Raw genomic sequence first — 65,486 nt, forward strand, 5'->3', positions numbered from 1 at the left:
AGGGAGCAGGGAGGGAGGAGACCCTGCACCTCAGAGGCGCACACATACAACCCACAGACCTACACCACGCCCAAACCGCCCGCCCTGCAGGCGAGGCGAGTAATAGCTATACTATCGTGCCCATGCTTTCCCATAGATAAGTCTGGTTTACCCTCCTTTACATTGCTTTTTAGACTGGGGGATTCTCAGAATAACAGACCGTCTATATATAGTTTATTAACAACCAGCGATAATTTACCCTTCTACTGGATCTCCTTCAGGATGGGGTACAGCACCTTCCGTCGGTCGTTGATCTCCCAGAGGAATTGGTTGTTCATACCCAGCGTGGGTCCTTTCATCTTCCGTCATTTGCTTTTAACCAGCTCCTTGTGCTTGAAGTCTTCAAACTTGGCAATGATGGAGCAGGGACATTTCCCCAGTTGCGGGTTCGGGTCTTGGCGTGCCACTGGGGTTGCCGCCCCATGGGCTGGGTGGCGTGTCCTTCTGCGTCGGGGAAGGGGTGGCAAGTTGTGCCGTGGCTGGTTAGACATTTCGTCTGGTCCTGTGACCCGGGCGGGGAGCTGAGGCTGGCTGGGTGTGCACGGCCTGGGGCTCCCCATGTGGTCTCCTAAGGTGGCGGGCGGAGTCCTGTTAGCGCTCCGGGCTGCCTGGGCACCTGTTCTTTGGTGCTCATCATTGGGGGGTCGGACTGTGGGTGGGGGGGGGGGGGGGGGGGGGGCAACTGCCTATCTCTCCTAGTGACTCCAACTGCCTATCTCTCCAAAAGTCATAGTCAGCACATACACCACAAAATAGGCCTAGGGTTTGCGGGACAGGTGGTGTGTGAGCTATGTGGGTGGGGATGTGGCGATCTTACCCATCACACTCCTGCCCCGATGTGCTTCTCGTCCGTCCCAAAGTTTTAATAGCACTCATATTAGCTTAGAACACATACACTTGCACACAAATCTTTCTCTGAGCAACACTCCACTAGACCATGGTCTGCGGGGCAGGAGGGGTGCGAGTGATGCGAGGGGTGCGAGTGGTGCGCACTACCACAGCCTTGTGGGGGTGTGGATAGGCGCAGGGGCCTCACTGGCTGGCCTGCAGGGCGGAGGGTTCAGGCAGGGTGCCGGTCTGTCAGAGAGGGACATGGTCCGTGCCTGGCGACCACGGCCCGGGTTCTGCACCTGCAGCTGCGTCTTGTGCCTGGATTATGCGTCTCAGGGCAGTAGTGGGGGTTGCTCCGTGGGCTTCCGGCTTCTCTGGGGGCCTCGAGACTCAATGCTGCTACTATTCTTTCTAACCAAATGTTCACATGTATAAATCGCCCACCTCGTTCATATTGATACTAAAGCAAATGCCAGCCACTTTTTTTTTTTATCAATTATAACACCCCACTTTCACACTTTTTTTCCCTGCGTTCAGCGGTAGTTACATCCACTCGCGAATGATAATTTCAGTTTGCCTTTTTCTGGATCACCGTGTCGGCACCAATGATTGGTCGGGTGGGGACCGGCAATGAGGGTTACGTATCTTTCCGAATTGTCGGGTTTTTTAACGGCAAGGATTGCGTTCGTTCAACGCAGGATAAGTGCCTCGCCCAAAATGCTTATTCGAGCGGAAAGGGTGGATCTTAAAACGGTGGTTCTTCAACCAGGTTTGAGGGGAAGTAAAAAGGAGTGAAGGCTTACAATGCATGATGCATACCTGAGGGTCTTGCGGGTCGCGAATTGGCAGAGTCATGTTGCGAAAACGTGGTTTCAAAAGAACAAAGAGCAGACAGGCCATGTGCCACTGTGCCAGGTAGAGTGAATGTAAGTCCTTCAGGTGAACTTCATGGTCACAAGAGAGTATAGAGTCTTAGGGGAAGAAGAGAACTAAAGAGCGGTTGTGGTCCAGGGTTTTTATGTCCTCTAAGGGGGCCAAACCGGAAGTGACCTCCTTCAATGGCCATCATGGTCGGGGGGTTTGTGAGAGGTTTCCCACTGGTCGGGAATCCTCGCGAGTTCTCTCTTTGTTTGCTGTGGAGGCGGGTGTTCCTCTTTGTCGTGAGGCGTTCTTCTTACAATATTTCAATCCTTAATCTTGAATTACGTTCGTGTTTGTGAAATACATCTTTGACACTTGTAGCAACACTTCTAGTTCCCCAGGTGCTTCTCTCCAGTAGCACCTGGGGAACCTTCAGTGGCACCACCAAGGCCTCCAGTGGCACCTCCAAGGCCTCGAGCGGCACCATCAAGACCTCCAGCGGCACCTACAGGTCCTCAGGAAGCACCTGTGGAACCTTCAGTGGCACCACAATGACCTCCAAACGCACCACCAAGACCTCCAGCAGCACCACCAAAACCTTAAGTAGCACTTAACGTTTCTTTAAAACAACTGTTTATTTTTTACTTTAAACCAAATCTTGTCATTGTTATAACTTACCTTGTTGTATGCAAGTATATGTTAAGTCTCAGTGATGTCGTTGTGTCTCATGTGCGTCAATGATGACATATTTACACAGGTTTATGATAGTAGAAGATATTATGTAATTTTAGTGGTGACTTTTTTTCTTGAATTACATTTTCAATAAGTTTATTTTCCATGTAATTGCAAATATGTATAACACACATATATGTGTGTGACAAATAATCTCTTTAACTTGAACTTGAAGTACTGGAGGTAAGTTAAGGTAAGTTTCATTTTGGAGGATTTAAATGTATATTTAATACAACACAGACAATTACCTATTTTATATAATTATAGAACCCAGAATCGCAACTGTGGCGTCGCCCCTTGCGGCTGCCTGCGCGAGCACCTCGTGTCGATTACGCACATTTTTGTATTTTTTGTATTTTTAGAGCTTATAGAGTTTATTGTGCGTAATCACCGGGTGTCATGACATTTCACTGCATATGTATGACCGTATGTATATGTATGTGACAAATAATCTCTTGAGCTTGAACTTTAACTAAATAGTAATTACCATTACATGGTTTATATTTTTCCGACGCCTCGCTGGATCTTGAACGTATCACTCAGTCATACATCCGAGTGGATTTGACTACGTGGTCAAGAGCTTTTTTGGACTTCTGTTTTTTGTATTTTTCATTAATGTGGCAGAGTAATAGGGACCAAAGAGATAAAATATCAATCAAACAGATCATCTACCGTGGTAAGAGGGTACACAAACACGCACACACGCATGTGATTTGTAATCTCTAACCACTGCAGGGCAACAGAGTCTACACCGCACGCTGAACACAGTGTGAATGGACATTCTGAATCAGAACCTGCACATTTATCATAAATAGTATGTTCACATCATAAAGCATTTTGCGCCAACGTTCTGCGACTTCCGGTAAAATTGCAACAGTTTTTCACTAATTCCTGCTCCAAATCTAGATGGATGTGGATTGAACTTTGAACCACAGCTTGTTTGTGTCCAGTGCTCCCGAGCTTGGGTTTTTCCCAAGTGCGGAGCAGCGTTTTGCTTGAATCTACTTTAATCCGCTGTTATCTGCTCGTCTTTCTTCTTTTCTCCACCTCTGGGATTTGGCTCCTGCAGGCGTGTTAGTGAGGCTCTGCCAACCTCGGACTACACCGGCTACGGGCTACAGTGGCTTTTGATTCTGTTGATCATACCCTACTTCTAGATTGCCTTGACACTTGCATTGGCATTAGAGGTTTTGCACTTTCCTGATTTAGATATTATCTTTCAGAGAGGACCCACCATGTAATTCATGGCAATGTGACCTCTGAGTATTGTAATGTTACTAGTGGGGTCCCACAGGGATCGGTACTTGGTAATTTCTTTGGTTCGGCTGAGGTGCGGCTGTGTTGTGGCTGAGGTGCTGGTGCCGGGCAGCACCAGTGGCCCATCTCATCTGCGCCGTCGGGGAGGTCGAGCAGCTACATTTTTTATATGAGAATTATTACTGGATATTCTACTGGCAAGTTTAAAATTGATCGGAAGAAGGAAGAAGCTGAATTTATCAGCTTCTTCTTCTTTATTATAAATTTTACCAGGCAAAAAAAACAAAACTGCAATTACTGGAACCAAACATCAAGCCAGTGACATAGAGCCGTAAAGCCTAAAGCACTTTTCCCACGGTTTGGTACCCGAACACAGAGTAGGAATGAAAGAGGTGCCATTCTCCATATTACAAGTCAGTGTACTGTCAAAATGATTTTGAAGCTGTTATTTTCAGGTAAAATTAAATAACAGTGTTGCTTTAAGAGTCAGATGGGCACCAGCAAATTAGAAAAATGGAAACAGCGATACAACAGCAGTGACAATCATATCTTTTTACTTTATTATTATTCATTTTTTTATTGTGAGAACAGCAATACAGTGGTACTTCGACTTACAACAGCATCTACTTACGATTAATCCAAGATACGAGTAGCGATAGTCGCTAAAATTTGTATCAACTTGCGACCGACTGCTCCAAGATACGACCGTGGAAATTTGCAGTTGGCGCGTCGGCGGTCAGTCAGCAGGCGACCTACATGGTGTATGCACGTAGTTCGTGGCTTATCGATATTTTTTTTCATATTTACTGTGTTTGTGCTGTGTATTTTGTTTATTTTCATCCTTCATGATTTCATAATTTATATGGGAAAAAATGCTTCGACATACGACTGTTTTAACATATAGAAAAAATTACAGTCGTACGTCGAGGTACCACTGTACAACAATACAATGCACTGGAGAAAAATGAAATTGGATTACACAATAAAAAAAAAAATCAATTGGTAGATAAAACAAACTTCAATTTAATAAGTTTAGAACAAGTACAAAATATATTTCTATATTTATTTAAATACCGTAAGGTTTTGTGCCGCAGAACCGATGTGCTACTGAGGAGTAGGAGGAATTTGACTCTCGACACCATAAACAATATGACGGTGAGGGAGGGCTCAAGAACCAAGAAGCTAGCTGAGGTGATGAAGAGGCAGGGAGCGGCAGTGTGTGGGGTGCAGAAGAACAGGAGGGTGCATGCCAAGACAAGAAGGAGGGGGTTGACATCACAATGGTAGAAGGCTACCAGCTTATCAATACATAGGCATGGAGGAATAAGGTGAAAGCTACGACTGGAGGGGTTGGGCTCATGCTGAGCAAGGAGGCACAGAGAATGCTCATCAGCCTAACCTCGACCTCTGACCATGTCATCATTGTTTCCTTCAAAAGCAACACAATCCTCACCACTGTGGCTGCCTACATTCCAACACTTCAAATGGCGGACAAGGAGAAGGTGAAGTTCTACAGCAACCCCGGACAAGCAGTGAAGGTTGTCCCAGTCCACAACATCCTGACCATTCTCTGTGATTTTAATGCACAACTAGGACATGAGGATGTTGCATTCACCTATCACCAAGAAAAAATGATAAGGGGGTTCTCTTGTTGGAGCTGATGGAGGACCACTCCCACCTAGCAAGCAACACGATGTTCGAGAAGGGAAGGAGGTGGCTATGGACGTGGCTGTCACCATCAGGGACAAAGGCACAGATTGGCTTCATCTTGACCAGGCAGAAGTGGCGAAACAGCGTGGTCAACTCAGGTGCCTGCAGTACCTTCTCATCTATGGAGTCTGATCACCGAATAGTGGCGATGAATGTGTGACTCTGCCTACGGGCACCTCCCCATGTGACCCAGGTGAGAATGGTGGAGGCTTAGGGACAACAGGCTTCAGAGGAGGTACACTTTGGAGGTCCACAACCGGTTCCAGGCGGCGACGGAGGAAGGAGAGTCGGCAATAGAACATTACGGAAAGTTTGTGAAAGCAAATGAGGGCGCAGCAGAGGAGTAAATTGAGAAAGTTCCCAAGTAGAGGAAGAATGTGAGGGTTTCCTCTGACCCACGAGTCATCAGAGCCAAGGTGGAGATGGAAAAGGCATACTGCGCACTACTCAAGGGCTGCAGTGACATCTGCTAAGAGGAGTACAACAAGAAGAAGAAGATCTTGTACCAGACCTATTAAGTTATTGAGGAGAAGCTTGCCAGCAAGATCAGAGAAGTGGAGGCAGTCCATCTGAACCAGTAGCACAACATGAGTTGGAAGCTGATCAATGGGATTGCTGGTAGAAGTTCCTCAAAACCCTCTTGAATAGAACCTCTTCGGAGCCGAGTCGTGGTATTAGATGAGCAGTCCGAGCTGGAGAGAGTGTTCGAGGACCTAGACGTCGAGGATTGGCCCTTTACACACAGGGCCTATGACAAAGCCAAAATGTCACTGAAGGGTGGAAAGGGCTGTGGAGAAGACTGTTTTTCCAGAGGTCCTGATATACATCCCCATTGAGGACTTCATGCTTGACCTCATGAACAACGCATACAAGAAGAGGTAACTTCCAGAGGAATGGAGCACTCATTGAGAGTCCTCCATTCTATTCCTCCATTCCTGTTAGATTAGACTGGATTCAACTAGTTGTCATTGCAAGTACAAGTACTGAGGCAACGAAATGCATTTCTCTGCATTTTACCATCCGAGGAACCCAGGTATCTAGGAGCAGTGGGCTGCAATATAACGGCGCCCAGGGAGCAATTATGAGATAGGGTATCTTGCTCAAGAACACATCAGCACGCTACCAGGAGGAGCCGGGTATCGAACTGGCAATCTTCCGATTACGAGATGACCCACTCTACCTCTTAAGCCACTGCCCCACTGTCAATAACCTTCATTGACTTTTGCAAGACGTTCTACTCCATACACAAGGAATGGATGCTGGACATACTGAGGGCCTATGCAATACTGGAGAAGCTTGTGAAACAGTGGCAGTGTCCTACGCACGCATCCAGGCTAAGGTCACCACGCCTGACGGTACACTGAGCTGTTCGACATCTTCCATATCTCTTCATCGTGCCTGATTACATGCTGAGGAAAGCCATTGGTGGGAGAGAGGAGGAGCTAGGCTTCACCCTGGTCCGATGCCAGAGTCAGCGAGTGGCTCCAGTAAATATCATTGACCTGGACTTTGCCGATGACATAGCGCTTGTCTCAGATACGGTGGAGCAGGCCCGCACCCTCCTATTGTCCTATTGAGGAGGAGGGTCTGAAGATAGGACCGCATCTCAACACGGGGACAACCAGGTGCTTGCATATAACACCACCAATGCTACCGTCCACACCAGAGATGGCATGCTGCTCCAAACCCCAACCAACTTTAAATATCTCTGCTGTCACATAGACTCCAGTGAGAAGGACCTCAGGACCAGACGAGGACTGGCGTGGTCGGCGCTCCACAACATGAAGAAAGTGTGGACGTCAACCCTCAGTACAAGACTCAAAAGGTCACTATTCCTCCCCTACCATACGGCTTGGAGACATGGACCCTCACAACCAAGGCCGAGAAGTCACTGGATGGCTGCTATACCCGCATGTTGCGCATGGCCCTTGAAGTATCGTAGCAGGGCCATACGCGGAACATTGACCTCTACAACGGCATGCTGAGAGTGACAGACAAGATTAAGGAGCGTCATCTGAAGCTTGCTGGCCACCGTGTCTGACACCCTGAGCTTGCTGCCTGCCTGACAAATGCCACTTTACAAGTTGTATGAGGCCATTTTGGATAGCTTTAATCACAGTTACATTCTATCAAAAGAATAGGGAAGTTGTATTTTGCCAGATTAATCAAAATCGTGAAAATTATGATCAATACCTCTAAAATGCCAGTTAGAAAAACATATTGATTTGTTTCTTATGGTCATATCAGCATTACTCCATATTAAAGTATAGTGTGTACAACACATTTTCCAAGCCACGAGTGTCTGCTGATGACATTTGGACAATTTCATTGGTAGTTTGGATGGCAGAAGATCACAAGACAGAAGAAACTAAAGACCCCGAATCTTTCGAAAATGCAGCTTAAGCTCCACATTGAATTTGCATCACTTTGGCACTTCTTCAACCAGTTGACTCTAAAGGTATTAACCACATCATTGGAATGTAAGACTTCAAGACCACCTTCTGCTTTCTTATTTCAAAGACTCTTCCAAATGAAACGATGAACAACTGTATTCACCTGGTTGCAGGTTACATCGTTCACACAAAGAGACAGGGAAGGAGAGACCAATCGAGAGAGTCCCTCAGCTTTAGATAGAACAACTCAACCAAATATTGAGAGATCTATTTGCCATCAGTTATTCAAAATGCATTAAGATCAGTTTCATCATTTCTTTTTTCAAGAGAGGAAAAATATCTGGAATTTGTCTCCCCTTTTTCAAGCCATTTAAGCTCTGGATCTAACAAAGGCTCCTTTTGCTGCGTCCAAGTCAATTTGGTCAAGTTTCATTTGGATTTCAAATTTCTCTTATTGGTCCTCTGGTGTAAGAACATCTTTCTTCAACAGGATATCTAGCGTATTCAACAATTCAGCTTCTTCCTGCTTTCTGGACTTTTTTTAATGCCACTAACATGGCATTTTCTATAGAAAATAGTGACACAATAGGAACACTGCTACATCAATAACAATAGATGACTTGGATTCCGAATAAACTGTTGAATCCTATTAGTTTTAAAGGTGAATAAAAAAGTGAAAAGAAAGTCTGGAAGAGCACATTGCCAAACATTAACATGACTCCAAAATGTGTTATTTGACAGTAAAGTTATATACAGATTGAGGGATAATTTCTATAAAAATATGTCAAATACATGAATGTATAGCAGCGTGGACAGGTAATTTCGTACAGTGTTTATAAACTACTGTATGTGATAAAAACATTTAATATTCAGGTCAGCTTTTAGAGAGAGGATACTACAGCTCCTCCATCTGGCACAGAGACACTGAGGAACCAGACCTCCACAAACTAAAACCAGGGTGGAGTGGTTCAGTGAACGTGGTGTAGAAGGTGTGGAGGTGTCTCAGTGTGTCAGAGGAAACTGAGTAGAAGGACAGAGTGCCAGCAGACCAGTCCAGATACACTCCTACTCTGTGAGGACCAGAGGACGGAGGGAGATTTATGTCTGTTTTACTGTTAATGTACAAGGCAGAGTAATGATCATTAAAACAACACAGACTCCAAGACTTGTCATTCCATCCAAGACTGCAGTCAGAACCCTCTCCTCTCCTTCTGATTCCTCTGTATGTCATTCCTATATCAACCCTTCCTTCCCTCTCTACCTCCCAGTAGCAGCGTCCAGTCAGACCTTCTCTACACAACACCTGAAAATAGAAGTCAAATCTGTCTGTGTGATCAGGATGTGGCTGCTTCTCTTCAACCTTCATCACCTTCCTGTTGTTGTCAGACAGACAGAGTTCTCTGTGTGCTGTGTTTGGGTCCAGTGTGAGTTTAACACCATCTGGTGGAGAACAAGACACAAAACAGCAACAGTTTATAATCTAACATCCCTGTTTGGTTCATTCATTGTGGATTAATCAACAGACAGATTGTCCATTTATCAGCAGTGTGATGAAGACACATGATGTCCACCATCATCTTCATTCTCAGTAGGATGTGAATGGATGGACGTCCCGTACTGCCGTGTGGATGGACTTTCCATCTAAATAGTTGATCAATAGTAATGAATCAAACTAAACAGACACTTACACTTGCTCACACCTCGTTTCAGCCTCCACCCTCCACCGTGCTCCACCCTGGGAAGAACACAGTCAGAACATTCTCTGAGATCAGGGAAACACGGACATTAAGAAGCTCCCGTATCCATGGTTTCCCATCATGCATCGGTCATATGTGCTGTCTAACAACAAAGCACGTTCCCCAGCATCCCAGTATGATTGACCACATGGTTGTAGAGCGTCCTCCTTGTAGAAGAGCTTGTCAGGGAGTGTCAGCTGGTCTCTTCATACCTGAGAGTGTCCAGTCTCCAGCGTGGGTCCTCCAGGCCAGCAGAGAGCAGCCTCACTCCTGCCTCTCCTGGGTGGTTGTAGCTCAGGTCCAGCTCTCTCAGATGGGACGGGTTGGAGCTCAGAGCTGAGGCCAGAGAAGCCACGCCCTCCTGTGTGAGCAGACAGCCTGACAAGCTGCAAACAACATGAAGCACCAGGTGCCAACATCAGGAAGACGGTTGCTACGGCAACAGAAACTGAAACATAGTGCATTGAGATGGAATATTGATTTGTAATGATTTTAGAACCAGTATGCCAGCCGGATGTAAACACATGCAGGTAGGAGTTTTTAACCCTAACAAAGCTCATTATTAACAGACGTCAATATTTAGAAATAACTGACCATTGATTGACCAATCAGTCAATATTCCATAGAGCCATGAAATCATACAAGTCAAGTATTTTTATGGGTGATTTAAAAATGTAAGATCATGCAGACACATACTGTATATAGTACACATGTTCCACACACTTTGTCAGAAGGACATTCATGTACGTAAATGCATCATTATTTGATGTCCATTCATGAGCCAGTTGGTTCCAGAGGTTGAGTAACACTGACCTGAGAGTGTCCAGGGCACAGTGTGGACTCCCCAGTCCAGCAGAGAGCAGCTTCACTCCTGAATCCTGCAGATCATTGGTACTCAGGTCCAGCTCTCTCAGATGAGAGGAGTTGGAGCTGAGAACTGAGGCCAGAGCTTCACAGCTTCTCTCTGACAGATTACAGCCACTCAGCCTGCACATCAACATGACACAGATAAATACATAGTTTGATATCAGATATACAAGTACATTCATGTAAAATATGTCATCAGATTTCAAACAGTGTACAGTTAATATACGTATGTTATCTGTGCACCTACAGAGATGTTTTGGAGGCTTTGACCACGGGCAGCAGCCTCAGAAGAGCCTCCTCTGAAGCAGAGTATTTCTTCAGGTCAAACACTTCCAGCTCCTCTTCTGATGACAGTAAGATGAAGACCAGAGCTGACCACTGAGCAGGGGAGAGGTTCTCTGTGGAGAGACTTCCTGATCTCAGGTGATGTTGGATCTCCTCCACTAGAGAATGGTCATTCAGCTCATTCAGACAGTGGAACAGGTTGATGCTTCTTTCTGGAGAGAGATTCTCACTGAACTTCTCCTTGATGTAAAGCACGGTTTCCTGATTGGTCACTGAGTTACTTCCTGTCTGTTCCAGCAGGCCCCGTAGGAGCAGCTGATTGGTCTCCAGTGAAAGGCCCAATAAGAAGCGAAGGAACAAGTCCAGGTGTCCGTTGACACTCTGCAAGGCCTTGTCCACAGCACTCTGGTAGAGGGATTGTAAGTCAAGTTCTTTTTTCTTTCCCTGAGAGAACTTTGATGTTGGTTGTGCCCCTGACAGCAGATTGACACCGGTGCTGGTGAACGCCATAAAGACATAAACAGCAGCCAGAAACTCCTGGATGCTCAGATGGACAAAGCAGAACACCTTGTCCTGGTAAAGCCCACACTCCTCTTTAAAGATCTGGGTGAAGACTCCTGAGTACACTGAGGCTGCTCTGACATCAATGCCACACTCTGCCAGGTCTGCTTCATAGAAGATCAGGTTTCCTTTCTCCAGCTGCTCAAAGGCCAGTTTTCCCAGGGACAGAATGATCTCCTTGCTCTCTGTATTCCAGCGTGGATCTGTCCCAGATCCTCCATGATACTTGACGTTCCCCTGTATGGACTGAACCAGCAGGAAGTGGATGTACATCTCAGTCAGGGTCTTGGGCATCTCTCCTCTCTGGGCTGTTGTCAGGACGTGATCCAGAACTGTAGCAGTGATCCAACAGAAGACTGGGATGTGACACATGATGTGGAGGCTGCGTGATGCCTTGATGCTTGAGATGATGGTGTCAGCCTGCTCCTCCTCTCTGAATCTCTTCCTGAAGTATTCCTCCTTCTGTGGGTCGCTGAAGCCTCTCACCTCTGTCACCATGTCCACACACTCAGGAGGGATCTGATTGGCCGCTGCAGGTCGTGTGGTTATCCAGAGGCGAGCGGAGGGAAGCAGGTTGCCCCGGATGAGGTTTGTCAGCAGAACGTCCACTGAGGTGGATGCTGTGACATCAGTCCACGTCTCATTGTTCTGGAAGTCCAGAGGAAGTCGACACTCATCCAGACCGTCCAAGATGAACACAACTTGGAAGTTGTCGTAGCTGCAGATTCCTGATTCTTTGGTTTCAAGAAAGAAGTGATGAACAAGTTCCACCAAACTGAACTGTTTCCCTTTCAGCAAGTTCAGCTCTCTGAAGGTGAATGGAAATGTGAAGTGTATGTCCTGGTTGGCGTTGTCTTCAGCCCAGTCCAGAGTGAACTTGTGTGTTAACACTGTTTTACCAATGCCGGCCACGCCCGTTGTCATCAGTGTTCTGATTGGTTGATCTTGTCCAGGTAAGGGTTTAAAGATGTCTTGACATTTGATGACTGTTTCTTCTGTCACTGTTTTCCTGGAAGCTGCTTCAATCAGTCTGACCTCATGTTCCTGGTTGACCTCCTCACCCCCTCCCTCTGTGATGTAGAGCTCTGTGTACATCTGCTTCAGAAGTGTTGCTTGTCCTGCTTTAGCGATTCCCTCATACAAACACTGGAACTTCTTCTTCAGATGAGACTTCAGTTGACGTTGGCAGACAGGAGCACAATTTACTGAATGAACAAACAACAGAGAACATCAATGAGTAGATGTTAAGGTCAATGAGAATAATGTCAATATTTCCTGGTAATGTGTCAAGCGCTGACGTCAACTTGCTTGTGTCCATTATGTTGTTCACCGTGTCTCATTACAAGTTGAGAAGTCTCTCCAGCTTTAAGAACGGCGTCCGTACAGTGTTGTGTCTGAATATTATGTAGAAGCTCAATGCTCACGTTCTTCTGTGGTGTTTGACACCAAGTTTTATGACATATTATCACCTCCTGCTGTGCTGGCGTGCTTGTGGATGGTGAGATTTTCTTAAACAGGATTGTTTTTTTTAAACGGAGGGGAAAAATACATGTTTTCAGTGCTTATGAGGCCTGAGGCCAACTAACTCTGTGATGGCGGCTCCTGTCCTAGACCATCTCCTAACTCCTATAGTGTCCCATAAACTCTGTCCTGGCTCCTAGATTGTCTTCTAGCTTCTATCTCTGGGCTTTCTAGGTTTAGAGAGCTGCTTGAGGTCTCTTCTTAAGCCCCTTTCCAAAATGTAATGGAAAATGACAGAATTAGGCCTATGCCCGCTTCTAACCCCATATCTGCTTCATAACAACAAGAGCATTTTGTACTGCAGGTCATAGTTTAAACCGCCTTGTGACCAAAGGAGAAGTTGCCTTTCCTTCCGACTTATTGCACCCCGCCAGACCGTCTGGACAGGAAACCAGACTACGCCCGCTGCGACACGATTGATACAAAGTTCTCTTCTAAGTAACGGTTCATGTGACGTAGTTGAACCTTTAGCAAGATGGTTCAAGAGAGATGCTCTTTGCTTTTCTGTGTGACCTGTTAAGTGCTCCCCGCTGATTAATGTTCTATACAATAAACTTAGACTAAGTGACGGTTGTATTTTCTGTTTAACCTGAATTATCTCACCCCACGCATGGCAGGAATTTTCACGACAATTCTTTGGCATCACAACTGGCTCTCTAACTCCAGATATCTGACCCGATCTCCTTTACAGGTGTAACCGTACGGCCGTGGTCTGGGACCAGGGAAGCCTAAACTTGCCTGTGACGTAATCAATATCTAAATCAAGTTTCTTAAAATAAAATCCGGCAAGGGCCTTAGGTAGTCATTCCCACATAGCCTCCTTTACGGAAAAGTTCTGTATGGAGTCTGTTCCCACATAGACGACTGTTCGGGATACATTACATCATTCTTCTGCGAGATGTGTCTAATGTCATGCGAGACTAGATAAAAGAATCGGTCTCCCCACCCCACAAACTCCTCTCTCTGCTGATTGAGAGGGGACAGAGACCCCATCCCACTGCCCTGCGGTGCAGCCAGCGGGCAACCCAGGCGCTTGTGCATGATGCCACCACACGGTCGCACAGAACCCATAACTGTAAAAGACAAGTCTAGGGTCTGAGTGGCATTTCAAAAAGAAAAAGGATAATATAAGAATATAAAGACCTCTCTCCATAGACTGGAAGTGTTCCAGTTTCTCGTCTTTGGAGCCAAGCTCCACGGTTCAGATTGAACTTGCCATTCTTCAGAATTTTTTTTTTCTTTCTTCCCGAAAACAAATCTTTTTTTTTTAAATATTTGTACAAAATAAATGTTCTTAAAAAAACACTATTTGTGCTTTATTTAGATTTGGCTCCACCTCAACTTTACGGCAATGTAACTGTTTCCATTCCCACACACTTCCATTCACAGGCGTACCGACAATTTGCAGGTAATTATACTAGGTCGAGAGTGGGGGAGTGTGTGAAGCACAGTCTCTTACTGCTCTGCAGAGAGTCAGCCACATCCTCCTGCTTCATCCTCCTCAGGAAGTGCAGTGTGATGTTCACAACTCCCTCTCTGGCGCTCCTCCTCTGCTCCTCTTCCTCAGCGTCCACCTCATCATCCTCTTCCTCCCTCTGCCTCTCTGAGCATCGTGGCTCATCTGGACTCAGAACCTTCCGGAGCCTCTTCAGCTCCTCCTTCACAAAGGTGACCATGTTGTCCTCCAGCAGCTGGAACAGAAGAACATCGATGAGAACTTTACTGTCCTGGATTCACATCCCACTGGTGTGAAGAGGAAGCATGGAGACCATCAGCACCACAACACATGCTGCTTCATGTCATTTGGAGCTTGTTGGACATTTACACACCAGGAATAAGGAGTCCAGGTCTGTTTGATGCTGCTGTCCAGACTGAGCACTGGTGACCTCTGACCTCTGCTGGTCTCTGTGGAGAACACACACACACACACACACACACACACACACACACACACACACACACACACACACGCTCACACACACACACACACACACGCTCACACACACACACACGCTCACACACACACACACACACACACAGTTTGAAGGTTCTGACCACTTCATTTGCTCCTGACTTGTTCCCTCTGCTCAGTAGAGAATGATAACAACCATCTCCTCTGTTTCCATCTTCTGTTTCAAAGTCCTACCTCTTCTCCCTGGAGGGGCGGCCATCTTTGAAGCCAAAAGGATGATCCATAGACCAGTCACTCTTCATGGAGACACAGCTGGGTTCAGGACAGTCTGCTCTCTCCTGATGGAATCTACCAGATAAACAATAAGCACCATCCGGATGCTAGGATTTGAGGATGTTTAGCTGTTTTATTTGATCAACTATTTGATAAATCCTCACCTCTGCTCTGCACACACACGCACCCACACCCAAACACAGTTATTGATTCCCCTAGAAAGACCAGGGGACCACTGTGCTTATAAATGTGATGTTTGGAGAGAAGACCCTAAATCTACAGAGTTTGAAGGTTCTGACCACTTCATTTCCTCCTGACTTGTTCCCCCTGCTCAGTAGAGAATGATAACAACCATCTCCTCTGTTTGAAAGTCCTACCTCTTCTCACTGAGGGGGCGGCCATCTTTGAAGCCAAAAGGATGATCCATAGAGCGGTCACTCTTGAAGGAGACCCCACTGGGGGCAGGACCCTCTGGACTCTCCTGCTGCTTTCGCCTTCAACACAACACACACAGAGCTTTTCCTCAGACTCATGAAGGTGCAGTGACATCACTGCTTAGCTTTGAGATGGACAACAGTCCCAGACACTCAGAGATCCTCATCTTACCTCTTAGTTTTGCTCGGGCCGCCATGTTCCCCAGACAGAGTTGTGCTAGAGGTCGGACGCCCCTCCTCTCTCTCCTCAGACACATTCATGGTTGACTGCAGACCTTGACATAAAGACACCAACATACTGTCGTACTAGGGATGCCGCAGTGAGGAGTTTTTCCGTTATGCACAGGCGCTAATTACACATGGAGATTACGCATGGAGGGAGACAGTGGCAAGCCCACGGCCTCCCAGCGCCACTAGAGGCCGCTCTTTCCTCATGCTGCTCCTCCCTCCGGCAAACTCCACACACACACACACCTGAGACCTATCGTCATCATCATCATCATCATCATCATCATCTACTGCTGTATTTATTCTCCGGCTCCCCAGTCACTGAACGCCAGATCATCAGCTAACTTACCCGAGTCTCTCCTGGCTCCTTCTTAGTCTGTAGATCCAAGTATCTCATCCTTGTCCTAACCTGTCTGTCTCCTCTCCTCGTTCAAGTCTTTCCGTCCTGCTTCATCCAGCCCGGTTCTCCGTCCCTCCACCCGGAACCTGGATCCCTCCTTCCCAGTCCTCACTGGTCCTGCCCTGTCCTGCTCCACCGGGTCTGATAGTCCGGTCAGTTCGGACCCGTTCCAAACGACCGGACCCCTCCTGTCATCTCCACTGTGTCTCCAAATAAACCTCCTTCATTTACCCCTGTAAATGCACGACCAAGCACTCGGGGGCATCACGGACAACCTTCGGTGGTCGTGAGTAGCCTCCAGGCCCAGCCAGCTGCACCGCTTCAACCAGATCCCGCTCCATCCCCCAACTTGGCTGCCAGCACTCCTCTCGTCCTCAGTGAGCCCCACATCCCGGCCTTGGCGCCCTACGACGGTGACTTCGGTGCGCGGTGGTCTTTGAACAACAGCCGCCGCCCTACTCCTCCGACGGCGCCTGCATCGTCTCCCTGAGAGTGGCCGCTCTCGCCTGGTGTCCCGAGAGATGTTCCTACGAGCTCTTCACCCACGAGATGAGGAGGATCTTTACCCACCCGGTTCACAGCAAGGAAGCCGCTAAGAGGCTCCTTTCTCTCCGTCAGGGCCCTCCAGCGCCTCTGCACTCGTCATCGAGTTCTGGACTCTGGCCACGGAGAGCGGTTGGAATGATGGAGCTCTCCAGGACATTTTCCTGCACGCCCTATACAACGACCTGTGGGACGACAACCGGATCCCGGAGCACCGGCGCGAGAAGGGGGTGGGATTCCAGCCCGTGCATCCCGGCGCTGACCATTCTTGAATGTCTCCAGAGTCCCCCGGGCCACTCGGAGCCGAGCCCATGCAGCTCAGTCGCTCTCAGATCTGAGTCGCTCTCAGATTGTCTGTACTGTGATCGGGCTGGACATCTCTGGGCCACCTGCCCGATCCAACTGGGAGGGTCCGACAACCCATTGGAAGTACTTTCCAGTCGAACCACTTCTAACCCTTCCACCCATCCTTTGCTTTCGACCGCCCCTCTCCTGGAGGGGACTTACTCTTCCACTTTCGGCTCTGATAAACTTTGGCGTGGACAATAACTTCTTAGATCAAGTAGTGGCGCGCCAGCTTGGCCTGACGCCCGTTCCTCTCCCCGCACTGTTGGAGGTCAATGGACTGACGGGGTCACAACTCACCCGGATAGAGCACCAGACGATCCCCCTCGAGCTGCGGCTGTCCGGGAACCACTGGGAAACCATGGTGTTTTACCTCATCAACTCCCCCCAAAACCACCTGGTTCTGGGGTACCTCCACAAACCCCAGATTGACTGGCCCACTGGTAGTATTGCCGCATGGAGCACCCACTGCCATGGACATTGCCTCTGTTCCACCTCGGCCCCCTTGTCTGACATCCCTCCAGCTTTCCCCTAGATCCCAGATCTGTCCTCCGTCCCGGAACAATATTTGGAACTGGGCCAGATTTGTAGTAAACAGTGTGCACAATCCCAGTCCCAGGTCCAGTCCCGAGTTCAGTACCGAGTCCAGTCCCAGGTTCAGTCCCGAGTTCAGGTCATGGTCCAGTCCCGAGTTCAGTCCAAGGTCCAGTCCCAGGTCCAGGTCCAGTCCCAGGTCCAGTCCCAGTCCCAGGTGCAGTCCAGAGTCCAGTCCCAGGTCCAGTCTCCGCCCCAGGTCCAGCCCCAGGTCCAGCCCCAAGTCCATGTTTCACAGATATAAGTACAGTAGTTTCACTTCTATAAGTACAGATCTAGGTGTCGACAAAACAGGTCCAGGTCCAGTCCCAGTCCCGAGTCCAGTCCCAGTCCCAGTCCCAGGTCCAGTCCCAAGTTCAGTCCCAGTCCCCGGTCCAGTCCCAGGTTCAGGTCCAGTACCAGGTCCGGTCCCAGTCCCAGTCCCGAGTTCAGTCCCAGGTCCAGTCCCGAGTTCAGTCCCAGTCCCAGGTCAGGTCCCGAGTTCAGTCCCAGTTCCGGGTCCAGTCCCAGTCCCAATCCCAGCTCAAGCCAGGTGGGTACTGTCAAGCCCAAGGCCTCCCAGCGCCACTAGAGGCTGCTCTTTCTTCAACTGCTGCTCCTCCCTCCGGCAAACTCCACACACACACACCTGAGACCTATCATCATCATCATCATCATCATCATCATCATCATCTGCAGTATTTATTCTCCGCCTCCCCAGTCACTGATCATCAGATCGTCAAATAAATTACCAAGTTGGTATCTCTCCTGGCTCCTTCCTAGTCTGTAGATCCAAGTATCTCATCCTTGTCCTAACCTGCCTGTCTCCTCTCCTCATTCGAGTCTTTCCGTCCTGCTTCATCCAGCCCTGTTCTCCGTCCCTCCACCCGGGAACCTGGATCCCTCCTTCCCAGTCCTCACCGGTCCTGCCCTGTCCTGCTCCACCTGGTCCCGTAGTTCCGCCGGCTCGGACCCGTTCCAACCCGACTGGACCCCTCCTGTTGTCTCCACTGTGTCTCCAAATGAACCTCCTTCGTTTGCCCCTGTCTGCCTACCGTCTCTGTGTCGCGCATTTGGGTCCCTCCTAGCCCTGATCGTAACAGACAGGTCCTGATCTGGACCTGATCTCAGGTCTTCCATAGCCTCTCTCCTCCTGTGATGAGTGAACTGTGGCTCCGCGGGCTCTGCTGTGTGCGCACGAAGCCACTTCCACTTTGTAATGTCCGACTAAGTATTGATCACACGCTTAGTATTTTACTGATTAGAATTTGTTTTATCTGGTGAACGTCGGCGCTGATGCGCAAAACTTCACTCCATGGGTTTCATTTAAAATAAAGCAAAACGATGTAACTGGTGTACGCCCGGACACCGTCTAACACCGATAACCGCAGCAACCCTAAGTCCTAGCTGCTGACATAGTGATGTTCAACATGTGTTTACGTCCTGTTTTTTACCTGCTTATTCCAGTTGGAGGTGGCAGGCGGCTGCTGGCCTCCTCACTTCACTGTGAGCAGGAAGCAGAAGGAACTCACTCACTGTGTTTGTTTCCAACAGGCTTGTGACGCTTTTTACAACTTCATTTACAGTGTAATAAAAACACACCGAGTGTCATGAAAGTGAACTTTGAACTATACGTCCTGCTCTATCAGAGACAAACGTCACTTCGCTGTTTGAAGGCTTCATTCAAGTAGAAATAACGTGACGTCATCCTGCCCACCTCGCACCAAACATCTTCTCCTCTTTAAAAACACATCACGTTTCCAGGACCAACGATATGATTTGATCGTGTTCACAGTCAAAAGGGTGAGTTTTAAATAGTGTTTAACCATCTTCTATCTCTGTCTCCAGACCATGGGGTTGGGACAGATAAGCAGACGAAATCAAAGCACGACGCCAAACATTCCAACTACTGTTTAAACTTGTTGAGTGGTGTTTTGAAGCTCATACAATGAGTCCAACAGGTAAAATATCTGCAGTGAGAGAGTAGACGGTGAATAAAACACCGTAAAGAGTTCAGTACATTACCTTGGAAAACATGTCCTCTGCATGTCCTCAGTCAAACGAGGCTGAAGTTAGGTCCGTGGTGCATTCAAATTCCTCGGAATTTTTAGAGTTTGGTCGACACCTAGATCTGTACTTATAGAAGTCAAACTACTGTACTTATATCTGTGAAACATGGACTACATTATATAAGAGGTCCATATTGCACTTATGTCACAGTTTGTGATATGTCAAAGTATTGTCCTATTTGTGGAAACAGGAACAAGTTCAGAGCTTTCACAATGCACACAAGCACACACATACTGAAGAAAAGAAGAAGAAACAGAAAGAACATACCGGTCATATATATATATATAAAATAAAAAAATATATATATATCTAATAATAATAATAATTATTATTATTGTTATTGTTATTGTTATTGTTATTATTATTATTATTCATAATAATAATATTAATAATAATATTAATATTAATAATTTATTATTATAAATATTTATCGAGAGTATGTGTGTGTGTGTGTGTGTATATATATATATATATACACACACACACACACATACATAACGTATAACTGACGTTGTGTATATATATATATATATATATATATATATATACACACATACATACAGTATGTCCATGTTTCTGTGCATTGTGGAGGCTCTGGATTTTGTGAGACTCTCAAACAGAGTTTACTTTTTAAGCAGCATAACACAGGCACCAAAAGGTTAAACAGGTAAGGGCTTCAGGCAGACAGTCAAAAAGAGAAGAAAAAAAAAATCTAAATAAAATAAAAACTTGCCTCGTTCAAAATTCCAATTGCAGGCTGGGAGATGGAGGCAAAAGAAAAGGGCTGCAAGGCGATGACGAGGAGACGCCATGCGCAGGCCGGTCAGTGAGCAGCCACCGTGCAGGCTGACAGCAGAAGGTGTTTGGTCATTGGCGAAGGTGGGAACACAATGAGGACAAGGGGCGGACGGGAGGAGAAGAGCAGGCTGTGGAATGATGGCAGATGTGAGACAGGGGGATGTGGGACACATACACAAGATCAATTCACTGAGTTTGATATGTAGGTCAAATGAAGCACAAGCACACGGACGGCTGACGTATGGTTCTTCTGACACAGGCCGCGGTTGAAGGCTTTGGCAAAAGTGAGGGAATGAACATCGGCACCGGTGAGAGGTCGACCGCTCCCAGTTAGAGCAAAGCTGAGAGATTAATCTGAAGAGCAAATGAACCGACTGACCCATCTACGAGGATGTTTCGATTGTTTTTCAAAAGGTAAAAATAACTTTTCTCCTTTTTTTTTGAAGCGAGAAAGACAAGATCGACATGACGATCACGAATGAAACGGAGAGACGGGGACCTGCAAAGTCAAAGTCAAACCAGCAACCAACAGAGGCCGTGTTGTGGAAACACTGTAGCACTGAGATTTTTAGCTTTCTTTGTTATTTTTTCACGGTTGAATAAAGGATTCACAAATCTGAAACTAGGTCTTAAAGAATCGTTGGCCTCTCTGGGATAATGTAGTCCAGGTCTGACCGGACTAAGTATAATGTTTTTTGATGTGGACCGGTTCAAATGATGAGGGGTGGAAAAAGCAGTGAAATCACCCTTTTTTGCATTTCACAAATAGAATAAGAATTTCACAGATCAGAAACGGTGTTAGAAACGCAATATGAACCTCTTATTATAATCTAGTCCAGGTTTGACAGCTATAAGTACAGTAGTACTACTTTAAGTAGTAGTACTAGCTTTAAACACGGTTTTCGGGTGTCTGCGTGTACCAACAAAGTCTCAAAATTCCGACGAATTTCAATGCACCATGAAAACGCGCAGTGAACGTGAAACTAACTTCAGCGACAGACGAGTCAAATGGAAAGTGAAAGTAATAATGTTCAGCGTAAACAGGAAACACCCAACAGAGAATAAAGTCTGTTTCCCATTAACTTCTGTCTATGGGATGTTTTGTGTCGTGTGTCGTACAATAAATACAACAGCTTGTACTGACGTTGGCAGACTTGCATCAGTCTCCTTCTCATATAACAAGTGTCCTTTGTCCAGGTTTGGAAAACCTTGTGTGTAGTTCAGAGCCAGTTTTCCGTCACCTCAGGGCGTGTCCTTCGTCGGTGCCAGGTGAGTTCAGCCCACTCAATCCTGTTGGTTCACCTGCAGCCCACAGCACCTGCAAATGGGCGGGGCCTTAACTCAGAATGGGCAGGAACTTAACTCGAAAGGGGGGGGGGGTTAACCCCCAAATGAGCGGGACCTTAAACCCAAAATGGGCGGCACATTAGCGCGGAATGGGCGGGGCCTGAAATCCAAATGGGCGACCTTTAACGCAAAATGGGCGGGGCCTTAACTCCAAGTAGGCGGGGTTAACCATGGTCAAACAAAAAACAGGAGGTGGCAGCCACTCGCTACCTAGTGAGACTTGTGTGTAAAATGAGGACTGTGACCTGGTTCTTAACACAACTTTGTCCAAACATCAAATTCAGAAATTAAACAGGTTGTAACTAAACTCTAGACTTGGATGGATTCAAGTCACCACAGGAATCAAAACACGTCTATAGCTGCTGCGTGTCGTACAGTAACAAGCCCCTGCAGGAAGACCCTCATCAGGCTTGTAGAGTCTCCAGCTGCCTGATGATTGGTTCCCCTACTCTTCAGATCCATGGGTTCTATTATAAAGTGAGCGAACTATTGTGATCAGTTTTAATTCGTAGTATTTCTCTTTCCAGGGTGATTTATTTATGAGGGATAGAAAAATGAAAGGATTTGGGGCCCAGCATAGTTTAAGCCCCATCTATTCTGTTTTTGTTTTTTTATAGCCGTTCAGGATATATTATCTATGCAAATAACGTTAGAACCAAAGCTTTGTGTTTGAGGACTATACCCAGTTAACCATAAGTTATGAAGCAAAGAAGGCATCTTCTTAGCCTTTGTTTTACACCACAAGAGATATTTCACTGTCAGGGAAAAGGGTTTCCAAACCAAGAGGAGGTGAAGGGATCACTGAGTTATCTTCATGTACCTCCAGTATGTTGTTGTTTTGAATGTTGTCCTTAACTGATACCTGTAACAATGGACAGTTGATCGTTTTTTGTTCTAAAAATCAATAAATATGAAGCCGTGGAGGAAAATGGACGGATGGACGTCAATGATCCATATAATCAGTATTGAAACATGGTCAATGGTGCAAAAGCAAAATGGAAGGAAGATCATTCCTGACCTCCTTTCACTTTTCCTCTCGGATTTAGAAATGAATTCGTACAGCGATTCGCAACCTGAGGGAATTGCAAGAGGGCCACCAAATCATGGGCAAAACACATGGATTTTATTGAAAAAAAGAACACAAAATTATTAATAACAAAAATGTTTTTAAATGTAAAAAAATAAAAAAATCATTCATGGAATTTTTTCTTGAAAATCCTTCAAAAATGCATCATCACTGATAGACAGGAACTAATGTTAGGGAGTACTATGTCCAAGCCGGACCACGATCTACGTGCACCTGTACATTTCTGAACTTCAGGTGATAATCCATTTTGCACGGGGATGGTAGCTCAGGCGGTAGAGCTGGTGGTCTAGTGATCTAAAGGTTGCTGGTTGGATCCCAGGCTCCTCCTGCTAGCATGCTGTAGTGTCCTTGAGCAAGACACTTAACCCCTAACTGCTCCTGATGGCTGCGTCCGTCGGTGTTTGAACAATTGTAAGTCGCTTTGGATAAAAGCGTCTGCTAAATGACTAAATGTAAATAATCAAAATGGATAGTTGGCAGCATCAGGCACGCTGAAAATGAAAGAAGCCATTGGTACATCATCCACAGGCAGGACACCACTGCCTGTCAAACCAAAAAGAAAGGTTGGGAGAAAGTATAGCGCTGAATATTTATAATTGGGATTATGTTGGCCAGGCACAGAAGACGAACCGTTACGGTGGTGCGTTCCCAGATTTTATCGAAGGAAGCTCTGAAGTCGTGTAAACTGCGGCGTCACCTCGAGACAAAACACCAACAGTACATGTCCAAGCCGCTTGACTTTTTTGATAATAAACTCAAAGGAGTATCAGGGCAAAGAGAAAGTCATCAAAACGTCATGTATGGGCACTGAGAACGCAAAGGCAGCGGAAGCGTCCTATCAGGTCACCCGACTCATAGTCAAGGCTGATAAGCTGCATACAATTGGGGATAATATAATTCTTCCTGCCACAAAAGGGATCAAATGACAAAAGTGATGTTGGGAGAGAAGGCGTGCAAGCCAATCAACCTCATCTCATTGTCTGATCACTCAGTCAAACGCAGGATTGATGAGACGGCAGAGAATATTTCAGAACAGCGGATGACGAGCGTACGAGAGTCGTTTTTATGGAAAATGGAGATGTGGGCCGGGCGAGTTGACCCGCCAAACTTTGACTCCTTTGAGAATCTGTCCCATTTTTTTGACCAAGGAAGAAATGCGGCTTCCCGTCAACGTGATCAATCATGTCAAAGAGCACCTGCACGGTTTGAGGACCAATCTGCGCGAATACTTCCCCGTCCCAGATGTGCAGGACAGCTGGATGGAAGACCCCTCCGCCAGCCACAGTGACGATACCCTCGCAGGCCTGAGCCCAAAAGAGAAGGGCAGTCTTGTGGATCTCTCCCGCGACAGCGCATTGAAACTGTCTTTCTCACAGACGTACCTGACAAACCTTTGGCTTCATGTTGCTTCTGAGTATCCCGATCTGCCCGACAGAGCTGTGCCATTTCTGATGCCTTTCCCCGACGGTGTCGGCAGTGCCACATCAGCCTTCTCAATATGTGAGTTCATACTAATGTGCTCATGTTATTGTTGGTTTTATCAGCCCTGGCGTGAGTCATTAGGCTACATTCTAAACACCGCTCCCTTCAGACAGCGCTCACAACACCTGTTCATAGTAGTCAAATCTCTCTGTGTTCATGATGTGGCTGCTTCTCTTGAACCATCGTCACCTTCCTGTTCCTGTTGTTCTTGTTTTGTTTTACCACTACCGCGCTGTATGTATGAGAATGCATATGATTGTTAAAATATACGTCGTCTGAGAATGCACTGTTTGGCTCCCGTATTACCTCCGGTCGGATGTGGGCCGCCAACACTTTTGAGATTTTCAAGTGGGCCGCGGGTCCGAAAAGGTTGGGAACCGCTGGATTAGTGTTTGGGTGTTTTGCACATACACACACACGCACACACACACAGCACTAACATGGCATTTTGTAAAGAAAATAATGACATCACTGCTCCATCAATAACGCAACAGATGACTTGGATTCCTCATCAACTGTTTCATCCAATTTATTTTAAAAAGTTGTTTTTAAAGATGTCACATCAAGAAAATTCAAACTTCCAGATTCAATAGTTTTCATTATCACACATATTTGAACAAAGTGAGTCTTATGTTCCCCTCAAAACATGAAAAGCATTTCTAGAGAGTTATGAAATAACAATAACATGCAGAAGACTGGACAACAGCAGGTTGACAAACATCAACATGACTCCAACACTTATTTTGACAGTAAAGTTATACACAGATGAAGGAATAATTACTATAAAAATATGTCATGTACTGTCTCCCAGCAATAGCACAGTACAATGTTTTGGACTAGTCCTCCGTCTAACGGGTTAGATCTCTAGCCTGCCAGGTATTACATATACATACGTTCATACATATATGCAGTGAAATGTCATGACACCCGGTGATTACGCACAATAAGCTCTATAAATACTAAAAAATACAAAAATGTGCGTAATCGACACAAGGTGCTCGCGCAGGCAGCCGCAAGGGGAGGCGCCACAATCGCGATTCTGGGTCCTGTAATTATATAATTGAATTAATTGACTGTGTTGTATTAAATATACATTTAAATCCTCCTAAAAGTAATTTTAAATAGCCTTACATTATTTAATCTTACAACCAGACAGAGAATGCAGTGCAAGGAAAACATACTTGAAGAAAACACAATTCAAACTATAAATATTAACATAGCTTTGTAAAAAAAAAAAGTGCATTAGTTAAAATGTCCCGTTGTGTTCTGATTAGATCCTATGATGCGTTCTTACTAAATTTTTACCATCTTACAGGGGTGTCAAACTCAAATACGCAGTGGGCCAAAATTTAAAAATTGCTCCAAGTCGCGGGCCGGACTGGTTCAGTGTTTATTGAAGACAAATTGAAATGACCTTATTGAATATATTGAACCTGGAACTAACACAGCACAAAGGTTTTTTCTTATAGAACAACATAAATAATTAAATAAATGTAATTTTCATTTATTTAACGATTTATGTTGTTTTATAAGAAAAAACCTTGCATTCATTTCTTATGGCTCTTTATGCAGTGTTTTCAGAGGAATTTAAAGTGAAAACATTTTTTTCCACAGGACAACAACAGCCAGAAATTAATTTCCTTCAAAGAAAAATCAGACGCCCTGTAGTAGCAAGAAAAAAATAAATAAACAAGCTAAATTTGCTGCTCTGTAATACTTTTCTGAGGAGGACTCCTGAACATGGCAGACTAAACAAACAAGACAAATGAACAATAAAAAAATAAATAACCACAAATTAAACTTTAATCAATACAAATGGACAATAAATGATTGCACTTTAAACAATACAATACAACTGAACAATAAGTGCACTTTCTACTTGACCATCATACAATCCATCTTGGACATTTGTGTCGATTATGTTGCTTTTACACTTCATTTTTTTTTTTTTATTACTGCTCTTTTGCATTTCATATTTTTATATTTTAAATTTTTGCTCTTTTCCTTTCCATATTTTAGCTTTTGCTCTTATTTATCTGTCTTTGACTGTCTGTTTCACGGTGCTGTAAAGATGCTGCTGGAAACTTAATTTCCCGGAGGAACCTTCCAGAGTGATTAATAAAGTACTTTCTATCTATCTTGTGAGCCGGACACTTGGTGTCTCATCTTGGATACAAGTTCATCTCTGTCTGGGGTCAGGCTCTGGGCTGAGGAAATCTTTACGGGAAAAGATATCTTTTCCCGTAGTTGTGCCACGCCTTGAGTGTAATCCCAAAAGTTCCTCTGTTACGCACAGACTTGAATCCACTCCACAGATAAAGATAAAAGTTGCTCTCATCCACAGCAAGGCAGTGTGCCATGAAATCTCTTCCCTTTCCCATCAGCTGTTGTTGTCGACCGCTGGAGAGCTGATTTGCACGATCAGAAATGGTGTTTCTGCTCAGGCTCACATTTAAAAACGCTTGCCTTTTATCGGGGCACACAACCTCGCTAACTTTTATCACGCAGTTTAAAACAAATTCACCCTCTGTCAAGGGCCGGCCTGATTTTGCGACCTCTGCTGCCGCAATAAAACTGGCCTTTACAGCAGCTTCGCTTTGTGATTTGACATTTTTGAACATGGCCTGCTGCGACATCAGACGTCTTTTTAACTCCTCCTGGAGCCTTTGTTTCATGTCCAAATCCTGGTACCTGTCATGATGTTTCGCTTCGAAGTGTCTTCTTACCTTATATTCTTTCATCACAGCCACACTGTCTCCGCACAGAAGACAAATAGCTTTGCCCTTCATATCTGTGAACATATACTCTGCCTCCCACCTTCTTTGAAAACATCTTTCTGAAGTTGGTCGGTACCTTGAGTTTGACACGTGTGCGCTACATGAAGTAATCCTGCCTCCAGGTGCTTCTCCTCACCCTCTCTCCCCTCGCTCTCCCTTCCACCTCAAGCGGCTCCGCCCTTTTCCTCTCTCTTCCGACGAGCCGCCATCTTGGACCTCCTCCCGCTCCCTCTCCCTCCCCATCACAAACGGTTCCCCACGGTGCCCACTCCTACAACCACTAAGTCCCCATGTCCCCAATCCAAAGTCAGCGTCCTTTAATCGCTCAGATAGTCGGTCCAAAAAGCTGCGTAGCAACATCCGCAAATTCAAACCTTCCTCCTCCACCGCACGTCACTCCCCGGCCGCTCCCCACGGTTGACGTCCGCTCCCGTCGAGCCACTTTCATTCGTCAACTTTGGAAGTGAGCGTGGACGTCCATGGGGGACGTCCGCCACGTTTGGTCTGCGGTCTGCGGCTGCTGGCGCAATAAATCCAAATCCAAAATACAATTTAAAAAATCCGGCGCAGCCCCAAAAAAGCTGCTTATTTTATGTCGTTATTTTTCTTGCAATTATTATTCTAATGCTTTAGAATTTAGACTTTATTTGGAGTTCACAGATCACGATTCGTTCGTAGCGAACAAATCTTACAAGTGATTCAGGAGTCTGGAGTCAGTGGCGAGCGAGTTACGAATCACAAACTGAAAATAGTTCCTGATGAATAATGTCAAGGAGGGAAGGGTGAAGAGATTCCATTTGAACCGCATTGAAGGATTCCTGTGAGAGTTGCACTCACAACACCGGAAGTCCTCCGCGCCCTCAACCACGTCAATCAAGTGGAACGACTCTTTTCACCGAGTGACCCGTTCAGGAGCGACTCTCAAAAAAGAGCCCAATCTTTCACCGCAGTCTGCTCCATTTTGTCATTTCAGGGTGAAACGAATAATAACAATTGTAGAATAATAGCTTGAGTTGTATTTATAATATTTATTGTATTTAATTCATATTTATAATAGACAGAAGTTATTGTAAACGGTTCCTAGTTGCGACGCAGACGTTATTCTCTGTTCAGTGTTTCCTGTTTGCACTGAACATTATTACTTTCACTTTCCATTTGAGTCTTTGACAACACGCTGTGTTTCCAAGGTAATGTACTGAACACTTTACGGTGTTTTATTCACCGTCTACTCTCTCACTGCAGATGTTTTACCTGTTGGACTCATTGTATGAGCTTCAAAACACCACACCAGGTTCTGAGTCCAGATGAGCCACGATGCTCAGAGAGGCAGAGGGACTCCTTTTAGGGGAGTAAGGAGACGGTCGCTATGAGACGGTCGCTAGGAGACAGTCGCTAGGAGACAGTCGAGGAGTAAGGTGACAGTCGCTAGGAGACAGTCATTACATTACATTACATTTCATTTAGCCGACGCTTTTATCCAAAGCCACTTACAATTATTCAAACAGCGACGGACGCAGTCATCAGGAGCAATGAGGGGTTAAGTGTCTTGCTCAAGGACACTACAGCATGCTAGCAGGAGGAGCCTGGGATCCAACCAGCAACCTTTAGATCACGAGACCACCAGCTCTACCTCCTGAGCTACCGTCCCCCAAGTGTCACCAGGAGACAGTCGCTAGGAGACGCTCGCTAGGAGACAGTCCCTAGCAGACAGTCGATAGGATACAGTCGCTAGGAGACAGTCGCTAGGAGACAGTCGGAGAGTAAGGTGACAGTCGCTAGGAGACAGTCGCTAGGAGACAGTCACGAGTAGACAGTCGGGGAGTAAGGTGACAGTCGCTAGGAGACGGTCGCTAGGAGACTGTGGCTTTGCGACAGTAGAATAGTAAGGAGTCGGTCGCTAGGAGTCGGTCGCTTGGAGACCGGCCGCTAGGAGACAGTCGCTAGGAGACAGTTGCAAGGAGACGGTTGCTAGGAGCAGTCGCTAGGAGACAGTCACTAGGAGACCATTGCTATGAGATAGTGGTGGAGTAGGGAGACATCGCAAGGAGACACTTGCAAGGAGACAGTCACTAGGAGACAGTTGCTAGGAGACCGATGCTGGGAGATAGTCGCTAGGAGACAGTTGCTTGGACACAGTCGCTAGGAGACAGTGGCTAGGAGACAGACGCTGGGAGACAGTCAAAAGGATACAGATGCTAGGAGACAGTCGCTAGGAGACAGTCGGGGAGTAAGGTGACAGTCGCTAGGAGACAGTCGCTAGGAGACAGTCGCTAGGAGACAGACGCGAGGACACAGTCGCCAGGAGACAGTCGCTAGGAGACAGTCGCTAGGAGACAGTGGCTAGGAGACAGTCGCTAGGAGACAGTTGCTAGGAGACAGTTGCTAGGGGACAGTCGCTAGGAGACAGTCACGAGTAGACAGTCAGGGAGTAAGGTCACAGTCGCTAGCAGACAGTCACGAGGATACAGTCGCTGGGAGACAGTTGCAAGGAGACGGTTGCTAGGAGTAGTCGCTAGGAGACAGTCACGAGGAGACCATTGCTATGAGATAGTGGGGGAGTAAGGAGACAGTCGCAAGGAGACACTCGCAAGGAGACAGTCGCTAGGAGACAGTTGCTAGGAGAGTCGCTAGGAGACCGATGCTAGGAGATAGTCGCTAGGAGACCGTTGCTAGAGAAAGTCGCTAGAAGACAGTCGCTAGGAGACAGTCGCGAGTAGACAGTCGGGGAGTAAGGTGACAGTCACTAGGAGACAGTCGCTAGGATACAGTCACAAGGATACAGTCGCTAGGAGACAGTTGCAAGAATACGGTTGCTAGGAGCATTCGCTAGGAGACAGTCACTAGGAGACCGTTGCTATGAGATAGTGGGGGAGTAAGGAGACAGTCGCAAGGAGACACTCGCAAGGAGACAGTCGCTAGGAGACAGTCGCTAGGAGACAGACGCGAGGATACAGTCGCTAGGAGACAGTCGCTAGGAGACAGTCGCTAGGAGACAGTGGCTAGGAGACAGTCGCTAGGAGACAGTTGCTAGGAGACAGTTGCTAGGGGACAGTCGCTAGGAGACAGTCACGAGTAGACAGTCGGGGAGTAAGGTGACAGTCGCTAGGAGACAGTCACGAGGATACAGTCGCTAGGAGACAGTTGCAAGGAGACGGTCGCTAGGAGACAGTCGCTAGGAGACAGTCGCTAGGAGACAGTCGGGGAGTAAGGTGACAGTCGCTAGGAGACAGTCGCTAGGAGACTGTGGCTTGGAGACAGTAGAAGAGTAAGGAGACGGTCGCTAGGAGTCGGTCGCTAGGAGACCGTCGCTAAGAGACAGTCGCTAGGAGACAGTTGCAAGGAGACGGTTGCTGGGAGCAGTCGCTAGGAGACAGTCACTAGGAGACCATTGCTATGAGATAGTGGGGGAGTAAGGAGACACTTGCAAGGAGACACTCGCAAGGAGACACTCGCAAGGAGACAGTCACTTGGAGACAGTCGCTAGGAGACAGTCGGGGAGTAAGGTGACAGTCGCTAGGAGACAGTCGCTAGGATACAGTCACGAGGATACAGTCGCTAGGAGACAGTGGCTAGGAGACAGACGCTCGGAGACAGTCGATAGGATACAGTTGCTAGGAGACAGTCGCTAGGAGACAGTCGGGGAGTAAGGTGACAGTCGCTAGGAGACAGTCGCTAGGAGACAGTCGCTAGGAGACAGTCGCTAGGAGACAGACGCGAGGATACAGTCGCTAGGAGACAGTCGCTAGGAGTCAGTCGCTAGGAGACAGTGGCTAGGAGACAGTCGCTAGGAGACAGTTGCTAGGAGACAGTCGCTAGGAGACAGTCGCAAGGAGACACTCGCAAGGAGACAGTTGCAAGGAGACAGTCGCTAGGAGAGTCGCTAGGAGACCGTTGCTAGTGAAAGTCGCTAGGAGACAGTCGCTAGGAGACAGTCGCGAGTAGACAGCCGGGGAGTAAGGTGACAGTCACTAGGAGACAGTCGCTAGGATACAGTCACAAGGATACAGTCGCTAGGAGACAGTTGCAAGGAGACGGTTGCTAGGAGCATTCGCTAGAAGACAGTCACTAGGAGACCGTTGCTATGAGATAGTGGGGGAGTAAGGAGACACTCGCAAGGAGACAGTCGCTAGGAGACCGATGCTAGGAGATCTTCGCTAGGAGATAGTTGATAGGAGACCGTTGCTAGGAGACAGTCGCTAGGAGACGGTTGCTAGGACACAGTCGCGAGGAGACAGTTGCTAGGAGACAGTGGCTAGGAGACAGACACTCGGTGACAGTCGATAGGATACAGTTGCTAGGAGACAGTCGCTAGGAGACAGTCGGGGAGTAAGGTGACAGTCGCTAGGAGACAGTCGCTAGGAGACTGTGGCTTGGAGACAGTAGAAGAGCAAGGAGACGGTCGCTAGGAGTCGGTCGCGAGGAGACCGTCGCTAAAAGACAGTCGCTAGGAGACAGTTGCAAGGAGACGGTTGCTAGGAGCAGTCGCTAGGAGACAGTCACTAGGAGACCATTGCTATGAGATAGTGGGGCAGTAAGGAGACACTCGCAAGGAGACACTCGCAAGGAGACACTCGCAAGTCGCTAGGAGACGGTTCGCTAGGAGACGGTTCGCTAGGAGACGGTTCGCTAGGAGACGGTTCGCTAGGAGACGGTTCGCTAGGAGACGGTTCGCTAGAAGACGTTCACGAGGAGAAGGTCGCTAGGAGACAGTGGGGGAGTAAAAAGACATTCGCTGGGAGACAGTCGCTAGGAAACAGTCACTAGGACACAGTTGCTAAGAGACAGTGGCTAGGAGTTGGTCGCTAGGAGACAGTCGCGAGGATACAGTCGCTAGGGGACAGTCGCTAGGAGACAGTCGCTACGAGACAGTTGCTAGGAGACAGTCGCGAGTAGACAGTCGGGGAGTAAGGTGACAGTCGCTAGGAGACAGTCGTTAGGATACAGTCGCTAGGATACATTCACGAGGATACAGTCGCTAGGAGACAGTCGCTAGGAGACAGTCGCTAGGAGACAATCGATAGGATACAGTCGCTAGGAGACAGTCGGGGAGTAAGGTGACAGTCGCTAGGAGACAGTCGCTAGGAGACAGTCGCGAGTAGACAGTCGGGGAGTAAGTTGACAGTCGCTAGGAGACAGTCGTGAGGATACAGTCGCTAGGAGACAGTGGGGAGTAAGGAGACAGTATAGGGGCTGGGAATCACTCTATGACTGAGTCTAGGAACTCGGACTTTCATGTTGTTTCCAGTGGAATAATATATAATCAATACTGAAGCAACAAATAAGGTGTTTACATTTTGAGACTGCTAGTAGTACCTTTTTAATGGGAGATTTATAGTAGTACTAGTACCTTTTTAATGGGAGATCGATAGTAGTACTAGTACCTTTTTAATGGGAGATTTATAGTAGTACTTCTACCTTTTTAATGGTAGATTTATCGTAGTACTAATACCTTTTTAATGGGAGAATTTTAGTGGTACTAGTACCTTTTCAATGGGATATTTCTACACCTCGGTATCAGAGTAGAATGGTGTGCTACTAATAAGCCAGTAAAGCTACATGTTTGTTGTCATGGTGGAGCATGTTCATATGAGTAAAGCTGCAGATTTATAAGCAGCTGCACAGTTAACCTCCACATCACACACATCCAGTCAGTCAGTCTGCTTGTTCCAACTGTGATGAGCTATATACACAACATGGGTTCCACAACTTCCATCACAGTTACAGCCTCACACACCTTTACATCCTCACATTCAAAGGACAGTTAGATGACGACCCCCCCAACCCTGAATTAAGGATCAGGAAAAAATTCCCAGAATCCCAAACACAAACATAAAGGAACCTTGAGAAGGGACTTGAGAGAGGGATCCTCCTTCCAGGATGGCTAGGAGAGCAATAGGTGCAGAGTGAGGAAGAGAGACATGGAATTAAGAACAGCAAAACACACAATGTCAAAACTACCAATTATACATGAGAATATATTGGAAGAGACGTGAACGTGGAATAAAACAAAGGTGTCGTGGTTATTTTAAATGGTTAATGTCCCATGAAATGTTCTTATAATAACCACTGTGGGACTGAATGAGGGATTTGTCTTCAAGCACCATGTTCATTGTAACCCAAAAACAACTCCAATGAGCTGAATGTCCAGAGTAGTTCAAAAAATAAAGGTAATCAATGCTTTTGTTCCACAGCCAAGATTGTGAAACAAAATAAGTCTATAATTCAAACCAAGGAGCTCTGAGTATCTGTATGTGTGTGTGCTCACTGCTCCCAGTGCAGCCACACCTGAACTGAAATGAGTTCAGGTGTGTTCCTTAGTTCCTCCAGCAGCCTGCAGAGGGAGCCACCTCACAGTGTCATTAGTACATGCATACACATTGTCAATATACTACCATCTGACTGATTACTAGTTTTTTTTGGCTCCTACAAAAGGACTCAACATAATGTGAAGCTGCATAATCCAGGTGTTCTGAAGCCAAATCATAGAACCATGAGTCCATTCTCACAATCATGTCTTTGTAGATGAATTATTATAAGTTCCTAACGTGTGTGTGTGTGTGTGTGTGTGTGTGTGTGTGTGTGTGTGTGTGTGTGTGTGTGTGTGTGTGTGTGTGTGTGTGTGTGTGTGTGTGTGTGTGTGTGCAGGCTGGCTCACATCAATATTCCATCTCTTGAACTTGTGTTATGTGTCAGTGTCTGTTGCCGTAGCAACCGTCTTCCTGATGTTGACACCTGGTGCTTCATGTGGTTTGCAGCTTGTCAGGCTGTCTGCTCACACAGGAGGGCGTGGCTTCTCTGGCCTCAGCTCTGAGCTCCAACCCGTCCCATCTGAGAGAGCTGGACCTGAGCTACAACCACCCAGGAGAGGCAGGAGTGAGGCTGCTCTCTGCTGGCCTGGAGGAGCCACGCTGGAGACTGGACACTCTCAGGTATGGAGAGACCAGCTGACACTCCCTGACAAGCTCTTCTACAAGGAGGACGCTCTACAACCATGTGGTCAATCATACTGGGATGCTGGGGAACGTGCTTTGTTGTTAGACAGCACATATGACCGATGCATGATGGGAAACCATGGATACGGGAGCTTCTTAATGTCCGTGTTTCCCTGATCTCAGAGAACGTTCTGCTCTGACTGTGTTCTTCCCAGGGTGGAGCAGGGTGGAGCGTGGAGGCTGAAACCAGGAGTGAGGAAGTGTAAGTGTCTGTTTAGTTTGATTCATTACTATTGATCAACTATTTAGATGGAAAGTCCATCCACACAGCAGTACGGGACGTCCATCCATTCACATCCTACTGAGAATGAAGATGATGGTGGACATCATGTGTCTTCATCACACTGCTGAAAAATGGACAATCTGTTTGTTGATCAATCCACAATATATGAACCAAACAGGGATGTTAGATTATAAACTGTTGCTGTTTTGTGTCTTGTTCTCCACCAGATGGTGTTAAACTCACACTGGACCCAAACACAGCAAACAGACGAATCTGTCTGTCTGACAACAACAGGAAGGTGGTGTTGGTTGAAGAGGAGCAGCCACATCCTGATCACACAGACAGATTTACCGACTTGAGACAGGTGTTGTGTAGAGAAGGTCTGACTGGACGCTGCTACTGGGAGGTAGAGTGGAAAGGAGGGGTTGATATAGGAATGACATACAGAGGAATCACAAGGAAAGGAAGGAGTGATGACTGCTGTCTTGGATCTAATGAAAAGTCCTGGATTCTGTCTTGTTCTAATGATCGTTACTGTGTCTGCTACAATAACAGTAGAACAGTCATAAATCTCCCTCCGTCCTCTGGTCGTCACAGAGTTGGAGTGTATGTGGACTGGTCTGCTGGCACTCTGTCCTTCTACTCAGTTTCCTCTGACACACTGAGACACCTCCACACCTTCTACACCACATTCACTCAACCACTCCACCCTGCCTTTTATTTGGATTTTAGTTTGTGGTGGTCTGGTTCCTCAGTGTCTCTGTTATAGGTGGAGGAGGTGTAGTATCCTCTCTCTAAAAGCTGAACTGAATATTCAGTGTTTTTATCACATAGTTTATAAACACTGTATGTAATTGCCTTTCCATGCTGTGGTATATTCATGTACATGACATGTTTTTATAGTAATTATTCCTTCATCTGTGTATAACTTTACTGTCAAAATAAGTGTTGGAGTCATGTTGATGTTTGTCAACCTGCTGTTGTTCAGTCTTCTGCATGTTACTGTTATTTCATAACTCTCTAGAAATGCTTTTCATGTTTTGATGGGAACATAAGACTCACTTTGTTCAAATATGTGTGATAATGAAAACTATTGAATGTGGAAGTTTGAATTTTCTGTTAGGCCCACGGCCTCCCAGCGCCACTAGAGGCCGTCCTTGCCCCATCTGCAGCTCCCTACTCAAGCCCGATTGCACACACCTGGGATCAATTACCAGCACAGTATTTAGTCCCAGCTTCCCAGTCATTCCTTGCCAGACCGTTAACTAGCTTTCCTGAGTTGTAGCGCTATTGGCTCCCTTCCAAGTTCCTAGTGCATATTCCTAGTTCCTAGTTTATGTCTCGTTGTCTCGTCTTCCCCTTACCTGCTTGTCTCCTCTCGTCGACCCAGTCTGTCTCTCCAAATCCAGCCAGCCCGGTTTACCTGCCTGTCTCCGCTCGTCGACCATGGCTGCCCGTCCATCTCCATCCAGCTTGGTTCCCCGTCTCTCCACCCGGATCCTGGACCCCGTCTCCTGGTCATCATCATCCCTGCCCTGCTCCATCCCTACCCGACCGGGTCCCCCCGGCCGGCTCCACCGTCCCGGCTAATAAACATCCTTTGCCTGCCTTCCGTCTCCCTGTGTCGTGCGTTTTGGTCTCTCCCAGTTCTGGTCGTGACATTTTCTTGATGTGACATCTTTAAAAACAACTTTTTAAAATAAATTGGATGAAACAGTTGATGAGGAATCCAAGTCATCTGTTGTGTTATTGATGGAGCAGTGATGTCATTATTTACTTTACAAAATACCATGTTAGTGCTGTGTGTGTGTGTGTGTGTATTTGTATGTGGGTGTGTATACATGTGTATGTATATACATGCTTGTGTGTATGTAAACATGTCACATCCCTTCGACGTAGAAAGAGGCGTCGTCACGGTAACGGCGTCCGTCTGGCAGGATTGGGGACTGACCAGCGGCGTCGGCGTCGTCGCTGCTCAAGCGGCTGCAGCTTGACGCCCTCGACCTCTACGTCGCCACGGAAACGCACCGCCCGTCGGTCACCGTGGACGACCCCGAGAAGCACGTCTCCACCATGGAGACCTACATCGCCTACAGAGCCTCCACCGAGGTGGAGTTTGGGCTTTTGGGGCTCGTTTAGTGCTTCACGCTGAGTCTGAGAGTGAAAGGATTCAGGGAAGAACAGCGTGCAGCCAATTTACTAATAATACACCAAAACATGTATTTATCTTACTTACATTATACTTTCTTCTGTTTTTATGTTTTGAAAACTTTAAGCGTAATTGTGTGGATTAATTTGAAAGACGTTGACACAGTATATGTACACGTCAAGTTTGAGAGGAATTCACTTTTGGTCCATCCATCTCGCCCACAATCAGAAGAGAAGGTCAACACCAGATTCATCCCTGAACGACCAGTGCTGATATAGATGAGAGGGGATGGGCTAGCCTAGCTCCTGTCAAGTTAGGGAAATACACCTTCCAGTATCTCATGCTAACTAGCTTAGCTCAATGCATGGCCGCAGAGGGGATCGGCTAGCCTAGCTCCTGTCAAGTTAGGGAAATACACCTTCCAGTATCTCATGCTAACCAGCTTCGCTCAATGCATGGACGCAGAGGGGATGGGCTAGCCTAGCTCCTGTCAAGTTAGGGAAATACACCTTCCAGCATCTCAAGCTAACTAAGTTAGCTCAGTGCATGGCCTTGGCTAGCTTTGGCTATGACGGAAGCACGGTGCCAGGTCTTTGGGAACTTGGACCTCCGGAAGCATGATTAGAAGAATGTGCGTAGCCATTGAGATGTTCTTTCTCTTTGGTGCATGACAAACTCTGGATGGATATTGTCTCGACCTGGTGATTTGCCCAGCTTCAGTTTTTTGATTGCTGCCTTTAGCTCGGCTGCTGTGAAGTCTCCTGAGAGATTAGCATCAGCGCTGGCTGCTCTGGAGAGGGATGATACCTCACACGATGTCAGTCGTGTGAGGTAGGTTTTTGTCCGCATCAGGGAAGCGACCATTTTTCAGGAGCTGGGAAGCAATAGCATCTGCAGTCACTGGACACCTACGAGGTGTTGTTTTTCTCCCTGAGAGCAAGTTGATGGTCTGCCACGCCTCCCGCCATACTGGGTGAAGTCGATGGATTCCGCTACTTCCGTCCACCTAGCCCTTGGGGTGTCATCCAGCTTCTGCAGTAGGGTTGTTGCTGTTGCGTCCATTTCTACCCTGGAGCTCGCCTGCTGGTGTTGGTGCAGCAGGCAGCTGCACTCCTCATCCCAGCCCGGGATATAGTTTTTATTGTAGCCACGTGGGATGTTGTGCTTTGCTGCCCTTAGGAGGACTTCACAGTAGGCACTGTATGCAGCATCCACATCTTCTGCTTCTGGGTCCATGAGACCAGCAGTTCTTCTTTCTGTTTCCACCGTAAACGACTGCCAGTTCACCTTCCTGAAGTTCCATCTCCTGACCGGTTTGCCAGCTACCGGCTGTACTAGGGATGGTACTTTGATGATGGATGGCCGGTGGTGTGAGCGAGGGAACCTGTCCAAGACACGTCTCTCCGGTTTCAGGTCGTTACTGTGGCATATGACGAAGGCCAGATCTGGGTTGGTGTAATAGTTCCAACGTGCAGAGCAGAAGCTTGGGGGCTCCTTTGGGTCGTACAGCAGTAGTGCCTCAATGTTAGAGGCCCACTCACTCAGTGCTTCTCCATCCTGTGATGTGTGTTGGTAACCCCAATCCGTATGTTGGCAGTTGAAGTCACCTGCATAGATGGCAGGAGCAGTCACGAATGGAAGTGATGATGCAGTCAGCGCTGTTGGTGGGGGCTTATATACGTTCACGACAGATGTTTCTTGGATTTTAGTGACCAGCCACTCGATGTTGCAGCCAGGTGGAGATTGGCTGGTGGCTGCCCAGCTCAAACCATCTCGGACGAAGGTTGCCATTCCATGCTTCTTGCTGTGGATGGATCCAGCGAGGGAGAACCCAGGAAGCTTGAGGTTTTCATCTGACACCCAGTGTGTCTCTTGCAGGAGGACCGCTGCCACTTTGTTGGAATCGGCGAGATGCCTGATGACTTCGAGTTTGGCGATGGTAAGGCCCTCGACATTGAGTTGGAGCACCGACAGACCTTGGTTTTCGACGGTGGGGGTGTCCGCCCGTCCTAAAGAGGATGTTCTCTGCCTTGGTTTTGGCCTTGGCTTGTACCTTGGTCTGCCAGCTCGATGATTCTTTGGCGACATTAGTTTTGTGAGTTGGTCTTGCACCACTTCTCACTACTCACAGGAGAGGCCTCGTGAAGGCTGTCGTCTTCTCTCCCAACACTGTTCATGACTGTTCAGCACAAAAACAACTATGGTAGTGCTTTAGTTTATTTATTATTGATAAACGTTTTTAAAATATTTATTATATATAACTGATGGAAATTAATACTTGAATTATCCATTATCCTGGACGTTTCCCTCCAATCTGATGAACTCATGCAAATTATAACAACCACCAATGAACCCTAACCCCCACAGTCATACCCACAGTGTTACACTAGTTATTTACAGTGTTACACTAGTTATTTATGGAGGACTCCTGTCAAAAATGTTTTACACCTTTGAACTTTGAACTTTTTTTGAAAGATTTTCCTTAAATATAAAGATACTGAAACTATACCGTTACCGTGTCCCAAAAACCCTGATCCCACTGGACAATCAAAATGGTCCGTTTTAATGCCAGATTGAAGATTCAAGAGGTTTATTGGTCACGTACATAAACATACGTTCATACATATATGCAGTGAAATGTTACTGAACACACCCAGAGATTATGTACAATAGTTACTAAACCGAACATAACAGCTAAGAAACAACTACCTAGCAACTAACTGAACTAACTGATTCCTAAAGCCGAATACAGTTAGTGAATAGAATATAAAATAAAATAAAATTAAAATAAGACTCAAAAAGGTGATTCAGAGTGGGGCTACAAAATAGAAGTAAAGGGAATAGAGTTATGTTTATGGTATAGGCTGTTTGTAGATACAGATACCGCTGCCCCCCGGGCGCTCGCGGGTTGGAATTTTGCACGATGGCTGAGTGAAGGAGGACTTCCAGTGAAGCACAGTGACAAGAGTCGCACATTTATTATGACGACTTTATTTTGGAACGGCAAGTACCACATCAATACAGTAGAAAGGTATATTTGCACTTGAAGTGAAAGAGACTTTGATTTGAAGGTTGAACTGGACATTTCCATGTTAGTTTTAGGTTGTGTTCTACTAAACCTCAATGACTTACAGGTTGTATTCTACTGAAACTTGGTGACAGTTCCATGTTGTATTTTACTGTAACTAGGGGACAATTTCATGTTCTATTATTGTTCCACAGTGAATAATGAACAGTATCATATATATTATTGCGGCAGTATATTAGTATAATATCTATCAAATTGCATGGCTCCATATTTGCAGTTGTCCTGTCACGTGAGCGTCATCACATCACTCCATGTGTCTGTCGTTGACGTACAGCAGATCGACCCAATGACACCAAATGATCCATGATATGAACTCAAAATGATGGGACGACGGTGCACAAGTTATTTAATAGTCAATGTTTTATTATCAACATACAACTGAAAGAAAATCAGAATCGGCCGCTCAGAATCAGATTGGGCCAAGAAAATTGCAATCGGTTCATCTCTAACCACGACCACATGTCTGAGCTGATTCTGACCGGCTGCTGTTAATTACAAACTACGTTCACACAGGTGTGTGTGTGTGTGTGTGTGTGTGTGTGTGTGTGTGTTTGTTTTGCAGATCACTCGGATGGCTTTCGACCTGCCAGAATACTGCGGCGCTAACAGGACTTTGACTGAGGAGCAAACTGGAGGACAGCCAGCCCACACACCTCATCCCAGTAGGTCACATGACCCTCATCCCAGCAGGTCACCCTCTCCGTGCGCCCTGTTCCTCTTTTTTAGTTGTTTCATTTGGAGTAACGGGGCGTGAGTAGGGATGGGTATCGTTATGGTTTTAACAGTTCTACTACTCTTACCGATACTGCTTATTGATCCGGTATCGGGATGCCACACTGAGGCATTTTTCCCACTGGTTGATGAAGTCACTGACAACACCGGGTTTTAATTGGCTTGACTCATCCTCTTTGTACCGTACAATAACCCCACCCGAGTCTCTCCGTGTGTGGTGTTTCTCTGCTTGAGGGATGGCTGTAAGGTTTCTGCGTATCCTGGGGGACGGTGGGTGTCTGTGTCCTGCCAGCACCATGTTTCAAGCACAACCACAAGGTCACGTCCTTCCATACATGCAATAAACTCTGGGTTTGAACTTTGTTCCAAAACCTGAGGAGTACAACCCTTGAATGGTCCTTGAGCTGATGAAGAAAGATTGAACTTCCTTCATATCTTGTAGAACATAGATCTATGTACAATGACAAGGAAACAAATGAGTGGAATTATGATCAGGCAGTAAGGTTTACTCTTTGTTTTTATTTGAATAATGCTGCTGTGTGTGTGTGTGTGTGTGTCTCGTCGTACCTGCTCACTGAGCTTTAGAGGTGGAGCCAGATCTCCACCTGCCGCTCAGTCCGTCTGCACTCGCTGATGTGGGAGTTGGTTCCCGGTTCCAGGTTGGACCGGTTTGACTTCACACTCATGTGACGACGCTTGAGAAGGAAAGTTTTACTGAGGAGGAACAAATGAACACAAGCAGCCAGGACGGACTGTGGAGGAACAGCAGCGTCTTCTCTCCACACATGAAGAAGGTCAAATGTCTCAGTGGATTGAAGGGACTGGAAGCCACCAGGGAACAGTGGACGTATGAAGGAACACAGGTAGGAACACAGCTCCCGACACCATATTTGTATGAGCTCATGTATTTTTGAAGAAAGCTAGAATGTGACGTTGGTTCTTGTTGATCATTTACCTTCTATTTGAAGAGCTTCCACAGGTTGGACTGAAAAACATTTGATCTGCATCCGCTTCATGTAGAACACCAGGTCGGAGAAGGGAAGGAGCTTAGTTTCAAGCTTTATATGGAGAAATACATGTACCTGTCTTACTGCTTACATACCTGTCTTACTGCTTATGCCTCACCTAAGAAATACCTGTCTATCTGCCTGTCTTACTGGAAGGGGTGAGATTTACGGGAAATGGAAGACAATGTGGTGTTGCAGGAAGTCATTCCTTTCTAACTTGTAGAGAATAGAAAGGAACGTTTGAGAAAAAAGAAACATCAACACAAGCCAGAGAATCTCAAAGCAGAGATGACAGACCAGCGAGAGAGAGACGGAGCCACTTCATGGAGCGGGAGAGAGAGACCACCACATGGTCACATGAGCCAAGGTCAAGAAAAGTGTGTTTCTGTTTGGACACAATGGATGAACGGTGACTTCTTGGAGACTGTAAATCCTTCCAGTTTGAGTTCAATGCTGTGAAACTGGAGGAGTGATGATCAACATTCATCCCTCATTCAATGTGATCAGTGAAAGGTGCTGTTCGCTGCATCTGATTGGGTAGAAATACAGAGCTTGTTCTGATGACTGAGAGATGCAGGTGTTGTAATTGGTTTGAAGTGCAACGTGTGTTGTGATGAGTGACATGCAGAGCTTGTTGTAAACTCTTTCTGTCTAAATCTTGTTGCCCAACCTGTTTGGCCCACGGGCCGGAACACTGTGACATCATCATGACATCATCTGAATTTAAAGGTCTGCAGTCAACCATGAATGTGTGTGAGGAGAGAGAGGAGGGGCGTCCCACCTCTAAAACAACTCTGTCTGGGGAACATGGCGGCCCGAGCAAAGCTAAGAGGTAAGATGAGGATCTCTGAGCGTCTGGGACTGTTGTCCATCCCAGAGCTCAGCAGTGATGTCACTGCACCTTCATGAGTCTGAGGAAAAGCTCTGTGTGTGTTGTGTTGAAGCCCAGAGCAGCAGGAGAGTCCAGAGGCTCCTGCCCCCAGTGGGGTCTCCTTCAAGAGTGACCGCTCTATGGATCATCCTATTAACGTCAAAGATGGCCGCCCCTCCAGGGAGAAGAGGTAGGACTTTGAAACAGAAGATGGAAACAGAGGAGATGGTTGTTATCATTCTCTACTGAGCAGAGGGAACAAGTCAGGAGCAAATGAATTGTTCAGAACCAGCGTTAAAGCACAACGTCAGTGACAGGGAGGGCTTTTGTTGGCACTTTTTAAATGGTTGTGTACATCCATGTAGGTGGTATAAAATATAGAAATGACTACTTCAACTTTAAAAGAACGGGTAGTGCACTGAGTTCAAGCTTCCAGTGATATTGGATATTGATATCAACTGCTGCAACCATGGCAACCTGTCCTGATGCATTGTGGGACATGTCCTTTCAAAATGACTCATCTTGTCTGTTGCTTTTTTATGATGAATTGTAGTTTTAGTTGTATTAATATCTTGTACTTATTATGGTATATTTCCATTTGTTAAAATGTTGAATTCTGTCTCTAAATATATCTCTATTTGTGTGGAACGATCCAAATGTGTCAAATAAAAAGGTGTGGCTGGGGCTGCACCAGTGACCCCTCCAAACTTGAACTTGTCCGTCAGTTTTGAAGAACACGATTGGTGAATTCCGCCTTGTTTTCATTGATGGGAGTGCAACTGAGCAAACAACTGTGTTGATTGTGAACCACAGTGAAATGGAGAGGAAAAGAAAGGTGAGAACAGCCAAGCATAGCACCGTATCTAAGGAGGTGGAGTGTGAATATGTATTTGGGAACAGTACTCGTGTGGTGGGTCGCTCTGTGAGTCAAAGTCCCGGCTCCTTGTTCAGTCCCATCAGAACCTTCAAACTCTGTCACATCCAAGAGTGTTTTTACTACAAGACACCACCTCTAACTGTGTGTGTGTGTGTGTGTGTGTGTGTGTGTGTGTGTGTGTGTGTGTGTGTGTGTGTGTGTGTGTGTGTGTGTGTGTGTGTGTTTGTGTTCTCCACAGAGACCAGCAGAGGTCAGAGGTCACCAGTGCTCAGTCTGGGCAGCAGCATCAAACAGACCTGGACTCCTTATTCCTGGTGTGTAAATGTCCAACAAGCTCCAAATGACATGAAGCAGCATGTGTTGTGGTGCTGATGGTCTCCATGCTTCCTCTTCACACCAGTGGGATGTGGATCCAGGACAGTAATGTTCTCACTGATGTTTTTCTGTTCCAGCTGCTGGAGGACAACATGGTCACCTTTGTGAAGGAGGAGCTGAAGAGGCTCCGGATGGTTCTGAGTCCAGATGAGCCACGATGCTCAGAGAGGCAGAGGGAGGAAGAGGATGATGAGGTGGACGCTGAGGAAGAGGAGCAGAGGAGGAGCGCCAGAGAGGGAGTTGTGAACATCACACTGCACTTCCTGAGGAGGATGAAGCAGGAGGATGTGGCTGACTCTCTGCAGAGCAGTAAGAGACTGTGCTTCACACATTTAAAGGAACATTCCACTCTGGTTCTCTGCTTGATTATGCAACTGTTTCTGAGAAGACAATGAGAGCTCCACCAGTTCTCTACATGTAGAGTTCAGAGATACATCCAGGAGACGGTCGCTAGGAGACGGTCGCTAGGAGACGGTCGCTGGGAGACGGTCGCTGGGAGACGGTCACTAGGAGATGGTCGCTAGGAGAAGGTCGCTAGCAGACAGTGGGGGAGTAAAGAGACAATCACTGGGAGACAATCGCTAGGAGACGGTCGCTAGAAGACAGTCGCTACGAGACAGTCGCTCGGAGACCTTTGCTATGACATAGTTGGCGAGTAAGGAGACAGTCGCTAGGAGACAGTCGCTAGGAGACAGTCGCGAGTAAACAGTCGGGGAGTAAGGTGACAGTTGCTAGGATACAGTCACGAGGATACAGTCGCTAGGAGACAGTTGCAAGGAGACAGTCGCGAGGAGACAGTGCGGAGTAAGGACACAGTCGCAAGGACACTGTCGCTTTGAGACAGTTGCAAGGAGACAGTCGCTAGGAGTCAGTGGGGAGTAAGGACACAGTCGCAAGGACACAATCGCTAGGAGACAGTTGCAAGGAGACAGTCACAAGTAGACAGTCGGGGAGTAAGGTGACAGTCGCTAGGAGACAGTCGCTAGGATACAGTCACAAGGATACAGTCAGTAGGGGAGGGTTGCAAGGAGACAGTCGCTAGGAGACAGTGGGGAGTAAGGACACAGTCGCTAGGAGACAGTCGCTAGGATACAGTCACAAGGATACAGTCGCTAGGAGAGGGTTGCAAGGAGACAGTCGCTAGGAGACAGTGGGGAGTAAGGACAGTCGCGAGAACACAGTCGCTAGGATACAGTCGCTAGGAGACAGTTGCAAGGAGACAGTGGGGAGTAAGGAGACAGCATAGGGGCTGGGAATCACTCTATGACTGAGTCTAGGAACTCGGACTTTCATGTTGTTTCCCGTGGAATAATATATAATCAATACTGAAGCAACAAATTAGGTGTTTACTTTTTGAGACTGCTAGTAGTACCATTTAAATGGGAGATTTATAGTGGTACTAGTACCTTTGTATTGGGAGATTTATAGTAGTATAAGTTCCTTTTTAATGGGAGATTTATCGTAGCACTAATACCTTTTTAATGGGATATTTCTACACCTCGGTATCAGAGTAGAATGGTGTGCTACTAATAAGCCAGTAAAGCTACATGTTGGTTGTCATGGTGGAACATGTTCATATTAGTAAAGCTGCAGATTTATAAGCAAATGCACAGTAAACCTCCACATCACACCCATCCAGTCAGTCAGTCTGCTTGTTCCGACTGTGATGAGCTAAATACACAACATGGGTTTGTGAGTTGCACACGTTGAGCAGGAAATATTGACATGACCCTCATTGACCTTAACATCTACTCATTGATGTTCTCTGTTGTTTGTTCATTCAGTAATTCTTGCTCTTGTCTGCCGACGTCAACTGAAGTCTCATCTGAAGGAGAAGTTCCAGTGTTTGTTTGAGGGAATCGCTAAAGCAGGACAAGCAACACTTCTGAAGCAGATGTACACAGAGCTCCACATCACAGAGGGAGGGGGTGAGGAGGTCAACCAGGAACATGAGGTCAGACTGATGGAGGCAGCTTCCAGGAAAACAGTGACAGAAGAAACAGTCATCAAATGTCAAGACATCTTTAAACCCTTACCTGGACAAGATCAACCAATCAGAACACTGATGACAACGGGCGTGGCCGGCATTGGTAAAACAGTGTTAACACACAAGTTCACTCTGGACTGGGCTGAAGACAACGCCAACCAGGACATACACTTCACCTTCCCATTCACCTTCAGAGAGCTGAACTTGCTGAAAGGGAAACAGTTCAGTTTGGTGGAACTTGTTCATCACTTCTTTCTTGAAACCAAAGAATCAGGAATCTGCAGCTACGACAACTTCCAAGTTGTGTTCATCTTGGACGGTCTGGATGAGTGTCGACTTCCTCTGGACTTCCAGAACAATGAGACGTGGACTGATGTCACAGCGTCCACCTCAGTGGACGTTCTGCTGACAAACCTCATCCGTGGCAACCTGCTTCCCTCCGCTCGCCTCTGGATAACCACACGACCTGCAGCGGCCAATCAGATCCCTCCTGAGTGTGTGGACATGCTGACAGAGGTGAGAGGCTTCAGCGACCCACAGAAGGAGGAATACTTCAGGAAGAGATTCAGAGAGGAGGAGCAGGCTGACGCCATCATCTCAAAAATCAAGGCATCACGCAGCCTCCACATCATGTGTCACATCCCAGTCTTCTGTTGGATCACTGCTACAGTTCTGGATCACGTCCTGACAACCGCCCAGAGAGGAGAGATGCCCAAGACCCTGACTGAGATGTACATCCACTTCCTGCTGGTTCAGTCCATACAGGGGAACGTCAAGTATCGTGGAGGATCTGGGACAGATCCACGCTGGAATACAGAGAGCAAGGAGATCATTCTGTCCCTGGGAAAACTGGCCTTTGAGCAGCTGGAGAAAGGAAACCTGATCTTCTATGAAGCAGACCTGGCAGAGTGTGGCATTGATGTCAGAGCAGCCTCAGTGTACTCAGGAGTCTTCACCCAGATCTTTAAAGAGGAGTGTGGGCTTTACCAGGACAAGGTGTTCTGCTTTGTCCATCTGAGCATCCAGGAGTTTCTGGCTGCTGTTTATGTCTTTATGACGATTACCAGCACCGGTGTCAATCTGCTGTCAGAACCACAACCAACATCAAAGTGTTCTCAGCTTTTTTTAAAGAAACCTGACTTTCAATCCCTCTACCAGAGTGCTGTGGACAAGGCCTTGCAGAGTGTCAACGGACACCTGGACTTGTTCCTTCGCTTCCTATTGGGCCTTTCACTAGAGACCAATCAGCTGCTCCTACGAGGCCTGCTGGAAACGACAGGAAGTACCTCAGTGACCAATCAGAAAACAGTGCTTTACATCAAGAAGAAGTTCAGTGAGAATCTCTCTCCAGAAAGAAGCATCAACCTGTTCCACTGTCTGAATGAGCTGAATGACCGTTCTCTAGTGGAGCAGATCCAACATCACCTGAGATTAGGACGTCTCTCCAGAGAGAAGCTCTCCCCTGCTCAGTGGTCAGCTCTGCTCTTCATCTTACTGTCATCAGAAGAGGAGCTGGAAGTGTTTGACCTGAAGAAATACTCTGCTTCAGAGGAGGCTCTTCTGAGGCTGCTGCCCGTGGTCAAAGCCTCCAAAACATCTCTGTAGGTGCACAGATAACATACGTATATTAACTGTACACTGTTTGACATCTGGTGAGATATTTGAAGTAAATATCTGTGTATATCTAAAATCAAACTATGTATTTATCTGTGTCATGTTGATGTGCAGGCTGAGAGGCTGTAATCTGTCAGAGAGAAGCTGTGAAGCTCTGGCCTCAGTTCTCAGCTCCAACTCCTCTCGTCTGAGAGAGCTGGACCTGAGCAACAATGATCTGCAGGATTCAGGAGTGAAGCTGCTCTCTGCTGGACTGGGGAGTCCACACTGTGCACTGGACACTCTCAGGTCAGTGTTACTCAACCTTGACCTAAATATTTCAGTCATATTGTGTTTTGTATACAACTGTAGATAACTATGTCAATATACAATATTTAATATAGATATTATAACTTTGTTAAAATAATACATAGAATATATATAAACATTATTATTCTAAATGTAAAATTAATTAATATAATATTCATATCAGGGTAATCATTATGAGTTAAAACTATTTTTTTCTTCCATATCTCTTAGACAGCTCGTACAGTTCAACCACAGCCTTTTTCCAAACAATGTCATTGAACAACGTTCCAAAGAGTCACAACTTCCATCACAGTTACAGCCTCATACACCTTTACATCCTCACATTCAAAGGACAGTTAGATGACTACCCCCCCAACCCTCAAATAAGGATCAGGAAAAAATTCCCAGAATCCCAAACACAAACATAAAGGAACCTTGAGAAGGGACTTGAGAGAGGGATCCTCCTTCCAGGATGGCTAGGAGAGCAATAGGTGCAGAGTGAGGAAGAGAGACATGGAATTAAGAACAGCAAAACACACAATGTCAAAACTACCAATTATACATGAGAATATTTTGGAAGAGACGTGAACGTGGAATAAAACAAAGGTGTCGTGGTTATTTTAAATGGTTAATGTCCCATGAAATGTTCTTATAATAACCACTGTGGGACTGAATGAGGGATTTGTCTTCAAGCACCATGTTCATTGTAACCCAAAAACAACTCCAGTGAAGTGAATGTACAAAGTGGTTTCAAAATAAAGGTAATCAATGCTTTCATTCCACAGCCAAGATTGTGAAACAAAATTAGTCCATAATTCAAACCAAGGAGCTCTGAGTATCTGTATGTGTGTGTGCTCACTGCTCCCAGTGCAGCCACACCTGAACTGAAATGAGTTCAGGTGTGTTCCTTAGTTCCTCCAGCAGCCTGCAGAGGGAGCCACCTCACAGTGTCATTAGTACATGCATACACATTGTCAATATACTACCATCTGACTGATTACTAGTTTTTACTCTTAAGTCAAATACGTTATCTGTAGGTTAGAACATAACAACCTATTTTCTGGCTCCTACAAAGGACTCAACATAATGTGAAGCTGCATAATCCAGGTGTTCTGAAGCCAAATCATAGAACCATGAGTCCATTCTCACAATCATGTCTTTGTAGATGAATTATTGAATTGAATGAATTATTATGAAGTTCCTAATGTTTTTGTGTGTGTGTGTGTGTGTGCAGGCTGGCTCACATCAATATTCCATCTCATTGTGTTATGTATCAGTGTCTGTTGCCGTAGCAACCGTCTTCCTGATGTTGACACCTGGTGCTTCATGTTGTTTGCAGTTTGTCAGGCTGTCTGCTCACACAGGAGGGCGTGGCTTCTCTGGCCTCAGCTCTGAGCTCCAACCCGTCCCATCTGAGAGAGCTGGACCTGAGCTACAACCACCCAGGAGAGGCAGGAGTGAGGCTGCTCTCTGCTGGCCTGGAGGAGCCACGCTGGAGACTGGACACTCTCAGGTATGGAGAGACCAGCTGACACTCCCTGACAAGCTCTTCTACAAGGAGGACGCTCCACAACCATGTGGTCAATCATACTGGGATGCTGGGGAACGTGCTTTGTTGTTAGACAGCACATATGACCGATGCATGATGGGAAACCATGGATACGGGAGCTTCTTAATGTCCCTGTTTCCCTGATCTCAGAGAACGTTCTGCTCTGACTGTGTTCTTCCCAGGGTGGAGCACGGTGGAGTGTGGAGGCTGAAACCAGGAGTGAGGAAGTGTAAGTGTCTGTTTAGTTTGATTCATTACTATTTATCAACTATTTAGATGGAAAGTCCATCCACACAGCAGTACGGGACGTCCATCCATTCACATCCTACTGAGAATGAAGATGATGGTGGACATCATGTGTCTTCATCACACGGCTGATAAATGGACAATCTGTCTGTTGATCAATCCACAATATATGAACCAAACAGGGATGTTAGATTATAAACTGTTGCTCTTTTGTGTCTTGTTCTCCACCAGATGCTGTTAAACTCACACTGGACCCAAACACAGCAAACAGACAACTCTGTCTGTCCGACAACAACAGGAAGGTGATGATGGTTGAAGAGGAGCAGCCACATCCTGATCACACAGACAGATTTGACTTCTGGAGACAGGTGTTGTGTAGAGAAGGTCTGACTGGACGCTGCTACTGGGAGGTAGAGAGGGAAGGAGGGGTTTATATAGGAATGACATACAGAGGAATCACAAGGAAAGGAGGGAGGCTTGACTGCTGTCTTGGATCTAATGACAAGTCCTGGATCCTGTCTTGTTCTAATGATTGTTACTATGTCTGCTACAATAACAGTAGAACAGTCATAAATCTCCCTCCGTCCTCTGGTCGTCACAGAGTTGGAGTGTATGTGGACTGGTCTGCTGGCACTCTGTCCTTCTACTCAGTTTCCTCTGACACACTGAGACACCTCCACACCTTCTACACCACATTCACTCAACCACTCCACCCTGGTTTTTGTTTGTGGTCTGGTTCCTCAGTGTCTCTGTTATAGGTGGAGGAGGTGTAGTATCCTCTCTCTAAAAGCTGAACTGAATATTCAGTGTTTTTATCACATAGTTTATAAACACTGTATGTAATTGCCTTTCCATGCTGTGGTACATTCATGTACATGACATGTTTTTATAGTAATTATTCCTTCATCTGTGTATAACTTTACTGTCAAAATAAGTGTTGGAGTCATGTTGATGTTTGTCAACCTGCTGTTGTCCAGTCTTCTGTATGTTACTGTTATTTCATAACTCTCTAGAAATGCTTTTCATGTTTTGATGGGAACATAAGACTCACTTTGTTCAAATATGTGTGATAATGAAAACTATTGAATGTGGAAGTTTTGGAATTTTCTTGATGTGACATCTTTAAAAACAACTTTTTAAAATAAATTGGATGAAACACTTGATGAGGAATCCAAGTCATCTGTTGTGTTATTGATGGAGCAGTGATGTCATTATTTACTTTACAAAATACCATGTTAGTGCTGTGTTTGTGTGTGTACGTGTGTGTGTATGTATTTGTGTGTGTACGTGTGTGTGTGTATACGTGTGTGTGTATTTGTATGTGTGTGTATACATGTGTGTGTACGTGTGTGTGTATGTATTTGTGTGTATACTGTGTGTGTTATGTGTGTGCGTGTGTGTATACGTGTGTGTGTGTGTGTGTGTTCGTGTGTGTGTGTGTGTGTGTGTATTCGTGTGTGTGTGTGTATTCGTGTGTGTGTGTGTGTAGCGGTCACATCAAGGCTCCCATCGACGTAGAAAGAGGCGTCGTCGTCGTTGTCGTTGTCGTCGTCACGGTAACGGCGTCCGTCTGGCAGGATTGGGGACTGACCAGCGGCGTCGTCGCTGCTCAAGCGGCTGCAGATTGACGACGAGGCGGACGGCGACGCCCTCGACCTCTACGTCGCCACAGAAACGCACCGCCCATCGGTCACCGTGGACGACCCCGAGAAGCACGTCTCCACCATGGAGACCTACATCGCCTACAGAGCCTCCCCCGAGGTGGAGTTTGGGCTTTTGGGGCTCGTTTAGTGCTTCACGCTGAGTCTGAGAGTGAAAGGACTCAGGGAAGATCAGCGTGCAGCCAATTCCAATTTACTAATAATACACCAAAACATGTATTTATCTTTGTTACATTATACTTTATTCTGTTTTTATGTTTTCAAAACTTTAAGTGTAATTGTGTGGATTCATTTGAAAGACGTTGATTTCATTAATTACAAATATTTACAAAATCCTAATTCCCCCCCAAAGAATCTTGAGCTTTCTATTACACTTTTTAAAAATAGAAATCCTCTAAAATGATCCTCACAAAGTTTACACAATAGGATTCCACAGTATATGTACACGTCAAGTTTGAGAGGAATTCACTTTTGGTCCATCCATCTCACCCACAATCAGAAGAGAAGGTCAACACCAGATTCATCCCTGAACGACCAGTACTGAGATAGATGAGAGGGGATGGGCTAGCCTAGCTCCTGTCAAGTTAGGGAAATACACCTTCCAGTATCTCATGCTAACTAGCTTAGCTCAATGCATGGCCACAGAGGGGATGGGCTAGCCTAGCTCCTGTCAAGTTAGGGAAATACACCTTCCAGTATCTCATGCTAACTAGCCTAGCTCAATGCATGGCCGCAGAGGGGATGGGCTAGCCTAGCTCCTGTCAAGTTAGGGAAATACACCTTCCAGTATCTCATGCTAACTAGCCTAGCTCAATGCATGGCCGCAGAGGGGATGGGCTAGCCTAGCTCCTGTCAAGTTAGGGAAATACACCTTCCAGCATCTCAAGCTAACTAAGTTAGCTCAGTGCATGGCCTTGGCTAGCTTTGGCTATGACGGAAGCACGGCGCCAGGTTTTGGGAACTTGGACCTCCGGAAGCATGATTAGAAGAATGTGCGTAGCCATTGAGATGTTCTTTCACTTTGATGCATGACAAACTCTGGATGGATATTGTCTCGACCTGGTGATTTGCCCAGCTTCAGTTTTTTGATTGCTGCCTTTAGCTCGGCTGCTGTGAAGTCTCCTGAGAGATTAGCATCAGCGCTGGCTGCTCTGGAGAGGGATGATACCTCACACGATGTCAGTCGTGTGAGGTAGGTTTTTGTCCGCATCAGGGAAGCGACCATTTTTCAGGAGCTGGGAAGCAATAGCATCTGCAGTCACTGGACACCTACGAGGTGTTGTTTTTCTCCCTGAGAGCAAGTTGATGGTCTGCCACGCCTTCCGGCTGGAGTGGGTGAAGTTGATGGATTCCGCTACTTCCGTCCACCTAGCCCTTGGGGTGTCATCCAGCTTCTGCAGTAGGGTTGTTGCTGTTGCCTCCATTTCTTCCCTGGAGCTCGCCTGCTGGTGTTGGCGCAGCAGGCAGCTGCACTCCTCATCCCAGCCCGGGATATAGTTATTATTGTAGCCACGTGGGATGTTGTGCTTTACTGCCCTTAGGAGGACTTCACAGTAGGCACTGTATGCAGCATCCACATCTTCTGCTTCTGGGTCCATGAGACCAGCAGTTCTTCTTTCTGTTTCCACCGTAAACGACTGCCAGTTCACCTTCCTGAAGGTCCATCTCCTGACCGGTTTGCCAGCTACCGGCTGTACTAGGGATGGTACTTTGATGATGGATGGCCGGTGCTGTGAGCGAGGGAACCTGTCCAAGACACGTCTCTCCGGTTTCAGGTCGTTACTGCGGCATATGACGAAGGCCAGATCTGGGTTGGTGTAAGAGTTCCAACGTGCAGAGCAGAAGCTTGGGGGCTCCTTTGGGTCGTACAGCAGTTGTGCCTCAATGTTAGAGGCCCACTCACTCAGTGCTTCTCCATCCTGTGATGTGTGTTGGTAACCCCAATCCGTATGTTGGCAGTTGAAGTCACCTGCATAGATGGCAGGAGCAGTCACGGATGGAAGTGATGATGCAGTCAGCGCTGTTGGTGGGGGCTTATATACGTTCACGACAGATGTTTCTTGGATTTTAGTGACCTGCCACTCGATGTTGCAGCCAGGTGGAGATTGGCTGGTGGCTGCCCAGCTCAAACCATCTCGGACGAAGGTTGCCATTCCATGCTTCTTGCTGTGGATATATCCAGCGAGGGAGAACCCCGGAAGCTTGAGGTTTTCATCTGACACCCAGTGTGTCTCTTGCAGGAGGACCGCTGCCACTTTGTTGGAATCGGCGAGATGCCTGATGACGTCGAGTTTGGCGATGGTAAGGCCCTCGACATTGAGTTGGAGCACCGACAGACCTTGGTTTTCGACGGTGGGGGTGTCCGCCCGTCCTAAAGAGGATGTTCTCTGCCTTGGTTTTGGCCTTGGCTTGTACCTTGGTCTGCCAGCTCGATGATTATTTGGCGACATTAGTTTCGTGAGTTGGTCTTGCACCACTGCTCACTACTCACAGGAGAGGCCTCGTGAAGGCTGTCGTCTTCTCTCCCAACACTGTTCATGACTGTTCAGCACAAAAACAACTATAGTAGTGCTTTAGTTTATTCATTATTGATAAACGTTTTTAAAATATTTATTATATATAACTGATGGAAATTAATATTTGAATTATCCATTATCCTTGACGTTTCCCTCCAATCTCATGAACTCATGCAAATTATAACAACCACCAATGAACCCTAAACCCCACAGTCATACCCACAGTGTTACACTAGTTGTTTACAGTGTTACACTAGTTATTTATGGAAGAATCCTGTCAAAAATGTTTTACACCTTTGAACTTTGAACTTTTTTTGAAAGATTTTCCTTAAATATAGGATATAATACAAGATACTGAAACGGTTCCGTTACCGTGTCCCAAAAACCCTGATTCACACTGAACCGTGATCCCACTGGACCATCAAAATGGTCCGTTTCTAATTCCAGATTGAAGATTCAAGAGGTTTATTGGTCACGTACATATACATACGTTCATACATATATGCAGTGAAATGTTACTGAACACACCCAGAGATTATGTACAATAGTTACTAAACCGAACATAACAGCTAAGAAACAACTACCTAGCAACTAACTGAACTAACTGATTCCTAAAGCCGAATACAGTTAGTGAATAGAATAATATAAAATAAAATTAAATTAAAATAAGACTCAAAAAGGTGATACAAAATAGAAGGCTATAAAATAGAAGTAAAGGGAATAGAGTTATGTTTATGGGATAGGCTGTTTGTAGATACAGATACCGCTGCCCCCCGGCGCTCGCGGGTTGGAATTTTGCACGATGGCCCAAGTCGACTGTGTTTGTATTCAAGATTCAAGATTTTTATTTGTCACATACATATACATACTTCCATACATATATGCAGTGAAATGTAATGCAACGCACCCAGTGATAGCACACAATAAGTCCTAGGAAAAAGTACAAAAATAAAATAAAATTAAAGTAGAAAATTCCTTTCTAATAGACCGACTAACTGACTCCTAAAACGTAATACAGTAAGTGGAATACTTATAGAATAAGATAACAAATATATAGAATAAAATACAATAAAAAATAAATTGAAATAAAATGGAATAGGTTGAAGGAATATGGCTATGTATATACAGATATGTGCATTTAAAGTGGCATGTGAATTAAAGTGGCATGTGAATGTGAATAGTGTGAGGTAGTGTTTGGGATAATACAGCACAGTATACAACAGTACGGCGCAGCAATACGGCATCACGAACAACCCTGAACAGTGATACAGTATGCGGTACAGTATGCTACATACAGTACAGTAGGTAGTGGAGCCTATGTGTATGGCTCAGTTAGGACCCCTGGTGAGGTCAGTGTTGACAGTTCTGATGGCTTGAGGGAAGAAACTCCGTCTCAGTCTCTCTGTTCTCGCTGCGTGACTGCGGAGGCGCTTGCCTGACCGCAGCAGCTGAAACAGTCCGTTGTTGGGGTGATGAGGATCCTTCATGATCCTACGGGCTCTGCTACTACACCTCCTGGTGTATAACTCCTGCAAGGGGGGGAGGGTAGTTCCAGTGGTACGTTCAGCTGAACGCACCACCCTCTGCAGGGCCCGCCTGTCCTGGGCAGTACAGTTCCCAAACCAGGCAGTGATGTTGCCTGTCAGGATGCTCTCCACTGCTCCAGAGTAGAAGGACTTGAGGATCCTCACCGAGACCCGGAATTTCCTCAGCTGCCTGAGGTGGTAGAGACGCTGCCTCGCCTTTCTCACCAGAGTGTCTGTATGAACAGTCCATGTTAAGTCCTCTGTGATGTGGACTCCCAGATATCTGAAGCTGCTCACCCTATCGACAGAAGTCCCATTAATCCACAAGGGCGCGTGCGTCCTCGATTGTGATCCACGCCTAAAGTTCACAATCAGCTCCTTGGTTTTGCTGACGTTCAGGTGGAGGCTGTTGTCCTGGCACCAGAGTGACAGGTCAGCCACCTCCTCGCAGTCGGTGATCAGGCCCACGACCACGGTGTCGTCAGCAAACTTGATGATGGTGTTGGAGCTGGACCTGGCCACACAGTCATGTGTGTACAGGGAGTACAGTAGGGGGCTGAGGACGCAGCCCTGGGGGGATCCTGTATTCAGGGTGAGGGAGCTTGACATGTACTTCCCCACCTTGACCACCTGGGGGCGGCCTGTGAGGAAGTCCAGGATCCAGGTGCACAGCGGAGCATTCAATCCTAGTTCCAACAACTTGGCAGCCAGTCTGGTGGGGACTATGGTGTTGAAAGCTGAACTATAATCAATGAACAGCATTCTCACATAGGCCCCCTTCTGGCCATCCAGGTGCGTGAGCGTGGTGTGCAGTACCTGAGAGACCGCGTCATCCGTGGATCTGTTCTGCCGGTACGCGAACTGCAACGGGTCCAAGGTGCGGGGGAGGGAGGCGCAGATGTAATCCTTAATCAGCCTCTCGAAACACTTCATGACCACCGAGGTGAGGGCCACCGGACGGTAGTCATTCAGGCAGGTTGGTGTCAGTGTCACTACAGCAGCGTTTGCTCTGCTTCTTCATGGTGCAAAGGTTCCACTCCTTTTTGACACTCGCTTCTTCACCAGTCACTCAGTAAAAGCAGTCGTTCCATTTGATTCAGTTGGTTTCATGCGCGCTGAGTGAAGGAGGACTTCCAGTGAAGCACAGTGACAAGAGTCGCACATTTATTATGACGACTTTATTTTGGAACGGCAAGTACCACATCAATACAGTAGAAAGGTATATTTGCACTTGAAGTGAAAGAGACTTTGATTTGAAGGTTGAACTGGACATTTCCATGTTAGTTTTAGGTTGTGTTCTACTAAACCTCAATGACTTACAGGTTGTATTCTACTGAAACTTGGTGACAGTTCCATGTTGTATTTTACTGTAACTAGGGGACAGTTTCATGTTCTATTATTGTTCCACAGTGAATAATGAACAGTATCATATATATTATTGCGGCAGTATATTAGTATAATATCTATCAAATTGCATGGCTCCGTATGTGCAGCTGTCCTGTCACGTGAGCGTCATCACATCACTCCATGTGCCTGTCGTTGATGTACAGCAGATCGACCCAATGACACCAAATGATCCATGATATGAACTCAAAATGATGGGACGACGGTGCACAAGTTATTTAATAGTCAATGTTTTATTATCAACATACAACTGAAAGAAAATCAGAATCGGTCGCTCAGACTCGGATTGGGCCAAGAAAATTGCAACCTGTTCACACAGAGGTGTGTGTGTGTGTGTGTGTGTGTGTGTGTGTGTGTGTGTTTGTTTTGCAGATCACTCGGATGGCGTTCGACCTGCCAGAATACTGCGGCACTACCAGGACTTTGACTGAGGAGCAAACTGGAGGACAGCCAGCCCACACACCTCATCCCAGTAGGTCACATGACCCTCATCCCAGCAGGTAACCCTCTCCGTGCGCCCTGTTCCTCTTTTTTAGTTGTTTCATTTGGAGTAACGGGGCGTGAGTAGGGATGGGTATCGTTATGGTTTTAACAGTTCTACTACTCTTACCGATACTGCTTATTGATCCGGTATCGGGATGCCACACTGAGGCATTTTTCCCACCGGTTGATAAAGTCACTGACAACACCGGTGTTACCACATGGTGCGGGCGTGGTGTCCCCGTTATGCACGGAGGGAGACAGGTCCTGATCTAGACCTGATCTAAGGTCTTGTACAACCCTCCCTCCTCTCCTCCTGTCATCAGTGAAATGTGACTCCGCAGACTCCAAGCCACGTTCACTTTGTTGCGTGCGATTTATGACACAATTTGAGTTTTTTAATTTGAGGGGAGTCGGCCCCGCCCCCTTCGTGCATATATTCCTCCAACACCGTTAACAGTACCGGTAATGTATGGAGCTTATAAATACTACGTTCTTTAATGTTGTAGCCCCGGCCCAATAGGCGAATATTGGCATTAAACACCTGAATTCGAATCGACTGACAAAACTCTGAGTCGGGTACAGCCCTAGTTTTAGGCAATAGTTGGTATCGAAGAAAGTACTTCTTATTCGAAGATTTTATTCTTTTTGAAATGCATTTATTTTCAACGTGGATGTAATATCTTTGCTAAAGGTAGGAATGACAGTTGCAGTTGTTTAAGGCACATTTAGTGACTGGACTCTCCATCTCCTGCTCCTCTCTCTCCCGCCGCTGCCAGAGAAGTTTGTGATGAAGGGAGTGGTGGATCGTTTTTCAGAAGAGTTTGTGGAGACGAGGATGAAAGCCCTGGACAAGTTCCTGAAGCGGGTGGCGGACCACCCCGTGCTCTCCTTCTCCCCCCACCTCAATACCTTCCTCACTGCCAAGGTAAGGGATGATGTAAATACTGCTCCTGAACTACTAACACATTTTACATACCTACTCTGCCTCTGCTCTACCTCTACTCTACTCTACTCTGGAGGGGATCCACAATTTTCATGAATATCTCGACAACGGTAGATGTAGTTTCATGGTTTATTTTGTTGATTTAAAGGCATAATGCAATGTCAATTCCATCCATTATTTGACATTTATCTGTATGTGTCTTAGGCGTCAATAAGGGCAAGGGCCGTAACAGGCATCGCCACCTGGTACTGCTGGTACTACTTACACAGGATGGACAATACATCAGTACTTTCATGAAATGAAAAAGGCGTCTGATCATCGTTCACAGTTTTGTAGTTTCAATAAATGATGACTGTGCGATATGAGTAAAAAAATGTCCCAGTATGACTTCTCTAATAAGTAACTCTAGTCTTTTGTAAATGTAAGATGTGTGTGTTTTCTTCCTCCCCAGGACCTGAACAAGCGCCAGGGTCTGGCCCTGCTGACTAAGGTGGGAGAGTCGGTGAAGCAGGTCGCCGGCGGCTACAAGCTGCGGGCGCGGCCGGCAGAGTATTGCATCATGGGAGATTACCTCGACATGTTCAACCAAAAGCTGGGAACCATCGACCGCATCGTGCAGAGAATCCTCAAGGAGCAGACAGGTAACACCTCTGCAGATTTGTACACCATCCACCGAGTACTGGGTCCACTCCCTCTTTCTTTTGGTTGGTGTTTTCTTGTTGTCTGAAGTCATTTCACTGTGTCTCCCACTGCAGAATAGCTGTCCCATGATAAACATGTCTGTTTCCTGCTTTGTTAAGGCTGCTGTCATGTAACGTGATCTATAGATTAAATCAGGATTCAGTTTCTCTGTACATGATTCCTGGTCAAGCCTGCCAGTTTCTTTTCGCCCCTGGCTGCATTTGCAAGTAAACTTGAGAATCTAATGCAATGCTACTTGTTCCTCACACAATGCCTCACAAACCTCAACGGACTTCATCACATCATCAACTTCTTCCGTTCTAACAACAACGGGCGTGTCCTCCAGTCAGTCTTTGTCAGTCTCCTCCAGTGGTTCTTGAAAATATTTTGTTTTTAATTGTCACATTCAGGTTGAAATCTGCTGTTTGAAATGTTCTCCAAGTCCGGGATTACACCGGTATCAGATCCAGCATCGCTGTCGTTCTCTGCGTCGCTGTCGGAGAACTGACTATCATCGCAGAAAACGAAGACCAGTCCGCGCTGCTTACACTGACTTGGATCTATCGCACTGGTCAGAAGAATCAAAGAATCCTCGTCCTGCTCTTCAACCATCTCTTTTAGGAAGTGACGTCAGCTTTTCTTCTTAGATGGTTTCACCCTTTCACAACGATGGATCCAGGTGTGTGTTAAAGTAGTACGAATTTAAGGCTGAACTCTATCAAAACGGTTTCACATTGTGACTTCACATCACATGGCATATGGAGGAATAATCTTCACCTGGACTGTCGCTTTAAAGGAAAAAATCGATCGACGCTGTTCAGCGCTGTTCAGCGTCTCGGTAAGTGAACTGTGTTTCCCCATATAATAATATTTAACTACATGGTGAAACTTTTTTCGACTATTTATAAATGAAACTCGGTTTTGAAAAATACGTTGAGAGATTAAAAAAAACAAAAAAAAAACACAAAGGAACACAAATCTGGAAAAATCTAATTTTCCTTCTACAAATTTTTTTTCAATTTACTTGGCGGTTCCTGGCGATTTTAGAAATGCACAAAGTAGCGGGTTTAGCTCCGGTGGGTCTAGTGTCTAGTGGACGCATCCCACCGACGGTCTGAAGCCGTCAATGCAGCGTCTGTATATATATGTCTATGATTGTTCAACCAAAGTAAATCAAATTGTGACACTTCTTTTATTTCCAAAGCGCTGTCGATCATTTCCACGCAGCGCTCTGAGGAAAACGTAAAGCGATGCGGCTGTCTTTGTGACAGCAGCACAATAAAAAATACCCCTTGGAAACACTGGGGTAGAGTTGAAAAGTTGTCTATTGCCCCTTTAATGTTTGTCTGCTTTGTCCAAATATTTGGTGTAATCCCAACATGACAGTACCTTACAGTATATATATTATTTTTTTTGTTGTTGTTATACATTCATTTAATTGAAGTTTGTTATCGCTAAATGTATTTATTATTGATTAATCAATCTTCACTTCAATTTGAAGTCTATTGTGTCGAAAATTAAAAATAAAAAATATGATTGTCACTGCTGCTGTATTCGCTGTTTCAATCTTTCTAATTTGCTGGTGCCCATCTGACTTTTAACGGACAAATGAAAACAATGCTCTTTGTAAAGGAAATGTTGGGGACACCTAGTGGTGACTCTTGGTACTAGAAGGTACCTACATGTTCAGTAGGAACTTTAATTCGGGGAACGTTTACTGCTCTGATGTTTGTTTTCTAATTCACTGTGACTGAAATGAAGGTTGTGTTTTTTAAATGTAAATAAATCAATAAAAAGATGAGGGGAACGTTGAGTGTCACCTACTCATGTTGACACATGTTGATGTTCTGATGCCATCCTCAACAAGGCATCATCTGTCAGTAGATGTGGTCACTACCGATGTGTCCTCTCTGTAGCGACATCATGACGTGTGCTGAGGTCAGTGGCCTGGGAGGCACTGGCTGCTATCAGAGCCAGGCCTTCTGTGATTCCCAAACTGAGACTGAAATGGATGTATAGCCCTCATCTGTGGCAAGATATTTGCACATTTATCTCGGATAATATTATCTGTAACTTTGAGCGTCCGCTGGAAAATACATGTTTAGTTTCCTTTTAAGGATCAACACACAGTATTTTCTAATCAATCGCAGATTTTTTGCAATTTTTTGTGTTCACAAATGTAAATTTGCGAAAGGAAAACCTCACTAGCATGTTTTCAAGAATGAAATATAAAGTTATAATAATATAAAGCTATATATTAACACTAACTAAAATACAAAAAAATATATTAAAACTGTGAGACTGTGCTGCCAATTGAATGTTTTCACTGAAGTCACTTTCTCTTTATTTATGTTGCCCCCTGGCATATTTTATTTGAACTGCTATTGATCAAACCCTCTTTCTATGGTTGATGTGTTTGTCCTTTATTTACCTATTTGTACCTTGACGTATGTATCTGCTGAAACCCAACTGGTATCCATTATTGGTATCATTGTATTGTTAAAAGAGCTGCAATAAAAAGCAAAGTATCAGAGGCAGACGTCCACACATATGAAGCCGATAGAGGAGCTTCAATTCCCCCTTCAACTGGGAGGTCGCACCGTGACTATTGGTTGGTGAAGACCACGACTCCCATGATGCCACGTTACTTCTGACGTCATCAGCCTCATCTTGTTTGTGTATATATATAAACAGTATTATTATGTATTTATTTTTATTCATTTTACAACAAACTGGATCGAAGACTTGACATTTTTATGAGGTTATACAACTGAAACGAGTGAAAAATAGGGTGAGCAAAATAAACCACTCCCATCGTTTCACGAGGTGTTAAAAAGCTGGATGGATCATGGTTGAAATGGTTGAATAATGGCGTCATGAACAGTCATTACATCATAGCTGTGGGAACATTGCTGGACAACAGCCAATGTCCAGTGGACGCACTGTGTCCCTCACACAGTAAAACATTTCAAAGTAAACGTAGAAGAAGATCAGATAGACAGGTGTAGGTGTTGTCGCTCCCTCTGGTGGACAGGTGTAGTTATTACATGTTCGTCCTCACAGCACTCATGACAAAACAATGATTTGAACGAGTGAAGCTTGATCAACATGACACAACACTGAAGAATGATGGATTATTGATGAATCATCAGCGTTTCATTAGGGCTGAAACTGCCTCAACTGCTGGCAAATGATAGTAGTGAGTTAAGAGGCCGGCGCTCGCAGCCCTAAATACATTTTCAACAACAAAGCCTTTATTGTGGTACAAATATGAATACGTTTGCAGCGTTGTTGTAATATCTGATGACATCAAGTAGTATTAGACTAAAGTTACTTCCATGGGGAGGGGTTTGGGGCGCTGCTGCTTGGCTTCCGTGTCTCCCACAAGATGGAAGCACGGCAACGGAAGCAGAACAAACTTTGAAACGAGGCCTCGTAGATGTGAGATGATGAGGATTCACCAACTGGATTGATTGTTTCTCAACTCTCATTGGTCCCGAAACACATTTAAGTGGAACGACAATCCAAACCAAACCCCATTGGCTGACAGACCCAGGGGCCTCGGGAGGGAGGTCATTCTCAAACCCCATTGGCTGAGAGAACCAGGGGCCTCGGGAGGGAGGTCATTCTCAAACCCCATTGGCTGACAGACCCAGGGCGTCAGGAGGGAGGTCATTCTCAAACCCCATTGGCTGACAGACCCAGGGGCCTCAGGAGGGAGGTCATTCTCAAACCCCATTGGCTGACAGACCCAGGGGCCTCAGGAGGGAGGTCATTCTCAAACCCAATTGGCTGACAGACCCAGGGGCCTCAGGAGGGAGGTCATTCTAAAACCCCATTGGCTGACAGACCCAGGGGCCTCGGGAGGGAGGTCATTCTCAAACCCCATTGGCTGACAGACCCAGGGGCCTCGGGAGGGAGGTTATTCTCAAACCCCATTGGCTGACAGACCCAGGGGCCTCGGGAGGGAGGTCATTCTCAAACCCCATTGGCTGACAAACCCAGGGGCCTCGGGAGGGAGGTCATTCTCAAACCCCATTGGCTGACAGACCCAGGGGCCTCAGGAGGGAGGTCATTCTCAAACCCCATTGGCTGACAGACCCAGGGGCCTCAGGAGGGAGGTCATTCTCAAACCCCATTGGCTGACAGACCCAGGGGTCTCAGGAGGGAGGTCATTCTCAAACCCCATTGGCTGACAGACCCAGGGGTCTCAGGAGGGAGGTCTGCAGCAGGACGTTGCAGCTCGGTGTGATAGCTGCCTCCAGGGTTGCCAGGTTGGGTGATTTTCCTCCCTCTTGGGCTACTTTTGATCACATCGGGCTGGAACAAATGGCATTGGACGGGAACATAAAATTTGGGCAGGTTTGTGAAATAAACTGGGTTCTTTTTTTTCTTTGACAGGAGCGAGCGAAGGTATTCTTCCAAATACAACAAATAAAAGGTGTGTTTTTATTTGACAGAGATTGAATTTTACTGAGTTTCCTTGTTGAAGGGACACTTTGTCAGTCACTGTCTCAGCCCCAAAAACAGTATCATCCCATGAAGCCTTGAAACAGCCTTGAAACATTCTTGAAACAGCCTGGACACACAGGAGCTGGAATCCAGCTTTGGAGCTTGTGAAGCACAAATACAACTTTTGAACCAAGTTGATTTGAGTAGTTTCTTCAACTGTGGAGAGAAAAGGAGGCTTCTAATAAGAAACCAATGAGGCTCCCAATGATCAAACATGTCCCAATACCTCCAGTATCAATACATGTATTCAACAAAAACATCTGTTTGATAATAACAGCTGCTTGTATGGATTTTATTCATCACTTGTTCTTGTTTGAATGACACACGTTGCAGTTGGACGAGGACAAAAACCTTTTCAACTGAAGACGACATGAAAAGCAGTTGAGTTGGAGGCGGAGAAAAGGGGGAAAAAGCTTTTTATTTTGAAGTTTTAGCAGCACTTTCAACGTTTCAAAGCAGCTGAAAAGTGCACCAAGAGATCCAGGACCAACGAGGATTTCTCAGTTTTCGCTGCGTTTCTTTCCCCGTCTCGGTGACTTCTCTGAAGACAACCGAGCTAAGCTAAGCTAACGAGGCTAGCTGCTAGCACGCTACACCTCGTGCCCTGAGTTGAACTTCTCAGTCCACCTTAAATGGCTGCAGTACCGTTGTTTGGCCTGTAGGTGGCTCTATGTGGTGACTCATCTCTGTCCTGTGCTGCAGAGGCCTCTATCCACACATTTCAACAATGAATCATCTGTTATGAATACTCTGTATTGAGAAAAATAATACACACAATGACTGTCCACCGTGCATTTTAATGGAATATATGTATAAACAAAACAGATCGAATAAGGTGCAAACTTCAGCCTGGTTTTGTTTAAAGATAAGATAAACCTTCATTAGAACCACAACGGGGAAATTGATATCGTTCCAGCAGCAAAAAGGGGAACAGCAGAAAATAGAGCATATGAAGGTACACGCTATAAAAAATATCAAATATATAGAAACATACTAATAAAAAAACACTATACATAGGAAGCAGATACTACGTGTACTGCACATATCTTGACAAGGCGGCACAGAGGACTGTAACATCTGCCTTTGGACAAATGACAGAGGTAACATGTGAAAATATACCGTACTCTACCTAAGTATGTTTTGTTTTTCATTCCTTGATATTTATTGATTTGTTTATGTTTATGATATTTCAAAAAAATGATCTCCCTGTCTGTCTGTCTGTCTGTCTGTCTGTCTCTCTGAGAAGCTGGGAACGTGGTCATTTGTTTGTTCCACAAACTTGAAGCACTTTACAGTTTTTCTGTGTATTTTCTCTTCTTTGTTCATGTTGTAGTACTTTGTGTGTGTTGTCATGTAACTTTTGTTTTCATTTCTTGTTTAGTTTTACTTTTTCCTTCAGTTTGTTTGTCTGTTGCTGACGCAGGCTCTGTCCCTGCGGCGCTGAGCGCGGGTTCAGTCGGAGCCCGGTGTGAGTGGGTGAGTGAGTCCTGGAGGCTGTGGCCCTGGAGGTCGGGGCCACAGCCTGTTTGTCACCGCTTGAATGAGCGGGACGATGGTGGCCTGCGGAGCGGGAGCACTTGGCGGCCGTACCGGTGGAGAGCGGCCTCACGGTGGACGACCCGATTGCGCACCAGGGCGGTGATCTGCGGAGCCCCCCCCGCTGGGGTGTAGAAAGGAGGCGCTGCAGCATGTGCAGTCCCTGCGGAGGCAGCGCCTGATGGTGCTCAGCTCCCCGCAGCAGGAGCTGGACGTCAGCTTCAGGGTGGAGCGTGAATAGGGCTACTACACGCTTAACACCCGCTCTGGAAACAGGAAGTGCTTTGAGTGTGGGGACGTAGGGCACAAGAAGGCAGGGTGCCCGCACAGGCAGCCCAGAGCACCCATCAGCAGAACACCACCCTGGGTGGTGGTGGTTGATCTCTGCTTGGAGAAGGTCAAAAAGGTTTTTGTTCAAATAGGGAGGTTCCTGGGGGGGGGGTGTAGGCTGCACATATATATAAAGCCTCATCACATGTGATGTGGTTGTGTTGAATTGAAGCCACATATGTGTTGCTGCTGTTTTGATTGGTTTTAATTGGCTTGACTCATCCTCTTTGCACCGTACAATAACCCCACCCGAGTCTCTCCGTGTGTGGTGTTTCTCTGCTTGAGGGATGGCTGTAAGGTTTCTGCGTATCCTGGGGGACGGTGGGTGTCTGTGTCCTGCCAGCACCATGATTCAAGCACAACCACAAGGTCACGTCCTTCCACACATGCAATAAACTCTGGGTTTGAACTTTGTTCCAAAACCTGAGGAGTACAACCCTTGAATGGTCCTTGAGCTGATGAAGAAAGATTGAACTTCCTTCATATCTTGTAGAACATAGATCTATGTACAATGACAAGGAAACAAATGAGTGGAATTATGATCAGGCAGTAAGGTTTACTCTTTGTTTATATTTGATATATATATATATATTTATTTGAATGTGTGTGTGTGTGTGTCTGAGTGTGTGTGTGTCTGAGTGTGTGTGTGTGTGTGTGTGTGTGTGTGTGTGTGTGTGTGTGTGTGTCTGAGTGTGTGTGTGTGTGTGTGTGTCTGAGTGTGTGTGTGTGTGTGTGTGTGTCTGAGTGTGTGTGTGTGTGTGTGTCTGAGTGTGTGTGTGTGTGTGTGTGTGTGTCTGAGTGTGTCTGTGTGTGTGTGTGTCTGTGTGTGTGTGT

General features: G+C 46.2%; 2 protein-coding genes, 1 long non-coding RNA gene and 1 pseudogene across 4 annotated transcripts; 3 read left to right on the forward strand and 1 right to left on the reverse strand.

Moving 5' to 3' along the window:
- Positions 1-4,267: 4,267 nt before the first annotated feature.
- Positions 4,268-19,549, reverse strand: LOC307243485 (protein NLRC3-like). The gene is made up of 11 exons (XM_080018310.1): positions 19,527-19,549; positions 15,585-15,687; positions 15,356-15,472; positions 14,940-15,053; positions 14,623-14,698; positions 14,253-14,484; positions 10,674-12,477; positions 10,373-10,546; positions 9,772-9,945; positions 9,512-9,558; positions 4,268-9,263 (listed from the first exon to the last, which is right to left on the reverse strand). The coding sequence occupies exons 2-11, from the start codon at positions 15,671-15,673 to the stop codon at positions 8,719-8,721; spliced, it is 3,372 nt and encodes a 1,123-aa protein (XP_079874436.1). The 5' UTR covers positions 15,674-15,687; positions 19,527-19,549; the 3' UTR covers positions 4,268-8,718.
- LOC307243486 lies at positions 19,204-21,329 on the forward strand. Its single transcript, XR_013844626.1, has 4 exons — positions 19,204-19,304; positions 20,328-20,516; positions 20,629-20,677; positions 20,816-21,329. It is a non-coding gene; the product is annotated as an uncharacterized lncRNA (long non-coding RNA).
- Positions 21,330-43,556: 22,227 nt separating this feature from the next.
- Positions 43,557-50,094, forward strand: LOC307243480 (NLR family CARD domain-containing protein 3-like). The gene is made up of 6 exons (XM_080018305.1): positions 43,557-43,685; positions 45,161-46,964; positions 47,092-47,265; positions 48,605-48,778; positions 48,997-49,043; positions 49,292-50,094. Exons 1-6 carry the CDS (start codon positions 43,649-43,651, stop codon positions 49,816-49,818), a joined length of 2,763 nt encoding a protein of 920 aa, XP_079874431.1. The 5' UTR covers positions 43,557-43,648; the 3' UTR covers positions 49,819-50,094.
- Positions 50,095-50,292: 198 nt separating this feature from the next.
- LOC307243069 (sorting nexin-30-like) lies at positions 50,293-64,563 on the forward strand (annotated as a pseudogene). Its single transcript has 7 exons — positions 50,293-50,305; positions 50,655-50,821; positions 56,540-56,639; positions 57,417-57,575; positions 58,045-58,234; positions 64,210-64,294; positions 64,458-64,563. The product of its transcript is annotated as a sorting nexin-30-like (transcript).
- The last annotated feature ends 923 nt before the right edge of the window (positions 64,564-65,486 follow it).

Source organism: Zeus faber (assembly GCF_960531495.2).
Source record: "Zeus faber genome assembly, chromosome: 17".
NCBI lineage: Eukaryota > Metazoa > Chordata > Actinopteri > Zeiformes > Zeidae > Zeus > Zeus faber.

Bases quoted from the DNA above. Each gene is read 5' to 3' on its own strand.
- LOC307243485 (XM_080018310.1), bottom strand. From the start codon at position 15,673: ATGAATGTGTCTGAGGAGAGAGAGGAGGGGCGTCCGACCTCTAGCACA. The intron at 14,699-14,939 runs GTAGGACTTTGA...TGTTCTCCACAG, and splicing joins CGCCCCTCCAGGGAGAAGAG to AGACCAGCAGAGGTCAGAGG. The intron at 10,547-10,673 runs GTAGGTGCACAG...GTTGATGTGCAG, and splicing joins AAAGCCTCCAAAACATCTCT to GCTGAGTGGCTGTAATCTGT.
- LOC307243480 (XM_080018305.1), top strand. From the start codon at position 43,649: ATGAAGCAGGAGGATGTGGCTGACTCTCTGCAGAGCA. The intron at 47,266-48,604 runs GTCAGTGTTACT...TGTTGTTTGCAG, and splicing joins TGTGCACTGGACACTCTCAG to TTTGTCAGGCTGTCTGCTCA. The intron at 48,779-48,996 runs GTATGGAGAGAC...TGTTCTTCCCAG, and splicing joins TGGAGACTGGACACTCTCAG to GGTGGAGCACGGTGGAGTGT.